General features: G+C 40.2%; 1 protein-coding gene across 1 annotated transcript; it reads left to right on the forward strand.

Annotated features, from left to right (window-relative positions):
* Nucleotides 1-10964: 10964 nt before the first annotated feature.
* Nucleotides 10965-57469, forward strand: B3GALT1 (beta-1,3-galactosyltransferase 1). Its single transcript, XM_037140662.2, has 2 exons — nucleotides 10965-11054; nucleotides 53433-57469. Exon 2 carries the CDS (start codon nucleotides 53662-53664, stop codon nucleotides 54640-54642), a length of 981 nt encoding a protein of 326 aa, XP_036996557.1. The 5' UTR covers nucleotides 10965-11054; nucleotides 53433-53661; the 3' UTR covers nucleotides 54643-57469.
* Nucleotides 57470-72089: the final 14620 nt, after the last annotated feature.

A 72089-nucleotide genomic window follows, 5' to 3' on the forward strand; every position in this document is an offset into this window, starting at 1 on the left:
ATTGCAACATCAGACTTTCTGAGGACCTCGGATCTCAACTACTGTATTCATTTATACATAAGCTGATAATTGCTTTATTGAAATCAAAACTGTTGCCGTGGTGGTGGCACAGTGTGGGTGTCGGTGGTGGTTTCTATCATCCTAGAAACTACGCAGTATTTTAGAAAATCAGTGTTTGCTTCTGTCAGGTACTGCATCTTCCGGGTGAGGGAGCAGAGGAACTGGTGCCTGGGCCTCTGGCAGAGGCTCCCCCAGACAGTGGGGGGCGGGGCGGGGGGTGGGGGCGGGGCGGGGCGGGGCGGGGCCAGGGCGGGGCCTGCAGCGGCTCACCCATCTCCATGATGTTTAGCAGATGGTTTTGCTCTGAGTACCTGGCTTCCTTGTTCTCCCAGACACAGGCCTCAGAAATGAAAGTACATTCAGTCTTTTTATCCAAAATTTTCCCAAAGGACACATTTCTTTTTAATAAAGAGCAGTCTGAGTCACCCGTTTACACCCTCATTCCATCATATGCGCCACAATCCCAAGGAGTAGCGAGCAGTTCTGAGTTGTGCTTTACTTTAATGGAGGCATATTTCACAAATCCTTTGTATTTATTACCACTTTTTCCCAGGGGAAATGTAGTACAAGGATATATATATATATATATATATATATATATATATATATATATATATATATATATTCTGATTTGTAACTTTTCTCAAAATATCTCTTTTATTTTTCACTGAAAGAAAAAATGAATGGATTGGTTATTTATGAGCCAAACCAAAAACTTTTAATAGAGGGAACAGATGGACTGCTTCCGATACCAAATCTTTGGCGTTACTATTGCACCGAATTGAATGAATATAGGCAGAACCAAGTAATTCTTTTTTTTTAAAGATTGTATTTATTTATCTTTAGAAGGGAAGGGAAGGAGAAAGGGAAAGAAGCATCAATTGGATGGTTGCCTCTCCTGCGTTCCCTGCTGGGAACTGGCCTGCAACCCAGGCATATGCCCTGACTGGGAATCAAACCGCAAACGTGTGGTTCCCAGGCCCGTGCTCAATCCACTGAGCTACACCAGCCAGGGCAGAACCAAGTAATTCTTAATGTACAGTAGTCTTACCCTTGTTCACTGTTTTACTTTCCACAGTTTCAGTTACCCAAGGTCAACTGCAGTCCGAAAACATTAAGTGAAAATTTCCAGAAATAATTCATGAACTTTAAATGGAGCACCTTTCTGGGTAGCATGGCAAAAATCTCACACCAGCCCCATTCCACCTGGGATGCGAATCGTCCCTTTGTCCAGCCTGTGCATGCTGTGTGAGCTACCTGCCCACTTAGTCACTTCCTAGATAACTCAGTTCTCAGAGACCCTTGTGGTATCCCAGTGCTTGTGTTTAAGGAACTACTGCTTTACTTAATAATGACTGGCCCCAAGGCCATTTACATAACTTTTATTGCAGTATATTGTTATACTGATTTTATTTTATTAGTAGTTGTTAATCTCCTACTGTGCCTAATTTGTAAATTAAATTTGATCATAGGTATGTTTGAATAAGAAAAAACATAGGAAGTCCTCACTTAACTTTTTTGTTAGGGCCTACAACGTTAAGCCAAAGGGCATACAGCAAAACCAGTTTTACCACAATCTAATTAATATAAACAAGAGTTAAGTTTTCATGTCATCGCATCAACATTATAATGAAACAACATGGAACTAATGATGTTATTTGAGGAGCTGTTATCTACATAGGATTCAGTACTATCCATGAGATCAGGCATCCACTCAGGCTCTTGGAACATATCCCTGCAGATGATGGGAGCCACCATAGCTTTGGACTCTGAATATGGTCATTCCTGCCATCTGGGCACTAGAAAGCATGTCTTTGTTGATGGCCTAAAGTTTAAATAACAGCCAGCTAAGCTTGCTAAGCTGAGTAGGTCCCACTTCTTGCCCCACACGAAGAGAACAACACAGACCCAAAGGCAGCTTGTCAGATAATATTTTAATAAATTTCCAGAAAAGTCTGTGATGTACAGACTTTTCTGGGAATTTTCCTGGGAGAAAAATAGGTTCTTCTTCTTATATCTGTCTGGTAAAATGTACAACTTCCTCCTGGAAGAAATCATGCAAAAATAATAGCGCAATAAGAAACCATGAGGATGTAACTGTCTCACCCTGTTGTCAGCGCCACAGTGGGCGGCCTAACCATCAGACAGGGTCGAGGCAACAAAGGATGATAACAGGTGATTTTCCTGTCAAGGGAGTGAGGCGTAAGTGGATTCCAGGCCCTTAGTGAGTAAGCGAGTTTTTAAAAAATAGCATTAAGTGAAGTACTAGAGTAACAGATATAAAAACGCATTCATGCAGCACAGTTGCAGTGAAAATTGTAAGCCTTCTGTTAGGAACCTATTTCCTGAATGTCTGATGTTCAGACTGAGCCCTTCTACGAGATCATTAGTCTTACAGGCTTCAGTTATCTTTGTTTACCAAACAGAAGGACTTGTATTTTTAACACAAGTTCTAGCCATCTCTCTGTTCACTCATGACATCTTTACACTGATTTCCCTCACGACTTAGCCAAGGCATGAAAACTTTCACAGTGACAGGCTTAAGTCCTTCTTCCTTTGGAAGGTCTACTAAGGAAAAAGTGCCCAATTTGAAAGGAACAAATGTGCATTTTCTTTTTACATCCGAGTGCCCATCAATAAAGAACAAAGAGTGAGAGAAGAGCTTTCCATTTCAGAGGAAAACATGCACTCCTCCCATACTGGGCCTCCTGCTTGCCAGGTCACAACTTCAGCTAGTCTCACTGATCTCGGAACACAGACATCCCCGTGAAGTATGACCCATTAGGACAAAGGGGACTCTCTGTAAGTCCTACCTCCTAACCCCCCACCCTCTGCAGGAGCTGCTGCGGGTTCTCTGTCATTCCTCTCCCTGGTCAGGATGGCTGCTGACACCATACTCACTGGGTGCCTCTTAGGGCAGGAGGAGGGCTGCTTCCAGGCACATGTCAGGTCAAGATGCTGCCCTTCAAGTGAAAAGATGCTATTGCTGCTTCGGTCATCTGTAGGGCATGCACTTTAGGCTATTGGTTTTGTTTTCCTTTTGTTTTTTTTTTAATGATTATAAAATATTTGTACAGATACTGGTCTATTCTGTCACCAATTGTCTCTAATAATGGATGCCATATCCATTTCTGAAAAGGCTGATTCAGAATGAAATGCCTATAGCAAAAAGGGGATAAAAGTGAAGCAACTGCCTACAAATGGGTCATACTCAGTTTTCTTGGGAGCTAACTGGTTGGAGACACTCTGTGTCAAAGTCAGAAGTCACATTCAAATTTCATGAGCTGACATGGCATGATTTACTATAACAATGTTTGCAAAGTAAGGTGAGCATGACCTGAAAAATCCAGTAAGGCAGTAATTGACTCAGTCAATATGCAAGCTTTGCAAAATTCCTTTGTACACATGCTCTGGAATAGTCTTAATTTTCAGAATCAGTTTCTGTCATTGATAAGGGCAGAGACCTAATGTTGTAGGTAAAAAGTTTGACAGCCAAACACAAACAAAGATCTATTCCATTATTTCATCTTTGCTTATTGTAAAGGTAAATTCATGTTCCACCAAAACCATTTGTGAAACAACTCATTTATACAGGCTAAAATTTTATAAAAAGACATGAATTAGAATATTTTTATTCCCCAAAAATATCATAAAGTTATATCAAACTTTTAAAAGGCTCATGACATATCACACATATTTGAAATTTCTTTCTTAGTAAGACTTTGAAAGCAATGTGGATATTCTTCCTTTTTCTTTAAGACTCAAGATATAGCATATGAGTTGTCCTTAAAGAAAAGTAAAAATATTGTTGAATGGTTGGTTGAAAGACTAGCTCAGAAGTATTCGATTTTTTTGTGTTTTTATTTTCCCAGTGAACCTGGGATGGGGCCCAGGAATATGCCTTTTAATTTGTTTTTATTGCATTTCTTCCATTACCATTCAGTCTCCTTATACCCCTGGTTCCCTCAAAATCACCACACTGTTGTCCATGTCCATGAGTCATTTTTCCTTTTTGCTCAATCCCTCCACCCCTACCATCACCAATCCCCACCTTAGCTGTGTCTTCCTGCTCTTTATCTATGAGTCTGTCTCTATTTTGCTTGTTAGTTCAGTTTGTTCATTAGATTCCCACATATAAGTGAAATCATATGGTATTTGTCTTTCTCTAACTGGCTTATTTCACTTAACATAATGTTCTCCAGGTCCATCCAGACTGTTGCAAAGACCAACGCTTTCTTTTTTTTTATGGCTGGGTGTAAATGTCCCATAGTTCTTTTATCCACTCATCTACTGATGGACACTTGGGCTGCTTCCATATCTTGGTGATTATAAATAACACTTCAATGAACAGGGAGGGGTGCTTATGTTCTTTTGAATTCGTGTTTTAGGTTCCTTCAGATATATTCCCAGAGATTGTGTCACTGGATCAAAAGGCAGAGATCCATTTCTAAAATCAGGAAAAATCACAAAATTACATTTCTTCATCCTCACAATATCTCCTGTTTGATTAACAGAATCACTAGTTGCGTTCATATTTTACATGCAGTACAAGAGAAGCTGTTGCTCTTAATTATCAATATTCTGAACACTTCATTCAAGAGAAAAATGCATTTGATTACATACAAAGACACACAAATATATACACATGGACCCAGGTGTCTCTACTATATTTAAATATCTGAATTTTATGTCTCAAGTAGGATATAAGTTCCTCTGTATTTCCAACTCCTAGTTACCATACCACACTATAGAAAATACTCAACATGGTTTTGTTTTAATAAAACAATGGATATTATAGGAGAGGAGTTAAGAAGCTGATTATAGAATCCAAATGGGGCCCTAGCTATATTTCAGCAGTTTATCTAAGAACAAGATATTGAGAGAGGTATCCTACCACGCATCAGTACCATGAATAAGACTCTGTGCTAAGTTGTAATGCATAAGAAAGAGTTTCTACCCAATGATTTTTATGTTATGAAAAAACATTTGTTGACACCTCACTTCCAGTCTGCTTTAATGCCTGTTACAGAAATGTGATAGATGGTAGAATAGATATAGTCAATACTGAGTATTTGCAATCACTGAATTTTGGAATCACACTTTTCTTACTGAGTTTCCTAAATCTAGCATCATATACTAAAATTATAAGTGCTCTTCCATTTGATGTCTATTGTTTTGGGCGCCTAAGTGATGATTCTGCTTTTGCCACATTGTCAAGATTTAGTGTGGGTGGAGGATGTGAGGGACAAAGCTGAGAAGTGTTTCTGTATAATGTTTGTTTGTCAAATCTTGGGTATTCCCTCAGTTTCTTTTTCTATAGAGTAAAGGACTCAAGAGAAGAAAGAACTATATAAGATGTACAGCCTTTTCCAGAATGGTCCCCCTAAAAGTGTCTGCTACCCCAGGAAATGGTGAACTCTCTGATATCACCTCTCTGAGTTTCCTAAAGAGGCTGATATTTGCAAGTAGAAATTGGCTTTGTTCATCTTCTTAGCAATTAACTTTTCTAAAAGCTGGACTGGATCTTAACCCAAATTTACTGTGTGCTTTCACTAATATATTTAAAATCATCTCCTATCTATGGTATATATTCTATACTGGCTTGAGAAGTATTTTATCAGTTTATTAAACAAAGACAAGCTGCAGTTATATAATTCTGCTTTACCAGCATGAATAACCATGTTTACAAGTGAAGAAATGGCATTACTTTTTAAAAATCATTTTAGTTAACTTTTTCTAAGTGTTTTGTCCAGGATGTTGTTCAATCATTGTCAGTACTTACTCCTTTTATGACTCAGTTGGTTATAACAGACACCACTTTGGTGGTCATATCATCAACTTGTATCACACAGGGATGGTTTCATTTCTATTGGAGCTCAGTTGCTCCTCAGAAAAGCAATAATAAAGATCACTGACAACACAGCAGGTCTAGAAATCCTGGAATTAGAGTAATACTCTGTGTAGAATAGAAGACACCTTGCCTGAAAAAGTTTAGTGAGCAATACAAGACCTAGGAATATAGTATTGAGTGGGCCAAAAAGTTTGTTTTTTCTTTTTTTTCTTTTTTTTTCTGTAAGATGGCTCTACTAGTGCTTAATTGTCTTTAACTTAATTTAAAACAATTTTGTTAGATTGTATTCTGACAGTTGTCATATCAGCATGCATTTTTTAAAAAATCAGAATTGGTGAATTTTTGTGATGACATTTTAATTTTGAAGATGAAAGAATATAAGTGACATTTTGGCATATTAAGCTTTATTATTTCAAGAAAGGTAAAAAAATCTGCAACTCAAAAGCAGATTTGTGCAGTATATGGAGAAGGTACTGTGACTGATCAAACATGTCAGAAGTGGTTTGTGATGTTTTGTACTGGAAATGTCTCACTGGATGACAGATGCTCCACGGCCAGGTAGGCTAGTTGAAGTTGATAGTGATAAAGTCAGACATTAATTGAGAACAATCAACATTAGACTATGTGGGAGATAGCCAACATGCTCAAAATATCCAAATCAATGAAGTTATTGGTGAAAATCAAAAGTGTCTTTTATCTTACAGAAAAAACTAAATGGACTTTTTGGCCAACCCTGTATATCTTTCCCCTCTTCTCTGTAGCACATTATGCAATTAAGTACCTACACATCTATTTGGACAGAGAGATGCACAAATCAGTCTTTCTTAACTGGGGGTTTTCTGGTAAACCAGCTCTTCAGAGATTAAGGACTTGAGAGGGGAGTGACAGAAGCTCTGATTTCTAGACTCTGCCAATCACCCTTTTGTAAATACCCAGCACACATGCCTCCAGATTTAAGGTGTCAACGTGAGTTGCTGTGAAGTCGGGAAGAGATGTGCCATCAGCTCTGCCCAAGCCCATCTGCGCCAGCTCTAGCACACCCTGGACCTCTGTAAGCCCACACCCGCTGCTTCAGAGCTTCCTAGGCCGTCTCAGGTCTCCGCTGTGACTGTGTCCCATTGTAACCTCTCCCTCCCTTTCTTCCTTCTCCTCTCAGCACAGATTGTGCTCCTGGGAACATGCTCCCATAAGCTTCCTGCATTTGCATCTCAGTCTCCAAGTCAGTTTCCCAGGGACCTGACCTATGGCAAGGAGAAATGAAAAGTTAAGTTTATTATTATTGACACTTAAGAGAGCGAAAACATTCAGTTCTCTCTACTAAATCCAATAACTAATTAGATCAACTATTACTTCAGTCTAGTTTCCTAATGAAGCACAGAACTCATCTTGATAAATTAATAATAAATAGACAGCTCAGGGGTGCTTCCCATTTTGTTCTGTTGGTCTTCATTCAAGTCTTTGGTTGCAGACAGATCATACCCAAACTGGGTCAGATGTGGCCAGGTGCTGACATTTGAGACTCACAGTGCAAACTTCTTCATTGTCACCAAGAGGGTTACTGCAAAACTAGGAAGATGAACTCTCATGTTCAAATATGAGCATTACCCTATTTGTCCTATTCTGTCTCTGAAATACTTCATAGCTAACTCTGGTGTGGAACACTAAATGAATGGATTCCTTAGACATAAATGACACAACATTCCTTTATGCTACATGAAGCCAAAAAGAAGAAAAGATGTTAATAAGATATAATCAGATAATATACTAGAATAGCTATAATTTTTAGGCCTGGTAAAATTGTAACTTAAATAAAAATGTGGGTGACACATTTTGAGTGTAGGCTATTTCCCCAGAAAAACATCACAATTTATACATAGTCAATTTTCAATTACCGCCTGGGGAAAAAAATAGCAATATATGGCAGTTATCCAAAAGAGAGGCTAGTGAACAAATTCATTTTTATTTGATTTTAAAATATTGTTTTGTATTCTAAAACCAACACTTGAATATGAATGCATTTTATATTCTGGGAAGTTGCAATGCCTCTAACTTAAATACTGAAATTACACTTTAAAATCAGACTAAAGAAAGTGGCTTTGTGTTTTTTTATCTTTTCTTGTGTAATGTATTCCTGCTGCCTATATTATTGCTGAGAATAGGTATCGTTATCTAACGTCAAGTTCATTCTAAAGCAAGAAAAATTTGTATCTATATGGCATCTAGTTTATATTTTCCCAGCACTGATGATCATTAAATATTTTTGTTGAAAGGACTCTCCTTCCATGCTCTTACTTGGTTAAAATCAATTAAAAAATATTTTGTGTCAAAAAATTAAATGAAATGAGTGGTCAAGGTAAGGTGTTATGTTTAAGTAAGATTTGAGATGTTTAAATAGAAATCTGCCCATGGAAAATTGAGTTGGCTCTATATACATTTCCATGTATATTTGGGCCCTGGTTTGGCTATTTCTCCTTCAGCAAATGCTAATATGCATCATATGTATGGAACAGCGCCTGGCATAGGGCCTGGCTCATGTTAGTGGCCAGTAATTGCTTAGTTCCTTCATTCCTTTTTTCCTTCCTTTTCTTCATTCAGTAGTTGTACACAAGATGCTTCATATACTTTAATAAATATTTATACTTTATCCCACTCTTTCTTTGCATAGAAAATTATATAAAACCAAACACTTTTTTAAAGAAAAAATATCCTAGAATAAAATATTCCTGGTGTTACTCTCCCAATGTCAACATTCACTACATGTTTTAATTCTAAAAGCTACTGCCATGGAAATTGGTTGATTGATTGATATTAAGAAAATAATTTATTAAGTGCCATAGCATTTGAAAGGGTAAGAATGGGGGGCTTATGCAGACTGAAAATTGACCATATGCTCTCCTGTCTTATTCTTATCCATGTGGCACACTCCAACCTGGAAGAGTACAATTTTGCATGAAGGAGAAGATTAGCAAGCATGCAATCTTTTTGACTATTTGCTTTGGGACTCCTTTGCTTTGGTGTTTGACTTCATAAGTATTTGTTGTTTGACCAAAGTTGATTTTTATCTGCATCGAAAGATCTATCTACATAGTATCTTCAGTTAAACACTGACAAGGCCCTGGAGAGGCGGGTTAAACAAATGGCTCAGTTGCACAAGCCCAGGTTCAAATATCGGGTTCACTATCTACCAGGGTGACATTAGATAAAAGGCTTTATCTCCCACCCAAGGTCATTATTTTCTCATTATTGAGGTAAAGATTAAATGTAAAATGAAGAGGATTATAGTGATGATTACAGGTAATAACTATAAGTAAATAACTATAAGTAAGGTATAATTAGTTATTATAGGCAATAACTACAAATAAATACATAAATTAGTTTGGCACTTGTTACAAATACTAGCAAATACGTACTGAATGTCTGCCTTGCACAAATACCGTTCTAAGCATTTCAGTGCATACAACTCTACAGTTCAGGAACTATTGCTGTCACTATTTTACACATGGGATCTAAAAAGCTTCAGTCACAGTAAGCAGCTGAGTCAATGTTTAAAGACATTTCATACACTTAACGATCACACAACGCCACCTGCATATAAACAGAGAAGCATTTTGGCAGAAACCAGAACCAGCAAATGGATCCAGTGGGTCCCACTCACGCCTCTGCCCAGACCTCTCACGGCTGCTCTTCACATCTGGCCACACGGCTCACACGCCATCCCAAACAAACGCCTGTAGTCAGCGTGTTATTTCCTGTGAGGAACCATCACATCCCTCAGTCACTCAACTTATCATACAAGTGGCGAGAACAAAAAACTACCATATTTTGCTGTGTATAATGCACACTTTTTTGCCCAAATTTTTGAGAGAAAAATAAGGATGCACATTATACATGGGTAGTACTAGTTTTGTAGCTATAGAAATGTTTTAACTCTTTTATTCATGCTTATGAGTTAAAAGTATAACTCTAAAAAGCAATAATGATATCTGTATGCAAAATAATACCCTGGAATACAATAATCAGTTTTGTTTCTAAGTGTAAATAAATAAAAATAATAAATTACAGGATTAAAATATAAATTTTTTTCCTGGAAGTTTAAGCCCAAAACATGGATGTGCATTATACTTGGGAGCGTGTTATACACAGCAAAATATGGTACACTTTCCAGTAGAAAGATCTATATAAACACAGCTTGAGACCCAAGCAAGGATCAGTTGAACTGAAGGCAGCTTCTGGTGGGCTTCTGATCTGTTACTTCAACAGGTCTATCAGATTCAGCCAGTCTGAGAGTGGTCATAAGGGAAAGTGAGGGTCTTAAGTTAAAGGGAAGACCCTCATGCCTAAAAACCCCATATCTGCCACAGATTTGCTGTGTGTTTGCCCAAGTGGCTTCAGCCCTCTGGACTCCTTCTCATCATTTGGAAATTAAAGATGTCACCCTAGAACTTAGGTAAAAGCTGGCTACCCATGAGCTAATCCTGACCCTCGGGTAGGCTTTCACTTTAGCCTTTTTTGACCCACACAACATTTTGTTTTGGTTAATTGAATTCTAAATGTGAATTCGAGAGATTTCTCATAGAAATCTGTATTCCTGTTTTCCCTTGAAAATCTGCAGGAGTAGCATTATCGAGCTTGTTTTTCCTCATGGCATCAAGGAAACCCATCAGCTAGACATGAGCAGGCTGCCCCCTTCAGGTGAGACATGAGCTCACCAGCTCACCACAGCCCTACTGTTGTTCCCTGTGGTCTCACGCCCAGTCTGCTCCCTCATTGACCCTGCTTGCCGGGTCTTGTAGGCATATGGGTTTGCAATTCTAGGACCAGCTCCGGCCTGCATATGTTCAGTTATGCGTTCTCTTTTTCATTTGATCAACCTGTATTTAGTGCTCACCCACATGCCATTCTGTGTTCTCTCTAAACACGTCTATTTTTTTAAACAACCGAGTTTTGTCTTGATTTCTCAGAGCCTGATTGTCATTTTTTTCTAAAGTTTTCTCTTTTCTTGTTACCCCCACAGGATTCTGCAGTTTTGGAGCAGCAGCTTCTCCTGGCACGAGCCGTTGCAATCCTCCTCACCACAAGACTGAGACCCTGCTTCGGGCCCTGCCCCTGTGGTAAGAAGAGCACAGCAAGCCCAGCCCAACAGGTAGGCAAAGAACACACTGTTCCGAATATAGGCCGCCACTGTGGGAAAATAACAGCAATTCTATCAAATCAGAGATCATCATCCAAGGACTAATAGAAAGAAAAGTTTATTTTTTTATTAATGTTTACCTGCTATAATATATAAAAACACCCTTGACATAAAAGCCATGTTCCTGAATGAGATAGGAGAAAGAACATAATAGCTTAAAAAAAAGAGTCCTTTCTTCAAATTCATGTTTACTACCTAAGAAACCTTTTGCTGGTTTTAGTGGTGGCCACTTCTAAGATAAAATATTAGGGAACTAAAGACATGCCTTAGGTCATCCGAGAGAACAGCTGCTGAAATATCCATTTCTCCAAGGCCATAGCTAATTGATTTTTGAAACTTCTTTGCTGAAATAACCTTGTCTTAAGGGCAATTGTACTTCAATTATTTTTTATTTTGCTTGAGAAGTATAGTATAAAAATGTATAGTTATAAGAAAGTATCTAAAATAACAAGTAATCAAATGTTTTTATTTGAAGTGATTTTAAAAAGCAAAAGAAATTCTCAAAATCTTCCTTTATGCACTTAGTATTTGCCCCAAATAGCCTGATAAGTTTGTGAAAATGATTGCCGTCTTCCTGTGGGTAACTCGGGAAAAGGAGCCCCACACTGGCAGGAGAGACTGAGTCCTGCTTTTATCTTTCCCACTATCACCTCTGTGATTTGGGCCAGTAATTTAATCTCTCAAAAACTGCATTTTTTGCCCATAAAAAAGACAGTTATTTCAGAGTGACTTCCAAATTCCAGGCTCGGTTTGACAATAAAGTACATCTGTTAGTGGAGGCTGAGAGGGTAGCTCTGAGCAAATTCCTGCAAGCGAATTTGCCAAAAGTAAATTCAAGACAATGCCAGTGCACCAAATTTCTTTATTCTTTTCATTATTTACAAAGTGCACAGCAATCTGCATTGGAAGTGTTGGTTTTCACTGCCTTTGGAGATTTCTGTGAAAGATTTTAGTTGAAAGTTTCCCAATTTGTTTCAAAACAGCATTTGAAGGAATGCCCAGTTTGTCTCCACTCTAGCCCCTGCAATCATGTGGAGAGAGGATCTTCAGACAGGGAGCTGTGGAGAGGCGTCAGCACACAGCCTGAAAGGGCTGAGGCTGAGAGATGTGGGGTTATCGCCAGAAGGATTCTCCAAATTCAGGACAAATATACTCAGCATTTAAATGCGTTAGTCAGACTGACCAGTTTTCATAACTGTGTCCTAGAATTAGTGTGCTGACATGCTCCTTCCTCTTATGGACCTTGGAGTTCAGTAGTGGAAGAAGACTGAAAACAAAGCATTGTTTATTAATTAAGGTAAACAGTGTAAACAATGCAATTACAAATTGTGATAAGCACTATGAAAAATACAAAAGGGGCGCTAAGGCAGTGAAAAGCTAGAAACTGCTTCAGAAAGTTTGGTCCAGGGAGGGGCGAGAGTCAAAAGAGCTGTTCCTACCCCCTTCCCTTTCCAGGCACACAGTAGGATTGCATTGCCTTGGCCTCCCTGAGTTTTCAGAGGGCCATGGGATTGGGTCTGGCCAATGTGTTGTGCTTAGAAATGACATGTGTCATTTCTGGAGCATTTAATTTTGTTGCTCCAGCTCCCTGTGGCATTCTGACTGGCAGTGTGGTCCGAGATGTGGTTTGCTCCCTTAGCCTGGAACTTACTTGGCTTCAAAGAACAGAGACCCCCTCAGCCAACCCACTCTGAACATGTAGCTTTAGAAAACAACAGACTTTAATTGCCTTAAGCCACTGAGATATGGAAGCTATTTGTTAATGCAGCTTAATGGAGACAATCCTGACTATTACAAGAGGCATCTCTGAAGAGGCAGAAGGATGATTTATAGAGGTTTTAAGAGAAGAGGCTTTGAGCTTGGCTGGTTCACAGAACTGAAAGAAGGCCAATACAGCTGGATTATAGTAAATCAGAGAAAAGTAGCGAATAATCTTCAGAGTTCCTTCTATCCTCTTAATTCTTTCTGGTTCTGGCTCTGAGTCTGTTCTGATGTTTATATTCCTGGCAGTCCCTTAACATAGATTAAGTAGCTTGACTTTAAATACCTTTGATTTGTTTATACAAATCAAACTCTCATATTTTATCTCTTGCCTCTGGATTATGATCGTTTATCAAGAACTTTGCACGTGGGCCATTGATATGATGATGCTATCGCAATGCCTTCTCAGGAGCTGAGGTCCCCTGTCCTTTCAGCCAACACTGAGATGCACTTGAGTGTACAGACTGTTACAGCTAAGCTGAGGCTTGGGATGAGCAGCAATTTCGCATTTTGCAATTGAATAATATGTAATACTGTGCCAATTTTAAGCTCTCTCTTTCATATCAATTTCTAATATTCTGCCAACAGATTCTAGGGAAAAGCCCAAACCTTTATGGGACTCATCATAGCCTATTTTAATATATATGTAAGAGAGTTTGTCTTTTGCACTGGAGATCTCGTTTGAAAACAAAACAAAAGCCCCCTAGCCAAAAGCAAATTGTATGAGATGCAATTTATCTTCTTTGGAAGAAAAGAAGAGCTGAGTCAGCCCTCCTTGGATTTGACAACTAAGGTATTTCTTTATCCTTGACACTACTCAGAGAGAGCCACTGATATTATAACTGCCTTTATTAAAGTTTGGTAGGCTTAAAGAAAATACATCCATGTGATATTACAGTCATTCTTACAAAGTTCTTAAAGTCTCGAGGACTTTTATTGAGGTGAGCGAATTTTTTTCAAGAAAAAATGTAGGAAAAGAAAAAAGAAATGGATCTAAAAATTTTAAATGGGTCTTTAATATAGTTCAGGTTCAGTGCTAAGTGCTTTTATCACTGGAAAGGGACTGGGCCAAGGCAGGTCTGTCCCAGCATGGTTTACAATATGTGCATTCTTGACTTTATGCAAGAAAGAATTTAAGACTTGAGTCCAGGTGATTTTGAGAGTATAATTATTAAAGGTAGGGACAGTGAAACATAGGAAAGGCTTAGGATAGAAGAAGCAAAATCACAGTAACAGAAATGAGCCAAGTTGGGGCTGCTTTTGGCTTACAGAAAAGTTAGACATGAGGAGAGCCTTTGGAGCTTAAGAAAAAGAACCCCCAACTGTGTAAATTCATGCCTGAGGGAAGAGAGGCATAGGATTGTTCAGGGGAGAATGGGCACTGGGTCCTTTGTCTTGGGTGTTTTTATTCATTTTCTAAGGGCATGGAATTTTAGAGGTGGTCTCAGGGAGAATCTCAACAGAATATTCATCAGCTTTCCAGGTGCGTCCTTCATTATGCTGATGCATCAACATGAGCATCTTTCTCTGGTTAGTCTCACCTCTATCTTAGATAGAGGCTCTAATTGTGTTTTTTGTTATTGGGTCTGGCTGGCACTAACAGCACTTTCCTATGTTGATCATGGGGATCCACGTGGGGATCCTATGGGGATCATAATCCCCATACAGTGGAGAAAGCAACCCACAAAGGTTATGATCACCCAGCCAATGAGTAGCAGACCAAGGAAGAGACAGAGGTCTTCTCCCTCCAACGACACTGCTCTTTCCTCTATGCCACTTAGACTAGACTGTAAAAGTTTACCTATGCCATCCCCACGGTCAAATCCAAAATGGCTAAGCCTTACATTTCCAGAATCTCCAGAGTTGTTCACTAAAAGATAAATACTAGATCACTCTTGATTTATTACATATCTGGATTCAGAAGAGCTTCTAAACAGTTCTCGTTGTACAATAATAAGCTGTGCTTTGCTAATTATGCATCTTCCCTTTGTTCAGCCTCATCCTGTATAATTAACACAGTCTCAAAAATAGAAGTTTTTCATGACATTAAAATTCTTACACAGCGTACCCTTTAATTATTTCATATCTTCACATTAGGAACTAAGACACTTGTGGTGGAGGGAGTAATTCTGTTTGTTATTTAATTACTTATAGAAGGAATTCAGGAAAAGAGATTATTAAAATAATTTCAGCACGATGCTGAAATATGCACACATAGACCAAGGCACAAGCATACATCCTCTCTCACCTCCTCACTCCCACCTGACTTCAGACCTCACCATCTTTGACAGCAGTCTCAGTTATGCCTGTTAGGGTCTGTTTCTATCGAGGACTCGCCTGTTCTTCAAGACTCACTGAAAATCCTCTCCTCTACAGGCCTTTTTAATGCCCACTGTTAAAACCTTCTCATACCCCAGGGCACTTTGTGCTAATCTTAAAGCATCTCTCTGCTTTATATTATAGGGATGGGAGATAGCAGAGATGGCTCACTCAAATATATTTTCTCTCTTTATTTCCTGGGCCTATAATTAGACAGTATTTACTTGTCTTCCTTAGAGCCATGTGTGACCACATGATGAATTTCTGGCAAAGGAATAGGAGTGGACGTGACATGCTTTATTTGGGGCCAGGATTTTTAGGAAGTGGGTGTGCCTTCTCTGTGCTGGCTCTCGTCACTGCTGCCTGGGTGAGAGAACTCAGGCCCTCTGGGCTGGAGGGAGCCCGGGCTCCTGGCTCACCAGGTGAAAAGCTGTCTGGCGGAGCAAGAACACTCCCTATAGGTTGTTACAGGAATAAGAAAGAATTGTTTTTTATTCAACATGGAAATTTAGGGTTTATTGGTTATAGCTGCTTGTGTGGACTTACCCAACACACTTACATGTTTATAAGTGTGTATCTGTGTGAGTGGGACTCCTATTTTAGAAGCCTCAGAGGAACTGGTACAAAAAAATGATCGTTCACTGTGAGCAAAATTAAACTAAATTGCTGCCTCATTCAGAAATGAAGCAGATGGTCATCAAAACGTAGAGTGGAGGGTACTCTAAACATCTCTAGTGTTGGGAATGCCATTTTCTCATTTGCAAGTAACTATCTGGAATTTGTAAATAATCTCATAGGTGACTAATCCAGAGTAGAGAATGAGAGGGCTACCCAGTTAGTATCAATATTAAAATGTGTTCTAGTTCATTAATCATTCACATTTTCATCATTATTTCAATCAACAGGTAGGTACCGAACACATTCTATGTGCCTGGCAGTCCTCTTAACAGTGCTGACCAGTAACTTACCTGGCCCCCGCTCACTCCAAACACACATTCCAAGGGGAGAGCTGAAGGTCTACCAAGTCATCACATTGCTGCATGTGCACTCAGATTCCTGTCCAGGTTCTCAGGTTTCTAGTCTCTAAAAGAGAATAATTAGCCCTGGCTGGCGTGGCTCGGCGGGATGAGCACCAGACTTCAGACCAAAGGGTAGCCATTTCAACTCCCAGGCAGGGCACATGCCTGGATTATGGGCCAGGTCTTCAGTAGGGGGCACTCAAGAGGCAACCACACATTGATGCTTCTTGCTCTCTCTTCCTCCCTCCCTTCTCCTCTCTCTAAAAATAAATAAATAAAATATATCTTCAAAAAAATTCTCCATTAAAAAAGCGAAAAGAACCTACTTCTCAAGACTGTTGTAATTTTAGTTAGATAATATTTACATAATGATTATAAAATATTCAGCCCTATGCTTACACTTGAACATCATAAGCACTCAGTAAATCTTAGCTATGATTCCTATCACTATAGATAAGTACTATGACAAGGTATAACAAAGGAATCTGACTAGAGTGAGGAAGGGGTGAGTGGAACACAATGATTTCCCCTTGAAGTGACTCCTATGAGAGTCGAGAGGGTGGGAATAAGTCTCTACATCTTTGAAAATAAAAACAGTATGTGCAAGGGACCAGTGGTATGCCATTCGTCCTTTGCACATTTTCAGGAAACTAAAAAAAAGTTAGGTGCAGTACAGAGAGCAGAAGGAAAATTGCTGCAGGATGAGACCTAGCAAGCCCTGGGAACCACCATGTGGTCACGCTAAGAATTTAGCCTTCTTCCTAACAGAATGGAGAGTCATTGAATGGTTTCAAACAGGTATGACTCAGAATGGCATGGTCAGCTCTATATTTTTAAAAGATACTGTGCCTGGAGTATGAAGAAAAAGATGAAAGAGGAAACGGAATGGGCAACTAGACCACGTAAAAAGTTAACCATAGGAATAGGATAAGAAATGCCCGTAGGTTAAATCAGGTGGTTGTAGTGGAGACAGAGAGAAGTAAAAAGACCTGGGAAGCATCTGCAGTGACTTCGGCAGGTTTCAGTGACGGATTAAGTGGGGACGTAAGGCAGAGAGAGCTGTTAAGAATGGTGGCTGGTCTTTCAGATAGACAGAGGTGCATTTTGCAGAGATAGAGAACCTTGAAAACAATCAGGGTTTCAAGATCATAAATTCACTTTTGTACATTCTTCCTTCGGCACCTGTCAGAGACTGAAGAACACATGCCGAGTAAACAGTCCGTTACATGGGTCTGGAGCCGTTCAGAGACATCTGATCTGGAGGATAAATTTCATAATTATTGGTATGTCATAGTAACTAAGACCATGGGCAGAAAAACATTTACATAGAGAACAAGCAAAATTTAGACCACGAAGAAAAAAGGAGGCCGAGCATCTAACTTTGAGGAACTCCTCAGCAAAGGAGACTGTATTCACCACGGCTCTCAAGACAAGCAGGGCCACTAGGATGTGTATACATAAGAAGAGTTTTACTTTAAGAAATGGCTCACACAGTTGTAGAGGCCCGACAAGACCAGCTGGCAGGCTGGAAACTCAGGAAAGAGCTGCCACGGGGCTCCGAGGGCAGTCTGCTGGAGAGTGCCCTCATGCTCAAGGAAGATCAGCCTACTGTTCTATTCAGGAGTTTATCCCACACTGGGTGAGGCCCACTGGCATTACGGACAGCAAACTGCTTTACTCAAAGTCCACTGATTTCAATGAAAATCTCATCTAAACAGACTCTCACAGGAACATTCAGAATGTTTGACCAAATATCAGAGCACTGTGTCCCCGTCATGTTGACCTGTGACACTAACCATCACTAAGACATAAAAGGAAAATCAGAAGTAGCAGCTGTTACCCAGGCCCTGCATTAGTTGCTAGGGATACAGCCAGGATCATGGTTTCCAGTGAGAGCCTGGGAGTCGGACAGCTTGGGTGTGAATCCTGCCTGCCATTTACTCGCCCCGTGACTTTAGGCAGATGGTTCAGTGACGCATGGAGTAACTTACAACCTCTGATGGTTGTAAGGACTAAATTAGTTAATGAACATAAAGGGCCTAGAGAACTGACTGAACATTCTAAGCATCCAATCGATGTCTCCTTCCTTATGTTTAAAACCGAGACAGTCTTTTTCATCATAGAGTCACAGTGTTCTGAAAGGCGTCACAAGCAGACATCAAGGACTGTCCCAGATCAGAGCTGGTCTTGTAGGGGAACAGGCAGCTGTCTGTGCAGTGACGTAGGAAACTGTTGTGGAACTTGCCTGTCCTGTTCCTCCAGAGATACCTGCCCTGTGAATGACTTGTGACACCTTAAAAATAAAAGTCTTTGCCCCTTTCTTCTGATAAAGCCCTAAAGAACTACCTGGTAAATTACAAATGTCACCTACCAGACTACTGCTATGAGCCGCCACTAGCTCGTGTGAATTCCTTTTTACATAAACTGTTCGGTTCTGATGGAACAAGGACTTCATCAGATGGAAACATACAGCAGGACCACGGAGGCTCAGGGCAGCTAACAAGTAGCTGGGGGAGAGAAAAGAAGGCAGGTGGGAAACAAAGGGAGGGAATACGGTCTGTATCAGGAAAGCCAGAGGACCGCAGGCGCCCGCCTGTTACCCCTTCCTGATGTTTCCTCCCTGCCTCATGCCCACTCATGCCTGGATCCCTGGAAATATTTCTTTATCTCTTTGCTTGTTTTACATAATATTAATTTTAAGGGTGTTTTCCCCCCACAATAGGCCAAAGGAGTTTGTCCAGAGATAGGCAGCCCATGGAAAACAATTCTCTTGCTAATTCCATGTGATTATATTCCGATTACACCATAAAAAATGTCCCCTGAGCACATCCCTTTCCTTTTCACTTCCAAAAGGGCCCCCACCCCTTTTCTCCGCCCTGCCCAAGGCAGTTGTTCAGGGGAGCTCAGCACCCTTCACTCCAGCCCCCGGAGCAGTTGGAGAGTTAGTGATGGTGTGTTTGCTCCTCCTTCTGCTCTGGGCTTGGGTGGGCTTGGGGCCCCGTGCCACAGTACCTGGATTCGACCTCTAATCTCTTTGGTAAAGTATTTAATGAATTAGCCAGCTTGTAATTCAGGGTCCACTGTGAGGCTGGTGTGTTGTTTTATTTTTCTTTTTAAATGGAACACTGGTAAAGATCTTACGCCATGATGAATTCAGAGCTAAGTGCTCTGTTGTTTTCTCTGATTTCTTCTCTTTCAGTCCTGCAAGCTGAGGCATTAATTTGGGCATGGTTTCTTTTATTTAGAGATGTGGGCCATGCGTTTTCCCTCCAGATGGAGCTTTCTTGACATTCTTCAGCTGAGCAGAATAGTAATCCTGATCTGCATTTGGTTTCTACAGTCCTCAAGTGGCCTTGGTCACACAACAGGGAATGGGTTGTCACTTGACTAGCAGTCCTGTGCTCCACCCACCCCACCACTCTGCCTCCAGGGTTCACAGCAGGCTCCTCACCTGCCTGAAAACCAGCAGGTGCGAAGCAGCACACGGGAAGGTTTCCCTTCCAGCCTCCAGAATCCTGGGAAGGAGAGAGACAGGGAGGGCAGGCGCCAGTGTTTTTTGGTCTCTGGTAGACCATGTCCAGATCAACTCCACAAGCAGCAGAGGTTGAAGGGGCTGAAGAAGAGGAGAGACGGGAGATACTGTTACTGAACAGAGGTCCAAGGGGGGCCAATATCTGGCCCACCAATGGATGCCAAAAACTGCTACAGAACAACCCAAGGACAGTATACTAGTACCTACTGGGCTCATCTGTCCGCCACCAATTGGAAAGACATCTCTCAATGCCAGAGATTTGTGAAAAGGAAAGGAAAGGTTTATTCAAAGCCATACAGACTTAAAAGTAGTGACCCAATGTCCCCATTAAAATATCGAAGTCCTTCAGGATAACCACAGATGCCCACAGCGCTTCCTTCCCCCTGCCCTAATTTGGGGTACCGTATCTCAGGAAAAGAAGCACAGGTCTGTGTCTCAGGCTGCTGGCACCGTCAGCTGTGTCGCCGTCCAGGCAGGATCTCCAGTTAATCCAAAGTCATTTGGCACCTTTTCATGGTCCACTGGCAAGAGTTCTTTGTACCCATTTTTCCAATCAAAGTCTCTCCTGCTTTCCAGGCCACGCAGTCAAAGGGAGCATCCCAAAGCCGCGTGGGCCTCTTCTACCAAAGCTGCAGGGGTCAGCACTCTGACCAAAAGCATGTGGCTTTCTTCACCTGGCTGCAGAGGTCCCCATTCTGGCAAAGCTGTGTAGCTCTCCCCTTTCACCTAGCCAAGAGGGGTCCTCACTCTGCCCAAAATTGTATGGCTCTCTCCTACATGATTACCATGTCTGGATTTAAATCCCCACGCCAATCTTCCTTTGCAGCCCCATTTTAGACTCCTCCCGCATTTGGTTACACTTGCCAGTATCTCTGTATTATTACAAGATTACTGGGCTGCCATAGGGAGTCTGGGCAGGTGTGGCCCCATGGAATAGAGCCAATCAACTCCAAGCTCTCACACAGGTGCTGTAACTTGGGGGAACCAGCCCCCAGTTACATCCTGGGTAGAAGCCACTCCCTTCTCCCTGGCTCAAAGCATGGCCACAGCTATTTAACATATCTATGAAAACAATTAAAGGTTATAGATATGTTAAATGACCATTCCAGAGGTTAGCTGCAAAACTGTTGCTATGCAAAATAACTCTCAATGGCCCTGCTCCATTTGCCTCTTTCCCCTGGGGGGGGATGGTGAGGACATCTTAATATTTCCTGGACACCCTGAGCTCTGGACCCCATCCCAAATCCTTTTCTGCCCCCCCCCCTGGCTGCGCCCTGTTACAATACTGGGGTAGTTCAAGCTTAATCACTCTAGCTCAGTAGCCTATTGTCTCTTCCTGCCCCTGAGGAGGTCTCTGAGTCCCAAACCATCAAAGGAAATTGGTTAAGAGACACCCTGTCCTGACTGGGGTGAGGGTGAGAATAAAGGAATGAGGCTCAGGGAAGGGATGGGGAAAGAGTCAGGGAAGCCTCTAGCACACAGGAATATGGGTTAATAAAACACATATTTTACACTGTGGTCTATCAGACACATATTTTACACTGTGGTCTATCAGATGCCCTCCACACCAAAACAGTTGGGCTTCACGTTCAGAGGTATAACTGCAGGTCCCAAGAACACCCATGTAACAAAACATACAAAGGTCATGTTACAGAACAGACCCATGGGGGCGGGTCTAGTAACAATATACTATTACCAAAAGGACCCCCTATTTTTCTCTGGGCGTCCCCCCACCTACTAAGTTTACCTTGCCCACCTCCAGGGAGAGACATCTCTCAAAGCCAGAGATTTGTGAAAAGGAAAGGAATTATTTATTTAAAAGGTATACAGACTTAGAGTAATGACTTAATGTCTTCATTAAAATACTAAAGTCCTTTGGAATACCCAGAGACACACACAGTTCTTCCTTCTCCCTCTGCCCTAGTGCAGGGTACTTATCTCAGGAAAAGAAGTACAAGTCCATGATTCAGGTTTCTGGCACCATCAGCTGTGTTGCTGCCACAATCTCCAGTTAATCCAAAGCTATGTGGCACCTTCTCGTGACCCACCAGCAAGAGTCCTTTCACCTCTTTTCTTCCAGGCAAGGTCTTTCCTGCTTCCTAAGCCATGTGGCAAAAGGGAGCACCCCAAAGCCATGTGATCCTGACTCTTGCCCAAGCCACAGGGTCCCTACTCTGCCAAAGCTGCATGGTCTCCACCTTGGCATGGCTAATGTGCACCTGGTTTTAAATCCCAGCACCAATCTTCCTCTGCAGCCCCATTTGACTCCTCTCACATTCAGTTACACCTGCCAGCATTCCTGTATCCTTCCAGCTCTACTGGGCTGCCATAGTAAGTCCAGGAAGGTGTGGCCCCATGGCCTAGAGCCAATCATCTCCAAGCTCTCACGCAGGCACTGTAACCAGGGGGAGTTGCCTCCCAGTTACATCTTGGGTGGAAGTCACTTCCACCCCCTGGCTCAAAGATTGGTCACAGCTATTTAACATATCTATGTAACCAGTTAAAGGTTATAGATATGTTAAATGACTGTTCTAGAGGTTATCTGCGAAACTGTTGCTATGCAAAACAACTCAATGGCCCTGCTCCATGTGTCCCATCCCCCAGCTCAGACTCGTGGGGGTAAGGGCATCCTATATATATTTTTTTCTAATATTTCCTGGACATTCTGAGTTCTGTACCCCATTACAAATCCCTATTTGACCCCCCCTTAGCTACACCCTGTTACAGTCAGACTCAAACACCAACATAAACTGTATCCATGCCAGGTACCCCACAGATCATCTCATTTATTGCCAAAACCAGCCCTGCAAGTAGGTGGTTAGACATTCTCCTGATAGCTGAGGAAACAAAGCTGTAGACTAGAGAGTGACAGGTGCCAGTTACAGCAAGCAGGATATAGGATGCTCCAGTCGGTCACAAGGAACAGAACAGAATGTAGTTTGTTCCATTCCCCAAGGAAGAGTACGGGCCAGTTGGGAATCTGAGGCTATGCTCAGCTATTGGGTTACGGGCCTAGACTGGTACCAGGGTGAGACTGAATGAGCAAGATGAAGCTACGCAGCTCCAGATGTGGGCAGTGGGGGTGCTGAGGAGCCAGGAGCCAGGCTTGTTCTCTGCAAATAACACTCAGCCCGGCTCTCTCTGGCCATGGACAGGGCAACTCCACTCACAGCATGGCTACTGCCTAGGAGTTTGACTTTCCAATGCTGTGTTTGCTTATGGCCTTGGATGCTGTATAACCAAAGTCCTTCCCCAGCTGTGCCTCAGCCACTGAGCAGGCTGAAATGAAAACCAAAACATGACACAATTCCTAGGTTAAAAAAAAAGAAGAAAGTTGGGTTTGGGGTTGGCCACATCACAGTGCTTTATTATGGAGCTTTGTGGGTATTTTCAGAGAATTTCCCTGAGTTCTGGAAAGAGCACAGAGGGATGTTTAAGCTCAGTAACAACTTTCCAGGCAGCAAACCTGTCACAACCCAGGGTAGTTGGTCCCTCCCCTGCCCCCTGGGGTATTAAGTTCTTAGCTCTCTAAAAATGGTATTTATGGTTACATAGGAGTTTATTTCCCAGTTGTCTCAACAAATATTTAGTCAGCTGTGTGCAGGGCCCCATGCTTTCTCAATAGGCTCTGAGAGGTGTAATGTACCCTTGTTTCCCTGGCACGCAGGCCAGAGCACAGAAGTAGTGGGTGCTCTACAGATACTGGTCCAGAGAATTAGCATACACCATATAGTTTCAGGATGTGGAAAATGCACTGTGATAGGAAATGGTCAACAAGCCCTCCTTCATGAACAGCTGACCTGCCATCCCACAGATGGCTTCTCATGTCTTTACTAATAACCCAGAATATCCCTTGAGCCCTAGCGAAGCAAATCTTACAAATGAAGTGCCTTACAAATGAATGAACACCACCCCATTGGAAACTGTTCTGTGGGCATTTGAAATGGCAGGAAATATGGCAGGCAGGTGGCATGTAGTTGATGATAAACCAGTCATAGTGGTTCCTGATATTTTTTCTTCCACAGTCCACATAAGAGATGATTTCTCATGGGCCGCAGACTCCCAACAGGTTAGCTAAACAACTCCACTTTCTTAGTCTCCCAAGAAAGTAAGTCAGAAGGCAAGTGAGTAAATCAGTTTATCCTTCCTATAAGGATAAACTAGAATTTTCTGTTCTAATTTTTAGAATCACAGCCCAATACTAGACAGCTTTACTGAGTGCTCACAATGTGATAAGCGTCATGCCATGAGTTTGGCATATATGACCCCATGTGAGCGAGGAAATCTCTGGGCATTTGGTTCTGTAAGATCTTCCCAATGCAGATGAGGACACAAACATCTGTAGAGGTTACAAAGCATTTCTGAGACTAATACATGCCCAGGACTATCGTCCAGGTCTTTATATTTCTACTCTCCTGTCTCCAAAATCATTTTACTAAAATATCAGTGCTGGGTGACTATTATATGTTTCCTGACATCCCTCACAACTGACCGCCACAGTCTATATGTTGTAACAGAGAACTAAGAGGACAGTGCTGCTATTTTAAAACTAGAGTTTGCTCCATGCTGTGAACACAATTCCATATTTATCTGAATCACTTTGGGTCTTAAAAAAGCAGTAAGGTAATAAGCATCTTGTATTGAATATCCATTATGTTCCCCTCACTATGACAGACATTTTATAAAAATTATTTCTAATATATTAGCTACTGTCATTAACCAGTGCTAACATATGCTAATTAGTTTTTATTATAGCAGTTGATATACTTCTAATATATAGACACTTATATATAAAGTTGGAGCAGGAGAGAAAAGCCAAGTCTTGCCCCACATATTAGTTTTAATTTTAGGCTCCAGGGGCCTCTAATTTCCCCTTTTCCCATTCTTTGCAAGTCTCATTTGATGTCTCCCCCACCCCTTCTTTGAAGTTCTCCTTCATCGGCCCCATCTCCACTTCCCTCTTCAGCGGAGACTAGCGTGTTGGCTAACTAACGGGCCCTGACGAGGTCATTCGGGGAAAGAGTCCTCAGCCGGGCGGGAGGATGGTGGGAGGAGAGCACAGACAGAAAACGTTAGAAAGGAAAGCCGTAGGAGGATAAGTGTTCCAAGGAGGAGCATAAGTCTCCAGGAGGATAAATAAAGGAGAAAGGAAAGTGGGCCGGGCGGTAAGGGCAGAGGACAGCGAGGCAGCCCGTCGGCTGAAAAAAATTGAAACAACAGCAGGGGCTGCAGGCAGCCGCAGAGTCTTTTGGAGGAAAGGAGAGGAGAAGCAGTCTCCAGAGAGCACTGTTGATTCTTTCTTACAAAGGAGAGCTGTACAGAAAGAGAAAAAGCAGCTTTTCCCAGCCGAGCTCTGACATGTCTGTGGGAGTCCTATTGACAGACAGCCAGATTGTTTCTTTCTGCCGTTCTCACCAGTCACCACCCCTTCTGGAAGTCATGCCCCAGGTACGAGCCTTCAAGAACTTAGCGAGAGTGAGTTCTCTCAAGCCCTTGTCACTCCAGCAGCCTCCTGAATGACAAGCCTCACTAAGGCCAGGCATTTTCTCACACACCATGGAGAAGGGTTGGCAGTGGACAGGCGTTTGGTAAACACACCATTGTCCCCATTTGGATGAGAAAAGGCATTAAGCTGGAGTGGGTAGAATAGGGATCCATTCGTGATAAAAATAAAAATAATAAAATCAGGTACCAGAATGGAAAATGAAAGAAAGAAAAGTCAGAAAGGACCATCAAGGACATATACAAGCTTTTCTCAGCCTTCAGCAAAACGCTATCAGATTTCAGCTGAGGAGTTTGTACATTTTTATATTCCAAACTTGCTTATAATTTTAAACCATCAATATCAAGATGACACATTGTTCTACATATTTGATGGTGACACTACTAGGTGTGATGATCCTGGGTGTACGTGAATTCAGCTGAGGAGACTGGCCCATGTCTGGCAGTCTCCTGTTTTGCACAAAGAACTGATTTCAAATTGTAGCTGTTTGAAAATACCAACAAAACCAAGAGTTTGGTATAAAAATAAACAAGTGCTTCTTAACGTGTATTTTCAGAAACAAGCGAGTCAATCACTTTGATTTTAAATTAACAAATCAAAAGTTCAGTCCATGTGTTGTTTAAAAACACATGCACAGCCTAATTGATTTGTTGACTTAGCTGACTATTTCCTTGAAGAAGCAGTGTGATGTGACAGTAAGTGACCAGACAGGCAGGCAGCCTGGGCTGCGGTTTGCACCCTACTTCGCAGCCCCTTTAAGAACCTGGGTGACCTCTGAGCTTCAGGACATGCATACCTGTGTCACAGGTCCCAGTGATAATCAAATGAAATAATTCGGTTATTACTATCCACAACTGTCACATAATCCCAAAGCCAAGTATTCGTCAGCCCTTTGAAAGGCTGACACTATATTTGATACACTTCCTCTTGAGAATTGGAACTCTCCAACGTTTGACAACTTCCATCTCTCTCCCGTCTGAATGGCACTTCCGAACAGTTTTCAACAGTGCCCTCTGCGATCAATTTAATTCAGCACCACTGAAGATAATAAGCCCAACTACTGATACAGTTAATAGAAATTCTCCCTTAAATGGGGTGCATCTGCTGTGACATCTGTTTAAAACCCATGGAGAGGACTCAGTGTTCACAACCAAATTGAGTAATTACTGTGTAATTACACAATAAATTGTGCAGTTATTGATTTGCTCTCAAAATTCATATCTTTTGGACATACTAAATATGAAAACCACCTGGGTTCTTCCAAAATGGGCATGTTCTTAAAACGGTCGATATAAAGGCTTGAGCTAAATGCCCATGGCCAAAAAATTAGAGTATTATCTTTAGAAGAGAGAAAATGTTAAAGAGGGAAGAAATGAAAGTGTGGAATGGAGAAGTTAATCGAGTGAGAAAAAGGGGGGAGGGGTACTTTGAAGGCAGATTTCAGTGTTTCCTCAGTCATTTCACAACGCCTGTGACACTGCTAAACCTGGCTGGCAGGGAGAAACACAGGAGGAAAAGAGATCAGAGATGCAGGGTTTCTTCTGCCCCCAAAAGAGCCCATCACTGGTAATAGCTGTCTGGGCGTTGGGAAACTGTCCTGCATGGAGAAAGCAGAGGAATTAATGATTCAAAAGATAGTATCTAATAGTACTTTATAACCACCACCTTTGTAAAAACAGAGGTGCCTAAATGGTTATGAAACATTATGTTGCTTCCTCTAATTCATTTTAGAAAGGCAATCAACAAATATTTATTAACCACATATTATATAAAGTGTATAATACATCCTAGGTTAGATATTTGGAGCAACTCAAGAATATAAACAATCGAGCCTGCAGCATGAGACAGGGAAAGGAAAGCTGACTGCCCTGGTGGACTTCAGTTTCAATCCTGGCTCTCTTGAATGGCTGTTGGGTTGAGCCAATAAGACTGCTGATATTCAACCATTCTTAAGCTACATAAATGGCAACTTTATGTAGTTCAGTAAAAAGGATTTGGAAAAGTCTCTTAAATGCTCTGGCCCTCAGTTTCCTTATTGCTAAAAACAAGGGTGATTATTGCCCTGGCTGGCATGGCTCAAATGGTTTGAGCAGCAGCCTATGAAGCAAAGGGTTGCTGGTTGGATTCCCAGTCAGGACACATGCCTGGGTTGGGGGCCAGGTCCCCAGTAAGGGGTGTGTGAGAGGCAACCACACATTGATGTTTCTCTCCTTCTCCCTTCCCCTCTAAAAGTAAAAAATAAAATCTTTTTTTAAAAAAGAAGGGTGATTATTTGAGAAGAGAGAAAATGTTTATATAAATCCTTAGAAAATGTTTATGGAAGAAGGGATATAGGAACCTCCTACCCTGGGTCCCCCAGAGAATGTGCTAAACAACACCATCGCTTTACAGATGGGAGTGGGGGTGAGGGTGAGACAGTGCTGTAAAAGTCAAAGCTGTCCGTTGTATAATTAAAAATACAAGTTTCACTAAACATTTAACATTATGAATTTTATTAAAATGAGAGAAACCATTTGTTAAAACAAAGGCATTTGCTACTGCATATGTTTGCAAGCAGATATATGTCTGGTCTCTAAAACAAATCCCTATGCCAAACACCTCCCTTCAACAAACAGCCTCTTCAAATCAGTTACTCTGCAAGCACATTCATTTCAAGTGGTTCAATTTTAACACCACAGCACTTTTTGAACATATGTGTTCCACCACAGTCTTCAAAAGGTAAGTCCTATTTAGGGGTGGAATACAACTTTTAAAAAATGAAATTTAAAAAATGCATCCCAACCTGCTGGAAACATTTAGGTGGGTTCCCTTCTTTTGGGAGAGGAGCAGCTACACTGGGCAGCGTCAGGGGTAGCAACAGGAGAAGAGCCTGTACCATCAGTCAGCTTGCTAGGTGGGGACTGAAGCAAGTTCCGTGGAGCGGAAAGGCCTCTGTGGAGCTGATGGTGAGAAGGAATGTGATTGGTTTCTTAAGAGGCCGGCAGAGGGGTGATGCATAATTTCGCCTCTCCTCACTGAACATGCTGGCCTATCAGAGATGAATCAACACCTGAAATTATACATTATGCAAATAACAGTAGCAGTTTGGCACCTAATGCAGTCTCCTGCCAGAATTTAGATTCTCTTCCACTGTTGTCCCTGAAAACTGAAAATGAACTGTCCCCCTTGCCCTCTCTGGCTTCCTTGTCCTTGAGATACACTCCTCCAAGCCCACAGCTCAGAGGTGAAGCTAAGTATATGGCCAATGGCCACGTCTCCTCAAAAATCCCAGCCAAGGAAATGAACAAAAACAAGAATAGAGACACCAATGACTTGGAAATCATACAGTGGGGATCTCAAGGAAATTTAATCCTTTAAATGAAATTCAGAAAGATCCTGACGATGTTTTATGCTGATGAGTCAGATGAAAATCCACTGGAAACTCTCCTTCTACAGCACCTAAGATACATTCATATCTAGAATTTGATTTATTCCTGGGTAGATGATTGTCTTAAATCATCTCTTAGGACTACTTCCAGCATTGAAATTCAGACTGTAAGGATGAAATCAGAGTTTTTAACAAAAACAATGCTGGACTTCTATATCAGTGAAGAATTAAACTCTGTTGTAGAGTGGATATTATCTAAAGAGAAAACTTCACTGGACAAAGAGGGTGTATTGGTCTCCATTAAAAAAAAACAAACAGCAACACAGGGCAGGACAATGGCATTCTTGTGAGCCATAGGATCTTTATACCTCCTCAGACCAAAGGAGCTTCCATTTTGTATCATGGAGACTTAGTGCATGTAACTTTTCTGTAGGAACACTCATGCCCATGGCAATAAATAGATGACACCCAAATGGAGCCTAAGTTTTTCCTCATAAAAATTCAGCCCTGTCTGAATGGTCTTCTTATCGTGCATCCTTTTAAAGGCATAACGTAGAAATACAGAGAAAGACCAGCTTGCACTGGCTTGTCCATCCTTGAAAGACGCTGTGTAGTCTGTTTTCCAGAAGATAACAAGTCTCTTTATAGAACCAGGGTTCCAAGTTCTAGCTCTAGATCCTCCTGATTCTTTTACTTTGGTAGCACATCATTAATCTCTGTACAGACTTTCTCCCTATAAATTGTAGCAATGAGGTTTTCTAAATTAATCATGCTTACAAACACATTGAAATCCTCTTTATACAAGCTAAGAAACTCTGCCACTGCCTTACATACTGCCATTCATTTCACTGAGAATGACAACTTAATAAACAAACCCATGTGATACTCACAACTTCCTTGAGCAGCTTTTTAAAAAGGCTATTCCAGAGCAATCTCCTCCATCCAAGGTTAGAACACCATGTGGATCTTCTCAAAATCTTCACCCTTAAGACAAGAAGATTGGCTTTTGTGGTTCATTCACATCTGACATTTGATCATTGTAAGCCACACAGTCCGAATGGAAACCAAATATTTGAGATAGTGCCTTCCTATGAAAGTGCCTTTAGGATATGAAAGAGAATGTGATTAAATCTCCAGTTCAGCACATTCTTCAGACACATGAAGATTATATGAATACTCTTTCACATTCTCCAATTAGCAAATATGGCTACAGTGGCATTGCCATACTTGGCCGACCAGCTTCTGCAAAATGTGCAATTGAAATGTATCAGCCATCTAATGAGGACCAAAGGTCCAGTCCAGGGTCCCCCTTTTCCTCATGGGCAGAAGCAATACCAGGCTATTTTTTAGCCAGCAGACACTGAAGTAAGTTCCAAATTAGGCAACTACAATGCCCCAGACAAAGACAATAAGTCTGAATGATTATTGTTGAGTATAGATTTTAAGATTTTCTGTATTTGCTGCCAAGAGGATATCTCAGGGCAAAGGAAAAATATGGTAAACTACAGAAAATGAGGGTGGAAGGATAGTTTAAGTACTTTTTCCTACCACAATGTGTTTCCTTTCAAACATAATTGCCTGGTTTTTTTGCTTGTTTTTGCTTAATTGAACACCAGAAATTATTACTTTGACTTGGTCCAGGTTTTTAAATACTTGAATAGTATGTGGCTTGGTATTAAATTTTAAAGAACCTGAAAAAATGAGTTAAATTTATTCCCTGAACTAGGCTATTATGAAGATACACATAATTGCAAAAGTTACTTTGTACAGAGAACTGTAAGGACTCATTTTATCATATCTTCTTTAAAACAGTAAAGCCAATGGTCAAAACAAAAACACTGGAGCTCCCTCCCATTCTTTCCACTGAAGCCTGAGTTGAAAGCTCTCAAGGAAAGCCCCAACAACAGCCTCTCACTGACCCATGTGAGGACGGCAAGTGGCAGTCCACCGCCCGTGCTGTGTGACTCCAGCAAGTCCTCCCTGCATCTGTCCACTCTGAGCACTACATCTTCACAACATCTCATACATGCCTTTCTATCATTCATTCCATTGATTACAGCACGATCTTGAATTAACAGAAAGTGACTACTATATAGACTTCAACTCCTTGGAGACTGTGTGTTACTCAACATCTATCCTGGGAAACTAACACAAGCACCTGCACATGGTAGAGATAATAATAGCATCCTTACTGACAGCAAAGTGTATTAAAATAGTTCAATGTAGTTATAATTTTCTTTAAATATCAAGTGATAATCATGGTAGTTATTAATCACTAATGAAAGCAAGACTGCTTTCCTAACACATCTTTCACTTCCTTTTCATGAATCTGAAATAAGCACACTTTTTTCCTGTCTTCCAGCTGAGGAAGTAATTGCAGAACAGTGGTACAGCTACTAAATGGCAGAATTTGATCTCAAGTTTTCGGACACCTCACAGCACTGACTCTTGGTGCAATTCTTTTACTAAGGGCTTTTCAAAATGACTGACAAAGCAAAACCATGGAATTAAAAAGTTTGTAGTTGCAAATTTTCATAAACATTTGACTTATAGAGATAGTCGAGGTATTTCTAGTCCAATACCTCAAAGTATTTCCTGAACTTCCTTTCTATAAAGTACTATTTCAGAGTGCTTTGCAGTTCGAGAAACTAGGATGAAAGGCAAGTCATGGCTTATCCTTGCAAGGTAACATGTCTGGAGAAGAGTTCCATTTAGACCAGAAAAATCCAGCTCGGCAGAGGCCTACAAGAATGTCTATGCTGACTCTGCTGATGGGGATTCTCAGTACTTGGCAGTCAGCTCAAATCATCATTGGAGTTGGCTCATCAAACCAAGTACCAGGATGTGCTGATTTCAGCCTCTTAATAACTGCCCCTAGGGTGCTAAAGATACTATGTGTGGTGAGAGGAATGTGGGCATTCATTCCAGAACCAGCTGTAAGATACACAGCCTAGAACACTTTGCACAAAACAGGGGAATATCTCAGCCTAAAGGCCCCCAGGCCCCATACTGTCCTCATCCCGAGAGCTGGATTGGTTGACTTTGTCTCGTTCTGTGGATTTGATCCATAAATTTCAGGCTTCAGTGGCTTGCATTGTTCCTTTGAAATATCAGTGGCCCAGGAATATGTCATAGTTGCAGACCGATGAGTCAGGTGGGGAAGTTAGGACTATCCATAGCACCATGAGTGTGATGTTAGAGACTCTAGGCAGCAGATCATTGTTGGTGCTTTTGTTTTCTGACACTGCAATTGAGACATGTGACATTTCTAGGACAAGGCTTTATAGAACGAAGAACACTGTCATCTGTTCTGATATTCACATCACTGGACTCTCCGAGAATGCTAACAGAGTGAACTTGAGAAGAGCAGGAAGCCTGTTAGACTAAATAGCCAGCAGTCGAGGGATGGTTACATAAAAGAAATATGGCAGCGACTGAGATGTGGTATGCAAAGGTGTTGATGGTGCTAAGTGGGAAAAAAAGGCCATAAAATTGTCCATACAGCATGACTCTATGTTTATAAATTACAATATATAAAATGCAGATAGAGGAAAGGTCTACACTACTTTTCAACAGTGCTCATATTTGCTTGATTTTTATTTTCTTCTTTTGCTTGTGTTGAGTCTCTAAATTTTCCATCTTAAGTATGCATTCTTTTTGTGTTACTAAAACAAAAGCTTTCTCAAAAGCAATAAAGTTTTAAAATAAACTGTTAGAAAAAGAAAAGTTAAGAAACTGAGGAATAATAAGATACTGGCCCAGCTGGTATAGCTCAGTGGATTGAGCACAGGCGTCTGAACCAAACAGTGGCCAGTTCAATTCCCAGTCAGAGCACATGCCTGGGTTGCAAGCCAGGTCCCCAGTGGGGGCCACATGAGGGGCAACCACACATTGATGTTTCTCTCCCTCTTTCTCCCTCCCTTCCCCTCTCTACATACATACATACATACATACATACATAAATACATACATAAATAAATTTTAAAACTATACTAGGCTTATGAGAATTTTTTTAAAAATAAATACTCTAATAGGACTATATTTACCTTATAAAGTAATCAAAAAGCTGTGACCAATCTGCATTTAAAGATGACTTTTTTAAGAATCAAAAAATACAATATCAAAATCAAAGAAATTGTCATAGCTGGGTGGCTTAGTGGATTGATTGTAGGCCTCCAAACTGGAGGGTCACTGGTTCGATTCCCAGTCAGTGCACATGCCTGTGTTGTGTGCCAGGTCCCCAGCTGGGGGTGTGCAAGAGGCAACCAATCAATGTATCTCTCACACATCAATGTGTCTCTCCTTGCTCTCTCTCTCTAAAACTAAATAAATAAAATCTTTTTTAAAATGATACTGATTTATAATTCCAAAAGGGAAGTGATAGTGCATCTTAATTGTCCAATAGGCCATGGTATCCCAAATTGTGTTCCTGAGAAGCTGCTATTAATAACAAAATTCTGTAAGCCATACTACATTTCTATTTTGAGATTCTCAGAGGAATCGGTCATATTAAAGGCTCTGGTCAGTCCTGCAGTGAACAGTTCTGAAAAACTTTGGTTAACTCAGTGTTTCTACCCATTCATATCTTACAACCCAAGTAATAAGGATATGCAAATAAACACACTCCACCAATAAGGCAGCACTTTGAGAAACCTCTCCTTTCAGACCACATGAATACATTGCTTCTAATGGATATTTACTTATTTGCCTAACTCTATGACCCGAGTGGAAGATAAATAAAATAATAATCCTGAATTCTGACAATTGCCCTAGAGCTCCCCAGGGGCCCGGAAGCAGCTGCACTTCTCTGTTAGCCTTCTGGGACAGACATATGCCCAGGGAACCAAGGAACCCATTATTGCCATTGGGCTTCATGCCTTGAAAACTTTCTAGTTATTAGAGGGTTATTCCTCCTCCCATTCCTATTATCTCAAAATGCAAATTATCCTCTTGAATATGACAACATGATCCCTAAAGGACTTCTAAGCATGTTAAAACCAACCAAGTGGTTCTGAAGATGACTTCCTGGAAAGACAATTTTAGCAGTGAAGTTGTATGGCTCCAAACTTTTCTATGTAGATACTCTTATCAGTAGCTCGGATGTGACATGAGGTGAAGCATATTGTTAGGGGATTTCACAGAAAAACACAGCACGGTAGCTATTGCAAATATGACTGTGGCTATGGTAACCCAAGGTGAAAAGCACTATTTGCATCAATTTATTACCCCTTGGAGATCCAATTTACATGTTACTGCTGTAGCCAGACAAGATGGATGTAATCACAAATGACCCACCACAATAGCAAGCCATATAATTTATTTAAAAATCAGTTCAGAAAGACATTTGGGGAAGAACAATTCAAGGTTTTGACAGCTGACAACTTGTGAAAAACTTTGAAAAATACTCACCCCAGAAAGGTTCATATTCTACATTATGTTTCCTGAATTTCTCTTATTAGTGCTGCATGTGTGTGTTTGTGTATGTTTATTGTCTTCTATAGAAACTTCATCTTTTATTCAAAACATTAATTTTTTTATCTAAAAACATTATACCAAAGTCATGAGGCTGAAAATTTGCTTTGACTGGCATAGTGGAAAAGGCCAGGCATGGAGGAAGATATCATACACTCAGACTACAAATCACCTTTCAGTGTACCTGCCTTGCACGTACACTGTGCCCTACAGTAGGGTCTGCTTCTCTATGATAATTCAGCAAGGGGCTGCTTTCAAAGCTGCTATTGGATGACAGGTTTCTGTTCGTGGCTATCTGGAAGACGTTTACTCAACAATGATTTTTTTCCTCAACTATAATACTTCCACACTATGCTATTAAGCATCATGCTAAAAATAGACATAATAATGAGAGGAATAAAATTGTGATAAAGCCAGATAAAATCTTTTTCTTTATAAAGGTTACAGTCTATCAAGGACGATCAAGGAGACACAGTTAAAAGCAGTTGAGGAAACTAGCCTACTGACTGAGGGTTTTTTTCATATGATATAAGGGAATGATCAACCTAAAATACAAATATGAAAATATATTGATGATGAAGGAATCATAAAGGTATGGTGGGGAAAAATATACTCTTGAGCAATGACTATATTTGCATTCTCAATTTCAACAGCTCTCTACAATGAATCCGACACCCTGCCAAACCAAACAGTTCCCTATGCTCCAGACAAATCAAATACCCCCGATGTCTCTTTGCAGATGCTTTCCTATTACCACTGAATGTCTCTCCCCACAACTGATTCTTTTTGCTATTGGGATTCTGTCATCCATTCTTTTCAATTTGATATCAAAGTCAAATTCTGTCTTTTCCATGAACCTAGCCCAATCATCCCCATTAAGAATTACCTATTTCAGTTATAGTAGCATACCTCTAAGTATTTCTTATTTCTTCCCATATTAGTTAATATAGCTAAAAGCTATTAAAATAGGGGATTTTCATTTTCTTTTATATATGCAATAGAATATTTATAAGTTTTAATTGTGGGATTGTCAAATATAATAATAAATAAACTAAAACAAAAGCACAGTGCTTTCTTTTTAGTACCAAAGAAAAAAGTGCAGAGAATAGAAGGTTGTCAGCATGTCTCCAGACTCAAGAATAGGCACAACTATAGTGATGTGTGAAATTTTGTAAGTAAAATGAATGTATCACAGAAAGAGAACTGATCAATTTTGAGCAATTTCTGAGAGTGTATTTATGGTGGCCTACTTTTAAATGAAGGCTGCCTCGTTTTCAGCGAATTCACCGAAGAGAAAGGGGCACAAGCCTTCTCTCAAAGAGATAATCCGCTGTCAACCAGGGCATCTTGCCTTAAGCAAAATAACAACAGAGGGCCATTTGACATTTAGTGAAAAAACACATGTCATGTGTACTAAACAGCATAGAGAGAGAAAATAGAGTTTTTAAATATCCTCAATTCAGTAGGCTGCTCCTCACACAGGCAATGTTATAAAGCATTTTCCAAGATGAGTATAGCAGCGGCTTATTTATTTTATGATAGTTGGTAGTTCTCTCAAGCGATGCTCAAGTGGTCAGTGATTAGTAATAACAAAAATTTGATACTGTATGTCATATATCATTTTAAAGTTTACAATGTACCTCACAAACAGCCTGAAAACTAGATTATCATCATCTCATTCAATACCTAAATAAGTAGAGAGAGTGTTATGTAGCTTGCAAACAAAGGGATGAACTTTACCAGGTTAAGAAGAAAGGGATTTGTTGAAAGGGATTGATTAGTTCATGGAATCTCTGGGAGGACAAGACCCAGGTTTGGTTACTAACTGGCTAGAGCAGCATAGCCATGAACAACACAGCCCAAACAGTGCCTGATATGTCTTTGGAACTGTTTTAGGGGACTCATTATTGCTTCTATGGCCTCTACGCATACTGATGGTGTTCCCATTTGGAAGCTAGAAATTCCATCACAGCTGTTCCAGAGGAACCAGACACTTTTGTCACTCCATGTGGTTTCCAGTCAGTCAAGATCATCAGGAAACCACTGCCATCTTATGTGGCTGACTCCTGTGTCTGTACTTGCTCACAGGGATCTTATTGGTGGAAATTAGGACATATGCCTGTTTCCTAATTGTAAAGGGACCTGGGAAACTTAGTTTTGGACATCAGCTTCTTTCACTACTGGCCATTTTCTTTGAGAAAAGCCAAAGGGGGACTGGATTGGGAAATCAGTTGGCTAAACTACCAAGTCTGCCATAAGTGGAGAATTTAGTTGACTGGAGTTACATAGCTAGTAAGTGGCAGAGCCAAAGATACCAAGTCTTATACTCTTCCCCTGAAAAGTGACTATCTCATTATGATAGAGATGAGTACTTCATCTGACCTTCAGAACTTAATGAAAATATTCCTGCGCAAAAACTTTTTAGTTTGATGTAGTCCCATTTATTTATTTTTTTTATTTCCCTTGCCTGGGAGATGTATCCAATAAAATATTGCTATGAGCGATTTCCAAGATTTTGCTGCCTATATTTTCTTTTAAGGATTTTTTTATGGTTTCAGGTCTAATATTTAATATTTAAGTCTTTGATCCATTTTGAATTTATTCTTTCATGTTGTATAAGAAGGTGATCTAGTTTCATATTTCTGCATGTACCTGTTCAATTTTCCCAACACCATTTACTGAATAAACTATTTTTAGCCCATTGTATGTGCTAGCTTCCTGTGTCAAATATTAATTGACTATAAAGGTGTAGATTTATTTTTGTGCTCTATTCTGTTCCATTGATCTATGTGTCTGTTTTTATATCAGTACCATGCTGTTTTGATTCCTATGGCCTTATAGTGTAGTTTGATATTAGATAGTGTGATTCTTCTGACTCTGTTCTTCTTTCTCAGGATCATTCTTGCTATATGGGGCCTTTTGTTGTTCCATATAAATATTTGAAATATTTGTTCTACTTTTATGAAATATATCTTTGGAAATTTGATAGGCATTGCATTGAATCTGCAGATTGCTTTGGGTAGTATGGACATTAACATAATGGTGTTAATTCTTCCTATTCTTAAACATAGTAAGTGCTTCCAACTGTATTTTCTTCAATTTCTTTCTTTAGTGTCATAATTTGCTGTGTACAGGTCTTTTACATCCTTGGTTAGGTTTTTTCCTAGGTACGTTATTCTTTTTGTAGCAATTGTGAATGGGATTGTTTCCTTAATTTCCATTTGTGTTAGTTCATTATTGGCATATAAAAATGCATCTGGTTTCTGGATATTAATTTTGTATTCTACTACTTTGCTGAATTCATTTATCTGTTCCAGTAGTTTCTTGGTGAACTTTTTGGGGTTTTCTATGCACCATATCATGTCATCTGCAAATAATGGCAGTTTTACTTTTTCCTTTCCAATTTGGATGCCTTTTTTCTTCTTGTCTAATTGTTGTGGCCATGATATCCAGTACTGTGTTGAATAAGAGAGGTGAAAGCAAACATCCTTGTCTTGTTCTGAATTTAGCAGCTATTTCCTTTTGGCTTGTAATTGCACGAACTCCTATCATCAGTATTGGTTTGGTTTCTAGGTACTTAATATTGTGAAGGGAGTAATCTTGTGAATGGAGATGAGTTTTTCATCCTTGATCAAGTTCTCACTAAAAAATAATGAGTGATATATCTAAGTTATGAAACTAAGGATCTCAGAGTCAGAAAGACCCTTGAACCTTGATAATATCCATAGCAGCTGTGAGTCCATTTTCTCCTACATCTCATAGTACCCCACAGATAGTTAAAAGAAATAAGAGAGAAACAAAAAAATTAATTTGGCTGTCATGAAAAAAATGAAATACATAATGTAGTGTATGGACCCACAAATTACTATTTAACAGCCTTGTGTTCAAATCCAGTGTAATAATTCAGGGAAAGATTGCTTAATCTCTTTGGGCCTCAGTTTTTTTCTTCTGTAGAATGGAAACAGTGACACCTATTTCTCATAACTGTTAATAAGATTGAATGTAAATTACAGAGAACATCACGGACGTGAGTACAGGCAATTAGCAATAATGTATCCTCTCAATAAGTAAATATATATATATATATATATATATATATATATATATATATATATACACACACACACACAATTAGTTGTTCTAAACAACTAATATCACTATATTAGTTGTTTTAAACACTTGATATAGTGCTAACAATGAATAAGTTTTGATTAAATATAAACTTGTTTAAAAAATATTATTTCAAAGCACAAGCACAAAGGTTTAGGAGACAACTAGGAACTGAGGCAGGGTTGAATGACAAAATTCAACTCCTACAGAGGAAACTCCTTGAAGACTGAGAGAGGTGGTTGTCTCTGGGAACAACATAGAAAGTTAAGCAAAATGAACAACAAAAGCTGTGTTCCATATTAAAAGATAAAACCTTAGATAAGCAACCTTAATAAAATGTAGATAAGTAGTTTTTCTTATTAAGACTTTATATTAATGGTCATAAAGATGCTCACTGAATTTGGGAGAAGAATGGATGAATGCAGTGAGATCTTCAATAAAGAGATGGAAAATATGAGAACGTACCACAAAGACATCACAGAATTAAAGAATACAATAACTGTACTGAAAAAAAAAATACACTAGAGGGGTTCAACATCAAACTAGATGAAGCAGAAGAAAAGATATGTTAATATTAAGATAAGGCAGTGGAACTCATAATCAGAGCATCAAAAAGATAAAAAAGAATGAAAAAAACTAAAAATAACTGAAGGGACTATGGGACATCAGAAGACTAATATTGAAATCATAAGACACCCAGAAGGAGAAGACAAAGAGGCAGAAATCTTATTTGAAAGAGTAATGGCTGAAAATATCCCTAACATGGGGGAGGAAACAGACATCTAGATCCAGAAAACCCAGAGTATTCCAAATAAGAGGAATCCAAAGAGACTCACACCAAGTCATAGTATAATTACAATGTCAAAAGTTAAGACAAGGAGAAAATATTAAAAGCAGCAAGAGAAAAAAAGCTTATTACATACAAGGAACCTCCATATGACAATCAACAGAAACGTTGTAGGCCAAAAGAGAGTCACACAATATATTCAAAGTGTTGAAAAGAAAAGTGCCAATCATAAATGGTCTACCCAGGAAAGATACCCTTCAGAAGTGAAGAAGAGAGTTTTGCAGACAACCAAAGCTAGAGGAGCTCCTCACCAATAAATTGGCCTTATAAGAAATGGTAAAGGTACTTCTTTAAGCTAAAAAAATGGCACTACTTAGTAATATGAAGAAGTATGAAAGAATAAATCTTAATTAAAGGTACATGCATAGTAAAGGTAGTGAATTAATCACTTATAATGTTAGTGTGAAGATTAAAATATAAAAGTAGTAGAAATAACAATGATTACAATAATTAGATAAGGGATACACAAGATAAAAACATGTACTATATGACATCAACACCTAAAATGTGGGGAAGAATAATAGTGTTGAGCTTTACAATGGTACTAACTTATCAACTTAAAGTAGACTGGTATAGATATAAATTGTTATATGTAAGCCTCATGGTAACCACAAAGCAAAAACCTATAATAAATACACAAAATATAAAGAGAAGGGAATATCACCATGCTACTAAAAAAAGTTTTCAAAACACAAAAAGGAGAGCAAGAGAAGAAGAAAGCAATAGAAAGGAACTACAAAACAGCCAGGAAATAGTTAACAAAATGGCGATAATTACTTTAAATGTAAATGGACTGAATTTTCCAATCAAAAGACAACGAGTGATGGAATGGGATTAAAAAAAAAAAAGACCCATCAGTATGTTGCCTAGAAGAGACTCACTGTGGATGTAAGTGTACACACAGACTGAAAATGAAGGCATAGAAAAACATATTCCATGCAAGTGGAAACTAAGAAAGTTGGAGCAGCTACAGTGTATCAAACAAGTAGACTTTAAAACAAAGACTGTGATAGGAGACAGAGGAGCATTACTAAATGATAAAGGGATCAGTCCAGCAAGAAGATATAACATCTGTAAATAAGTATGCACCCAATAGAGGAGCACCTAAATACATAAGGCTAATAAAGAAATTCATCAAATTTGCAGGGTGAAATATCAATATGCAATATCTGTTGCATTTCTATAAATTAATAATGAACTACCAGAAAGAAAAAAATGTAAATCCCATTTACAAGTTGCATCTAAAAGAATAAAATATGTAGAAATAAATTTAATCAGGGTGAAAACCTGTACATTAAAAACTGTTGGACATTAAAGAAGAAACTGAAGAAGTCACAAATGAAAGGGAAGATATTTTGTGCTCATGGATTGGAATAATTAATGTTGTTAAAATGTCTACAATACCCAAAGCAATATGCAGATGTAATGTAACCTCTGTCAAAATTTCAATGATTTTTACAGACATAGAACAAAGAATCCTAAAATTTGTATGTAACCATAAAAGACCCCAAATAAACAAGCAATTTTGGAAAAAAACAAAGCTGTAGGTGGCATGCTTCCTGATTTTTAAACTACATTACAAAGCTATATTAATCAAAACAGCATGGTGTTGTCATAGAAGCACATAAATCAATGGAACAAAATAGCCCAGAAATTAACTCATGCACATATGATCAATGAATTTATGACAAAGGAGGCAAAACTAAACACTGGGGAAAGAACAGTCTTTTCAATAAATGGTGTTAGAAAAATAGGACAGCCACATGCAAAAGAATGAAACTATACCACTCTTTTATACCATACTCAAAAATGAACTCAAAGTAGATTAAACACTTGAATGTAAGACATGAAACCATAAACTCCTGGAGGAAAAATTAGTAAATTCCTTGACATAGGTCTTGGCAATGATGTTTTGAGTATGATAGCAAAAGCAAAACATAAATAAATAAAAAGTAAATAAATAAATAAATGGACTACATCAAACTCAAGTGTCTGCACAATAAAGAAAACCATCAACAAAATGAAAAGGTGACCTACTGAATGGGAGGATAATTGCATATCATGTATCTGATAAGAGGTAATACCCAATGTATATAAAGAACCACACACCTCAATAGCAAAAAAAATTAATGAAATAAAAAATAAAACACCAAACAATGGGGAGAAAATCAGAATGATTTTCTTGATTAACAATGGGAAGAAAATCAGAATGTACATTTTTCCAAAGAAGACATACAAATGGCCAACAGGTACATGAAAAGATTCTCGATGTCAGCATAGAGAATGGCACCTTTTTGGCACCAGGAACCAATTTCATGGATTTTTTCCACAGATGCAGTGGGGGCGTGTCAGGGACAGGAGTTGGAAATCAGGTGGTAATTCGAGCAAAGCTTGAACTGCTCACCCAACACTCACCTCAGGCTGCATGGTCCAGTTCCTAACATACCACAGACCAGTACTGGTCCATGGCCCAGGGTTTGGGGACCCCTGCTCTACATCATTACTTATCAGGGAAGTGCAATCAAGCCATGGTGAGATCTCACCTCACTCCCGTTAGTATGGCAGTTATCAAAAAGACTAGAAATAAGTGTTGGTGAGAATATGGGGAAAAGAGAACCCTTGCGCCCTGTTGGTAGGAATGTAAATTGGTGCAGTCACTTGCAAAAAAGGATGGTATTTCCTCAAAAAATTAAAAATAGTACTACCATGTGATCTATTAATTCCACTCCTGGGCATTTATCCAAAGAATACAAATTGCAGAGGGGACTGGCAGAGATTAGGACTGTGAAGACCAATATAGATGACTACAGATGAGAATGAAAAAAGGGCAGCATTTTCATCTGACTGGCCAGTGGGTAACAACTTAAGAAAATTACACACAAAACCACAGACTTCTGAAACAAAGGGGCACCTTTAAAAAGCTACTCTGCCAAACAAAATTGTCATTGTCACCCAGGCTTTCCTTTGGGTGCCTTGCTAGAACAATTTATAAAGCCAATTTTAGCAGGAAGGAAACAAAAACACTAATTCAAAAGGTCAGTGTACCCTCATGATCACTGCACCATTACTTCCAATAGTTAACACATGGAAACAGCCTGACTGTTCACTGATGGATGAATGGATAAAGAAATGGTGAGTAAGTATATATACATGTAATTTTATATAATTCAGCCATGAAAAAGGAGGAAATCTTTTCATTTGTGACAATATAGATGGACCTTTGGGGGCATTATGCTAAGTGAAATAAATCAGGCAGAGAAGGATTAATACCACATGATCCCTCTTACATTAGAATTTTTTTAAAAATTAATAAATTTCATAGAGAACAGATTGGTGGTGCCACAAGCCAGGAATGCGGAGTGGGAAAAATGGGTGAACTCTTCTGTTTTTTAGTTTAAATCAAAAAACATATAATTGGTTCAAAATAATTAGTTACTGAATGTTATGATCTTGGTTTAACAAATCTTAATAATGATGTGCCTTAATAATCTACCAATTCATGAACATGGTTATACTTTTGACTGAAGAGACATGGTTAGAGAATAGAAAGTGAGTATTTTATTCCCTCTAATCTGGTGCTTTTACAATTGTGTGATTTCATGTGTTCTTTTAAAAAAGGACTGTGTCCTTTCACAATTGACCTATTTCCAATTATACTTAGAGACATTTTCTAAATTCGACTTTTACAATATTTTCAAATACTCTGATAGGTTTTTCAAATTATGTAATAAGGGAAAGGGAAGGCAAATAGCTTGAAATCTCTTAGAAATCACCTGCACGATCTGTCTAAGACTTAATGAAAAAAATGACTGTTAAAACCTAGATGTTTAAAAAAAATATCCTCAGAACTTCATGGAAATCATCTCTAATGAGCCAAGTAAAAACATACTTTGAATGGAACTTTACAACTTTTCAACAGTTTCAGAGACACTGCGACATCTCAGATATAAAGAAAAGTAAAACTCTCGGGTTTGTAGGTGAACTAAAAACACAGAGTCATTGTTTCCCCTTTGTTGTCATTAACAAAACCTATCCTACATGCCTGATAACTTTGTCTATTATATAAATTTCTTAGTTTAAAGAAACTGGTCTGAAAACTTGTGTTTGGAAGTATATTTTCTACCTGGAAAAAAATAGCCAGAAAGCAGAAGGAAAGCAAATGACTCCCTATTTTGGTAAGAACTTACATTTTTCCCTGTCTGGGAGAGGAGTGCTTTTCCCTGTGCTGGAATGGGAAGTGAAGCCCACTGGTCTCTCATCTGCCTTCCCAGTGAACATTGTTGGCAAGTTGATGGCATGTGAAAAGCAGGCGGAAAGGGGTGGAGGGAGGAAGCCACAAAGGTCCACCAGAGGGGTGAGCAGGGCAACACATGAGTGCAATGGGAAGGAATCCGAGGCAAGAGTTGAAAGAAGAGAGTGACCCAGTGTGTCAAAGCAGGTGAGAGCAGGGAGGCTTAGACTGAGAAGGTCTCGTGGCTTTACTCAGAATGACCCTGAGTCATGCTGACAGACTGCAATCGTTAAATAGGCGAGGGAATGTGAAAAGCAGGAGAATGTGCTCATTGAGAATGTTATTTTCTTCTTTGTATGAAATGAAGGAGAAAATTATGATAAGGATTGAAAGTGATGCCAGGGTCGAGAGAAGGTTTTGTTGTGATTCTTGTTGTCATGTTTTGTTTTTGTTTTCTGTGTTTTGAAGCAAAGGCAGAGAAGTGGGCATGTGGAGACTGAGAATGCCAAATCTAGATGACTCCTCCATCCAGTGGGTTGAGAAAACATGGGCCAGTGGGAAAGACTTTGATCAGTGAGAATTAATGCAATTTTAAAACTAAGAGATTGTTGGGGGTGGGGGGTGTTTCCAAAAAGATTTCATAGTAAAGCTACAACTTCAATCTTTTTCTCTGACTGTAAGCCCTCTGCTTTGTCCAGGAGACCAAATTGCCACAGTCTCTTTGATAATGAGACCTTACCCCCACAATATTGAAAGGCTCAGGAGTAAGAATAAAGATGATGGACAATAGTGGAGAATTTATGCAGTGGGCTAGAAAGAATAGAAGTGACGCAAGCATGAGAACCGAACGGCAAGGGTCTCGGGGAAGATTGGTCCTGGAATCCCTGCCCACGTAATCCAACTGAGATGAGACCAGTGTAGCCTAAGACAGGCTCAAGAGCTATACAAGGTTGATTGTGAAGAATTCAAGGCACCGACTGAGGTGAAGAGTTCAGTGCATCAGCAGGATGAGAACTGGTAGGCTGGCTTTCTAACCTTGGGAGAAAACAAGATTCTTAAGCAAAACAGAAATCGTAAAAAGAAGGGCATGTGTAGAAATAGAAATCTCAAGCATCAAATCATGTTTGGTGAGGATGAAACTGAGCAAGTGTTTGGTGAGTAGCTTTCAGGGAGACATGCTGGGGACTGGCAGAGATAAGGACTGTGAAAACCAACATAGATGCCTGAGGATGAAAATGAAAAAAAAGGGCAGCATTTTCATCTGATTGGCCAGTAGGTACTAATTGAAGAAAATTATACACAAAACCACAGATTTTAGAAACAAAGGGACACGTTTAAAAACCTGTACCAAACAAAACTGTCATTGTCACCCAGGATTTCCTTTGGGTGCATTTCCAGAACAAATTATAAAGCCGATTCTAATGGTAAACATTGGTAAGTTCCTTTGTTCAGTGGTGAAATGATTATAAACTGTGTAATATTCTCTTTTAGATAGGTTTATTATAATTCTTACAAGCCTATGAGAAAACAAATAATGAATTTTGTATTGGCTTTGACTTAAGCATCTATAAAATAATCATGGTTTAGCCATTTCAGGCTATTTTAGTGTACACAGAATGTTGATTATCACTATGTAAATGCTACTCAGTGTTATTTAAATCTTGTGGGGTTTGATATTCTAAAGTTATATTTGAAAAAATTCTAATTCTACATCATATTAGTTAGTGCTAATTATAATAGTCATAATGACATTTCCTCTAACTGTGTGCCACACTTTTTAAACTGAAGTGCAAGACTTTTTATATAAGCATTAGAAAATGAAATTGAAACTTCTTATGAAAACAGTGAACTGGAAATGCCATTTTTTTTCTTTTGAGCAATAGCCAACTTGAAAAACCTGCTTTCGGACTAAATAATCAGGATGCATTGACTCATCTCTGGATGCTCATATCTGGCTTTGCCTTTGTTCCTCATGACCATGCTTCTCATTCATGTAGCAGTATTCAGCTGAAAACATGTTTTCATGTACAGTTTCTCATTTGATCCTCACAGTGACCCTGCTGAGTATGGTCAAATGTTCCTCTCTCTTCATAGATAAGGAAACAAGGCAGAGAGATGCCCTTTGTTCAGAGCCAATGACTAAAATTCTGAGGTTGAATCCTTGTCTCCCAGTGCCATAAGATTGACTGCCTACAGCATAATTTTCATTGACAGCCCCTACACACAATTATTTTTGACTATTATGTATTTCAATAAATTGATATGTATAAAAGAGAATTCAAGTTAAAAAAGAAAATAAAAATTGTAAATTCTCCTCCATATGTTGTCAGTTGCTGCATGGTACGTTCATCATTCTTTTAAATATGATCTAAAATAAACATTGCCTCTCTTTGATGAGCTGCCTAAGAAATATCACCTTGGACTTTGAAAATTTTAGATAGCAAATACACTAACGTCTTTCTGGTTCCTAAAAATATCTATTCATATCAACCCCTTCCCCCAAATAATGAGCCAAATGAATACTCTTTATGGTATTACACAGCTTATTATTTTTTAATTCTCCCAGCTGCCGATTATATTAGTAGAAGGTCCTCCTTGTCATCATCTTCCACTGCTGTAGTAAAAAATCCTGACATTTCCTTACCCAGGGGAGAAGGCCTACCCAGCCACACTGCCAGGCTCCCAGACTCCTGTGATTAAATAAGTGATTGCTCTGCGTATCTTTAAAAATATGTCCCATCTAAGGCAGTCAAGATACAGTATCCATCACTGCAAAAGGAACCAAGCATTTATTTAAGATAGCAAGATATCCTCATTTTCATGTTTCCCTGAGAGGATTGTCATGAGGTTTGAAAATTCTCTGGGCCCCGTGTAGAACTAGGGCAACACATTGATTTGAAGAAAGCTATAATCATCCCTTCTAATTTGAAGCGCACTTTCTCTGCAGTGAATCAGAATAGCAAGAGCCAACCTCATCCCAACCCCTCCTCTGTCAAGCTGGCCCCAGTTCTTCTGAATGCAGGGATTTATAGAGACCTTTTCAACAAACTTCAAGGCACATCGAACTAAAAGGAGAAAGGTTCAAGTAGTGGCTTCCAGAGTTGGGAGAGAAATGACTTCAACTGCCAAGTCTTGATGAATACCACCTTTTGCTTTCCGCCAGCTCCTCATAGCAAATGATCTGTTGGGCAAGTTCAATTATGGGGTCTCTTTGAGAGGATTCATAATTAAAATTTTAAAAGGAACAAATTAGTTCTTTGTCTTTCTGAGGCAGAGGAGTCAGAACACCTCTATGAGCACTCAGGGATTTTGGCTTCTAGGGATATGATGCCTTCCACAGCCAAGGAGTCTTACTTCAAAGAAAGGCTAGCAGACAAAGCCAGCCCTCTTGTGATTTGGGAAGATAATCATTTAGCAAGCTGTATAACATAATGGTTTATGAAATTCTTCCTTCAAGGACCATTATCTAGAGCTAATGGTGCTTTATTTCTTCCTTTCTTGTGCTTATTTAGAGCGTAATTACAAGAGCAAGAGGAAGGGAGGGAGCTGGGCATCAAGATAATCATTCGCCAAATTAATGCAGCCCAGTAGAATTTCTGGCCTCTGGGGCTCCTTTATCAATTAGCTCTAGTGCTGTCTCATTTCCTGTATTTCCCCATAGAATGAAGTTGGGTGTGGTTTTTTTTTTCCCATGCATACACCAGCTCTGAGGAAAAATCATCTGAGATCAAAAGATTTTTTCCGAAAAAATCTCTTTTACCCTGCTTGATATGATGTACTACTATACAGCCAGCTTCTCACCCATTTCATAAGGACTAATAATTAGCTCTTCTCTCGTTCTATCTCTATCCCTATCTCTATCTCTCTTCTCTAAGGTTCCATTTTTCCTTCTTTTCTCTCTTTTAGTAGGTTAAAATTGTCTTTTCCCAACTGTTTCATCTTTCCATACCATGTTTTTAAAGTTACTATGTGGATTTTAATGTTAAAACCACGTCTGTAATGTCATGCAGTCTCTGAATATTCAAGATTGGCTCTAACTAATGGAAATTTGGGCAGTGTTTCTCACCTGTGTAGGTGACAGGGGCATCGTTTGTGTCTCCAGACACTGGTTGGTATCTCAAGGACTGTTGGACCCATCCTTTTGGAAAACGTGCCACTCCCTGGCTTATCTTTTTAAGCTAATTAGTGTTTTCCAGATGAAAGGGGAAGTAGCAGGGGCAAAGGATGGCTTAAAACTATGCCATCATCTTCACGTGGTCTTACAAATATAATCTGAACTAGCGTTTTAAAAATCTAACAATAAATTAAAATTGGTATCGCTTTTCACACTCATATTTCATTCTTCTTTGAATGCCAATTGCAAACTTTTCACCCTTTAAAAGTTGGTTTACCAAAACCGGAGAATTTAACTGCTCAAGCCAAAAAAATAAAATGTGAAGTCCTGTAGAGTGAAATATTTCATTTTATTGCTACCCAAATAAGAAGATGTTTGGGGTGGAATTGTGTCATTCAAAAAGATATATTGAAATCCAAACTGGAAGTAATACAGAATGTGACCTTCCTTGGAAACAGGATCCTTCTAGAGATAATCAAGCTAAAATGAGGTCATTGGGATAGGTGACTAGTCGAAGGTGACTAGTGTCCCTATTAAATGGGGAAACGTGGACACACACACACAGTGGGGATGATGCCGAGTAAAGATGAAGCCAGAGATCTGGGTGATGCATCTCAAAGCCAGAAGTGCCAAAGATTACCTGAAAACCACCAGATGCCAGGGGAGACGCATGAACTGGGTCCAGCCTCCCACCCTCAGAAGAAAGCAACCCTGCCAACACCGTCTTTGACTTCTAGCCTTCAGAAATGTTGCACAACACATCTGTGGTGTTCAGGCTACCCAGTCAGCGGCGCTTTGTTACAGCAGTCCTACACAACTAACACAGTGCATAACTTCCATCTCCGGATGCTGAGGGCACTGGCAGGAGTGGGTGGAATGGCCACATCTAGAAAACAGGAAGCCTGATCTGGAAGACCAGGGAGGCACAGAGTTCAAAACCAAAAAGATGTTCCTAATAAAGTATTAATTCCAGCCCTGGATAGTGTGGTTCAGTGAGTTGGGCATCATCCTGCAAACCAAAAAGTTGCCAATTATTCTCAGCCAAAGCACAGGCCTGGATTGCCAGCCAGCAGATCCCCAGTAGGGGGTGTGCAAGAGGCAACCACACATAAATGTTTCTCTCCTTCTCTTTCTCCTTCCCTTCCCCTCTCTCTAAAAATAAATAGAATAGGTAAGTAAATAAATAAAAGTCTTAAAAAACGTTAATTCCAAAGAGCCAACCGAAGAAACAAAACCTTAAAGACAAAGACAGAACCAGAGTTTGCAAGACATCCTCAGAGAATGACCTATTTTTATAAATTAGCCCCCCTCTACCCTCCCACTTCTATTCAGTCTCTATCCTATTACCTCCATGTTTTTTGAACCACAGCACTTACTGCTACCTGAAATTATTTTTGTATTTATTTATCACTTGTTTTATTTTCTGCCTCCTTCTCCTAGAAAGTAAGCTCCCCATCTGCCTTACCACTAGTAAGAACAGTGCCTGGCATCTAACAGGTGTTTGGTACGTCTTTGATGAACAAATGAAATAGACTTGAAAATCCAAGAAAAATCTGAACCTGGAGATACTGTTTTTTGAGGCACCAGAAAGTGCAAGTGGGCCATTTGCTAGGGCCCTGTAGCCTAGCCCACAAAATGTAGGCAACATTCGCCAAGCCAACTAAATGGTAACTGAGGCATAGAAAACCAGTGTTGATTTATGCCTAACTGAACCCTACTGGGGAAAGGCAAGAACTTGCCACCCCAAACTAAGCACAGGCCACCCAAGAGACAGACAATGCCCACCTGATTCAAAGACTTACCTCTGGCGATACAATAGAACTTTAGCAAATTTAGGGACTCTTTAAAAAAATAAATTACTCAGAATAACAGACTATCCACCGTGCATTTTCTAGGAGAAACATGTGCTTCTTAAATTGAAAATTCTGCCCCATTAACTTCCTGAAAGCTGCAGGTGGACAGTTACCGGAGAGTTCTGCGAATGTGGCAATCTGTGATACAGTAAGGCCCCTGAGGGAAAAATCTTTCACGTGTTCAAGCAAATGTTTCTGTGTAGAGGGATTTGTATTTAATGGATGGCGAGTTAATGTGTCATCAGTGTCTGTGGTTGTGGAAGGGCTGCTAAAAGGAATGACAAACATTGTATGTGCAACTTGCTATTTTGCTGATACAGTCACATGTCACTTAAACAATACATTAAATCTTGTAAAACTGAGAGACCCTCCAGAGGATTATGCTTTGTGACGCTCCATTCCTTCCCCAGAACTTTTTCAGTTGACTTTTGCTTTGCAGTGGACCTTTGGCTTTTAGTTTTCCGGAAAGAAAATAGAATTCTCTTGCAGAAAAATCTATACAGTGTAGTCACTAACCTTAGGCAAACAAACCAAAGAAATGGACATCAACCCTGTGTATTTAGATGAATTGACTGATATCTGTGCTCTGGACCTGAGAGCTGACATAATCCCCTTTCCCCTCTCAGATCCCGCCCTTTGCCCCAGAAATGCAAACGATAGGCAATGGTCATCAATCCCTGTAATTTGTTTAGAGATTAAGCAGGTGCCATTTTTGCCCTTACCTCATGCTTAAGGCTACTGAGGCACAGAAAACCAAGTTAGGATTACTCAAGGAGTAAAACACAGACAGCTGGCCCATTACCAAGTACTTCATCTGGCATATGTGAAATTACTCTTTAGAGTTAAATGCACCATGCTATTCTCTTGTCTTTGTATTTATATTACTAGTTCTGGTCAAGAGGCTTGTATCTGTATTTGTTTGGTCACCTGAAAATATTTCATTGCAAGCAGAAGGAACATTTTTAGCATCCTGTTATCATTATCATTGACTGCTCATCAGCTTTTAGGCTGGTTCCTTGTCCCGTTTCAAACCCTCTGTTTGTATAGGCGATTACTTGCATTTACTAGTGACCGAGATATTCTGTGCCTACTTTTGTGCTCCTGTTTGAAGAAAATCGTCAATAGAAAGAGAGATTTATTCGGCATGTGTGTGTTTCAGGAGCTCAGAGACAGGGGGCTGCGGAGTGTTTCCGAACCTCTTCTGCAGTTGCAGCTCTCTCAACCCGCAGCATCTTTCAGCTTTAAAGGGTTCTTTGCCAATCATTATTTTTTCATGATTAAGAATCCCCACAGAATTGCTATAGTGTGGTATGTGGCAAACCAAAATGAACTAGAAAAAAAATCCAGGCAGTGAACACACATCTAAGAAAATGAACCTCTGGATCCCTGGGAGACTGGCAGCCCCAGATGCGACCTGCCACCCTGGGCATTCCCGTCCAAGAGTTTTGCCTGCTGTCCTTACAGGCCTAGGGAAGCTTGAAAGGACCACGAACCACTCACTCGCTGTGTGAGCTTGAGCAAGCTACTTTATCCTGTTCCTGAGTCTCAGTCCCATCCTCTGTAAAATGGAGAAACCTCTCGTAACACTGTAGGGAATGGAGCTCTGTAAAATACATGACACATGACCCAGAATACAGCGCAGTGCCTGGGGCACTTCCACAGTTACAGTGAGGCCGACAGTTACAACAGTGTGACGTGTGTTAGCTGTCCAGGGGAGAATGCTTATTCTTCAATAGAAAGTCTTTATAAGCACCTGAACTTATTCGTGATCTCACCTATTTCTCTTCTATTTCTCCCTCCTTTAGCTCTTTCTAAATCTCCAGGTACCTGTGTTTATGAAGTCCCTCCCCCCAGAAAATCATACGTAAAGGCATGGGGTAAAACAAACTGTCGCCTACCCTTCTGGCATAGAACTATAGGAGAAAGAAGTCCTTAATATGGAAGAATCAATTGCTATGGAAATCAATGGGTAGGATTTGGGGGAGGTAAAACCCTCCCTTCCCCCCTTTAGATTACAAAGATGGGTAACCAGCTACCCAGCTCAGGGCAGTTTCTGAGAGCCACTCATGCTCTGACCCCTACTTATCCTGATAGCCCCAAACCCACCATTCCTACCCGGCTCCACATCACCTTTACTCTACTGCTGGCAGTTCTGGCACGTACCTGCTCTCTCATTGTATGCCTTTGAATATTCTGTTCCCTTTACCTAGAATGCCCAATGCTCAGCCAGATAATTCCTAGTTGTCTGTAAAGATTCAAGTCAGATAACTTTTCTGACTTCTCCATGGCATCCCCCCCAGCGCAGGGCTAAGGCATCCTTTGACTCCAGGGTGGGACAGAGGAGGGGATTCCCGCTGCAGTCCATGAGAGCGGTACCCCCTGGAGTTGTGCTCTGCACATCTGCAGGACTGCACCTGCAGTCCTGTCCACCAGCCCACCTCTCCTATGGACTCCGACATCCTGGCGATGGGAATTTTTATCCCATATTTTAAACCATTTATGTGAAGTCTCTCCTCAAGACTATGAACTCCTTGACGAGGAGCATAGGTTCTATTTCTGTTCTTCCAATACTTGTCACACACCGTTAGTTTTCCATTAATAGCCTGGTTAGTGGTTCCAGTAGCAAATTTGACAAGAGTCTCTTGCCCGTGAGACAGACTCGTTGGGTTTGTGAACAGCTTAGTAATAAGTGGCTGACAATTTAATAGGAAAGTGTGAAAGGCAGCATGGGCTATCTGATGGTAAAGGTGAGCCAATAGGAATCATCTGAGTAGAATAATTGTGGAGAGAGTTTTCTTTCTAGTATCCTCTAGAGACTCACTCACATCCCTTTGGAATTCAAATGGAGGTGGTATCTGTAAACCCCAAGGTGAGAAGCCTGGAGTCCTGCTGCTTGAAGCCATTCTAGTATTCATTTAGTTAAAATTGTAACCCCACTGAGTTACCGCTGGCCTCACATGGACCATCTATTCATAGTCAGCTCTTGGCTTAGTCAAGAGGATGTGTATTATCTCTGCTGTTGTCCATCGTGTCTTTTCATTTCATTATGACTATTGTGCTTAAAAGCATGATTTTCAGTCTGTAATCCCAGTTACATTTCTTCCACACAGTCTTTACATTTAGGTGCACAGTTTTCTTTGAAGCAGACTCTGTTGAAATCGATATTCTTCATCTGCTCTCGCTGTCTTCCAGGACCACCCATTTTGCTCTAGCTTGGAAGGAAGACAATTTCTTACATGAATGGACTCTGTAACTTGGCACATTTTTAACTGGTGGGATAGCAGCTAAATTTCTAGAAATAATTTGAGTCCCAAAGAACAGCTTTTTTATTCAAACATCAATTAAAGTGCTGGGTCACAACTCCATTGAGTTTGTGGCCCCCAAGTTCAGCTGTCTCCCTCACATATGCCTGATGTGTTTACAGCAGTGTAACCAAGGAAAAAGAATTTAACAGGGGCAGTATAATGTCTTCAAAGAAACACAAGGGTGAATTGTTGAAGACCACAAAAAGTGGTATGGTTTAGACCAACTCCAAAATGAATGCTGCGAGCTGTTTGAAAAGATGCTTGTGTGATCATTTCCTGCTTGAGGAGTAAAGGTATTCGCCATGTGATGCCTCAGAGAGCCAAAGTAAAGCAAAAGTGAGGAAGAGTTGGGAACTGCTTCTAAGTCTGAACCACAGGAGACAGTTTTAGCAGAGATTTTCCAATGGTGACCAACACATTTTCAGATTCAGGGCTAGAGACAGCAAAGAGATGTTGAGAACTGACTGCTTCATCGGAGTCAAGCAAACAAAAACTCGGAGGTGGAAAAATGGAAGAGAGATATGAGGCCATGTGTGAGTTTTCCCTGCTCGAAAGAAGATGTTAGAAAGTGTTAGAAGTGTCAGAAAGTGTTTAACCACAAAGATGGCCTCTTGTAAATAGCGTGAAACTAGTTTTAGTTACTAATGTTCAGTTGACTTCATATTCAGCTAGAGCTTATAATCTATGTACTTGTTGTGGGGTATGATTACCCATAAATCTGTCCCATCTAGGAGAGAATAGGGAGGATGGGTGTGTCAGGAAGTTTTCAGTACTGATGGAAGTGAATCATTATGTTTATTTTCATCATCGTGGGCAATTCTTAGACCCTTATTATGCTTATTTGAGAATATGAATGACTACATAAATCTGAACAACTTTACTTTATTGATTTTGCAGAGTTAAGAGGAAGATCTATGAGGCATGGCACCTTCCCTCAGATTTGGAAGAAAGTAGACTACATGCAGAGATACCAGACCGCCTCTGAGACCCATGGACAATCCCGCACTCACACGTCTCTGTCAGACTTTAAGAGTAACCAGTAATATGCTACCTTTGCAAGATGAAAAGAAACTAATGCCAAGAAGGCGTGTTCTTCAGTGTTTGGAATAGACGTGCTCTCAAGACCATGGCTTCAAAGGTCTCCTGTTTATATGTGTTGACAGTTGTGTGCTGGGCCAGTGCTCTCTGGTACTTGAGTGTAACTCGTCCTACTTCTTCCTACACTGGCTCCAAGCCATTCAGCCACCTGACAGCTGCCAGGAAGAACTTCACATTTGGCAACATAAGAACTCGACCTATAAACCCACATTCTTTTGAATTTCTTATAAATGAGCCCAACAAATGTGATAAAAACATTCCTTTCCTTGTTATTCTTATCAGCACCACCCACAAAGAATTTGATGCCCGCCAGGCAATCCGAGAGACATGGGGGGATGAGAACAACTTTAAAGGGATCAAGATAGCCACTCTGTTCCTCCTGGGCAAGAACGCTGATCCAGTTCTGAATCAGATGGTGGAGCAAGAGAGCCAAATCTTCCACGACATTATCGTGGAGGACTTCATTGACTCTTACCATAATCTCACCCTCAAAACATTAATGGGCATGAGATGGGTGGCCACGTTTTGTTCAAAAGCCAAGTATGTCATGAAGACAGACAGTGACATTTTTGTAAACATGGACAACCTTATTTATAAATTACTAAAACCCTCAACCAAGCCAAGAAGGAGGTATTTTACTGGCTATGTCATCAATGGAGGGCCAATCCGGGATGTCCGCAGTAAGTGGTATATGCCCAGGGATTTGTACCCTGACAGTAACTACCCACCATTCTGTTCAGGGACTGGCTATATCTTCTCAGCCGATGTAGCAGAACTCATTTACAAGACCTCACTCCACACAAGGCTGCTTCACCTTGAGGATGTCTATGTAGGACTGTGTCTCCGAAAGCTGGGCATACATCCTTTTCAGAACAGTGGCTTCAATCACTGGAAAATGGCCTATAGTTTGTGTAGGTACCGCCGAGTTATCACTGTGCATCAGATCTCTCCAGAAGAAATGCACAGAATCTGGAATGACATGTCGAGCAAGAAACATCTCAGATGTTAGGATTTTTACCTATGTAAATACATTTCTTTTCTTTTTTTAAGAAATGGGGCTTAAGGTGTTGGTATTTTACAAGTGTCACCAGAAGTGAACTGGTGAAGGGGTTTTGTACAAAGCTTTTTCTTCCCGCTCCTATTTCCTTTCTTGGATTATCAACTTACAAATGTCAGGCTCTGATCATAGAAACAACATGTAAGTTAGAAGCACCAGATTTTATTCTCAGGTCCTAAGGTCTTGCATTGATCTCAAAAAGCAACTTCTTAACAACTGCTAGGACTTACATACTCTGCATCTGAGATAAAAATCTGGTTCTGGGAAATGAAACTCACAGTAATGTCTTCATAGCATCTCTGCAGAAGTTAACAAAGTTCCTTTTCAAAGACAATTCAGAAATAATGCACAGTCAGGAAGACACACTGGATGTGAGTGTTAGTATCAGTGTGCTATTGTGTGAATTTTTACACTTACTCCCACAGATCATGCACAGTATTGGTGGTTCCAACAAGAAATGAACTTAGCACTGGCAGGGAGGCTACAGTTAAGTAAATGGAAATTTAACTTGAGAATCAAATACTTTCGATGTTTGGAAGAAAATCTGCTTGCTCATTCAACAAACATTACCTGGTGCCTCCAAGTAGACTTTGCCAAATGTAATCTTACCTGCTACCCTCCATACCATGTCGCTAAGTGCATATTAAACTTTCTGTCTCAGGCAGGCACATGTGTAGAACTAAGCTGGTGGGAGGCCAGAAGAACAATAAATCAGAGAATATAAATCAAATATGCATAATAATTAATATAAGCTTAGCAATAGTGTAAGATGCCCCCCACACACATTTGCAAAGTGTGTACGAAAATCTTTTAACAGATACCAATGTTATGAATGACTTATCTCTACAGTTGATAGATGTAATACTCTCTAATATCCAAACATCCAAGTACCTCTAGCAGCCATGCTGGTAGGAGGTGTTCCACGGCCCCAGAATTGAGGTTCATGGGAAAAAAGAGGGGGAAGCTTGGCTTCAGGTTCTACTGATGCTATCCTACTTGTTGGATCATGTGAGCAGGATCCTTGCTGGATCATCTTTACCTTACTGTGCTTCAAACATGCTCATTTACAAAATGGTGGAAAAAAACACCTACCTCACAGGTGCTGTGAGAGCAAATCCCATTTGCCAAGTATTTTGAGATCCTTGGTTTAAAAGGTGCTACATAATGCAGTGTACGATGCATTATGCTAAATGCTAAAATAGTTATATAATTATAATGATGGTCAGAAGTAGTAGTGACATCATTTTAGTATAAAATCTGCCAAAATAAAGATCAAATATGAACTATTAGTGAACCTGATTCTTCTAAGACTTTCCCTTGGAAGTGTTAGGGGCTTGGGGAAGCTTCAATTTCTTTGTCATTTCTTCTGGTTTTAGTGAATCAGTTATTGTGTCAATGCATTGCCTTGATATCCTAGGGTACTGAGAGTGAAGGCAGCTGGCTTTCTTTGAGGAGGGGCCTCTGGCCAGGGGTGTATTAGGGCAATTGAAGCACCTGCTTTGCAAAAGGTATCACATCAACTTAGACCTTAGGAAACACTTGATCTGAATTCTCAGAACTCTGAGGATGGGTCGAGCCAGCCCACTTCTATTAGAAGGATAGACTCTCAGTGCACCCACACATTCCACATCTTCTACCACTCATTAGAAAACTGTTTTCACTAAAAAAAAAAAAACAGGCCCACAACTGAAAGAGTATACTTTTGTTTTAATCTAACCCTTGGAACCCCCCTGTAGAAGTTGATAGCAAAGGGGTAGAAAAAAATTAATAAATGGAAGATATGGCCTATTTCCTGAAAACACTAGATCTCTTATCGCCAGTGCAAAAAAGCCCAATGTTAGACGACAGGCCTCTCAGTCCTTTAGTACAGCTTCATCTTACAGTCAGCAGTACTGCTGAGTTTGATTAGAGACAGCATCGGGTAGCCTGGGGAGAGATGGATTAGCACAGGTGAGCCGCCCTCCAGCCCCACCTTTGACTGCTGTGAGTTCTGATCACTGCAGAAGTCTCTCATGACTTTGTACTTGGTTTGCCTTTCAGTCGTGTGGCTGAGTTAAGCCTCTGTCTCATACTGCCGTCTTGCATTGACCTTATGCTCACCATTGGTGTCAAGGAATTATGTATTATAAACATCATACATGTACATCTGTGAATTTTGGGGTGTGTGTGTATGTGTGTACATTATGAATAGAGAGCCCTACTCTTTAAAAGGAGCTTAAATCAGAGAATCATGTCTTAAAGAAGTATTTCCTAACTTTTTTATGCTAGGTAGTGCCCATGTGACAAACATGTAAATATTCATCCAAGACCATATGTATATATTTTAAAGGCATTTTTTTCTTCTCCCCAACTTTATGTATAGCTAGACTGTGCTTGCTGGGTACATGTTCTTCTGCATGGGGCTTGGGGAAGCAAGGCCATTTGCCCAGTTCCAATAGCCTAAAGCATGTTTGCCCTTCGTTCAAAAAAAATGTTTAAGTCAAGTGATCAGAAAAAGCTCTAATTTTCTACTATTGTTAATTTTATGACACTGGCCAAATTATGGTTTTGATTATTTGTGATGCCATTTTTTTTAAAGTTACTATTCCTCTGACATAAAGTAATATTTCAGGCAGTATTGTACTAGGAGCCATTCAGGCAGTTTTTACAAAAACCTTCCGACTACCCGTACATGTTTTGTTCACTTTGCATTGGAAAACAAAAGATAGTAATAATTAGTGTCTGTACATTTTCTTTCTTAAACTTATTTTGCAAAAAAATGGTTAATCTTTTTTGGCTAGTTTCTGTGGCTCTGTGTCTTTTATATTGGCTCAAATGCCAGTTTCAATATACAATAATTGTATTTTTAATGGGAATCAAACTGAAGATCATTTTTAATTTGAATTAAATTCAGAAGAACAAAACCCCGTTGTATGATATGACATGGTGAAAATAAACTCTTTGCAGAGAAGCTAAGGAAGGAGTTTTTCAGTCAAATTTCTTCTATCAAAAGACAGTGGAATATTTACATAAAGCATCTGGGACTCATTTTCTACCTTTCCTAATATGTGGATTCAGTGGGGCAATTGATGATGTCATTTCTTCTGAAAAGGTGAAGGTAGTTTTTATAAGCAACAAAAGTAACTTGTGAATGAAAGAAGTAATTTACTAGAAATATTTGTTGATGATAATTGATGTTTAGGTATATTGTTATATATGGATGATTGTATTTATGTATTTATTTGTCAGAATTGTACATACTATTTCGCCAAATGTAATTGTCTGTAAAAGTGCACTCTCCAGGTTTGTAGTACTGTTTAGGGTTACATGGGTTGCCAATCAAGCTGCTAATCAGAATACTATTTTTTGTATCAATGTTATAAAACTGAAAATGACAACTAGATGCTGAAGATATCTTTACATTCAGTTTCTTCACCTTCCTCATGAAATGTAAACTGTTGATTGAAAGCACGATGCTAATGTATAAGCCCATCTGTCATGAGGAAGATTATAGATCCATAAAGCTGATTTTTTAAACCATTGGGACAAATAAACAGAAGGAGAACATATTTTCTACTTTGCTTCTTTTCGGAAAGAATTTTTTTGGTGAGATGTGATCATTACAATTAGCTGATGCCTTGGTATCAATGAGCTTCTCCACAAACTCAACAGAGGTAATAGTTCGAAACATTAGGAGCTCTTCATGAGAGCCCAGGGCAGTCAGCTCGGAGGTGATTTGGCCTCCTAAGCCATGGGCCATGCCTGCCCTTAGGAAACTGGTATTTTCCTTTCCCCTTGCCTCAGTACTCTCAGGAAAGTCTTTGTGTTAAAGTCTATGGATTGAGCATACCAATAAATTCTATCCAGAGAGCATTCAATTTTTAATGTGCTTGGTGAGTTAGTACATGTTGAATCTAAAGCAAACTGTTATTCCTCTGTTTCACCCACATATATTCTTTAGAATATGCATACTGCTTTAAAACTTGGATCAGACTGGAAAAATGCAATTCAGGCATTTGTTATAGCAGATAAATGGATGCTGATTGCTGATGCCTGACTTTGTAAGCAAGAGACTAATAGCTATTTAAGACACTAAAGTTCCTTTTTTTTTTATCAATCCCAATCTAGCTAAATAGCTCTTCTTTAACTTTTTAGTGAAAATTTGACTTTGGATTTACTACCCATGTACCTCAGAGTTCAAAAGATAAATGAAAACATAAAATAGACAGATTTGTATTCAGTGTGACTTTTTAGAAGGATGGACATCAAGAGCAGTGTTCTACTAGTATTGTCTCAGACTAGAAGCATCAGCATCAGGTGGGAACTGGGTAAAATGCCCTACCAGAAACCTGGGGGTGCAGCTCAGCAGTCTTCTTCAATGAGCCCTGTGGGTGATTCTGATGCATGGCAAAGTTGAGAATACTGACCAAGAGCAGGGATTAGCAAATCACACTTTGAACCACTTCTAGCCTGCTGCCCAGGAGCTAAGAATGGTTTCATGATGAATATTTGCAATTTCATGATAGGGGACACTAACATCAAACCCCAACTAAGCAAAATATTATGCCAGCAGTAAGAAGTTCACCTTTCTCATTAGTAGATATATATTGCAAAAAAATGTACTCAGTTATAATTTTATTTTATTTTTAATTCTACCAATGCAGAAACTAGAAATTTGTTGTATAAGTATTTCATATATCTTCAATTTGATTCTTTTTTATATTTAATTGATTATGCCATTACAGTTGTCCCATTTTCCCCCCTTCATTCCCCTCCATCCAGCACACCCCCCCACCCTCCCTTTAGTTTATGTCCATGTGTCACAAGTTCTTTAGATTCTATATTTTCCATATTATTCTTGCCCTCCCCCTATTTTCTACCTACCATCTATGCTACTTATTCTATATACCTTCTCCCCCCTTTTCCTCCTCCCACTCCCTTGTTGCTAACCCTCCATATGATCTCCATTTCTGTGGTTCTGTTCCTATTCTAGTTGTTTGCTTAGTTTGCTTTTGTTTTAGGTGTGGTTGTTAATAACTGAGTTTGCTGTCCTTTCACTGTTCATATTTTAGCTCCTTTTTCTTAAATAAGTCCCTTTAACATTTCATATAATAAGGGCTTGGTGATGATGAACTCCTTCAACTTGACCTTATCTGAGAAGCACTTTATTTGCCCTTCCATTCTAAATGAAAGCTTTGCTGGATAGAGCAATCTTGGATGTAGGTCCTTGTCTTTCATGACTTGGAATACTTCTTTTCAGCCCCTTCTTGCCTGTAAGGTCTCTTTGGAGAAATCAGCTGATAGTCTGATGGGAACTCCTTTGTAGGTGACTGTCCCCTTATCTCTTGCTGCTTCTAGAATTCTGTCCTTCATTTTAATGTTGGATAATATAATGATGATGTGCCTCGGTGTGTTCCTTCTTGGGTCTAACTTCTTTGGGACTCTGTGAGCTTCCTGGACTTCCTGGAAGTCTATTTCCTTTGCCAGATTGGGGGAGTTCTCCTTTATTATTTGTTCAAATAACAGTTCCACTTCTTGCTCTTCCTCTTCCCTTTCTGGTACCCCTATAATTCAAATGTTGGAATGTTTAAAAATGTCCTGGAGGTTCCCAAGCCTCTCTTCATGTTTTTGAATTCTTATTTCTTCCTTCTTTTCTGTTTGGTTGTTTTGTTCTTCCTTCTAGTCCACTCCATTGATTTGAGTCCAAGTTTTCTTTCCATCTCTATTGGTTTCCTGTGCATTTTGCTTTATTTCACTTAGTGTAGCCTTCATTTTTTCATCTAATTTGCAACTAAAATCAACCAGTTCTGTGAGCATCCCGATCACCAGTGTTTTGAACTGTGCATCTGATAGGCTGGCTATATTTTGGTCACTCAGAAGTATTGGCTCTGGGGCTTTGAGCTGTTCTTCTGCTTGAGCTATAATGATTTGGTCTGTTCACACCTATTATGTATGAGGGGCGGAGCCTTAGGTGTTCACCAGGGCAGGGCAACCCAGTCCCTGGGCTGTGACACTGTATGTGGGGGTGGGGTCAGAGAGGGAGCAATGGCATTTGTTCTGCTCTCTCAGATTTTGGTCCCCTCTGCTGCTTTCCACAAGCTAATTGGGCCCTTCTGGTGCTGGTTCCTGGGTGGGTGGGCTTGTGTATGTTCTACGACCCTGTGGGTCTCTACAACAAACTCTCCCGTGAGGCTGGGAGTCTCTCCCAGCACCTCAACACCCAAAAGTTTTTCCAATTGGTGTTTTTTTTAATATTTTATTTATTTATTTTCAGAGAGAGGAGAAAGAGAGGGAGAGAAACATCAATGTGTGGTTGTCTCTCATGTGTCCCCCACTGGGAACTGGCCTGCAACCCAGGCATGTGCCCTGACTGGGAATCAAACCGCGATCACATGGTTCACAGGCCCGCGCTCAATCCACTGAGCTACACCAGCCAGGGCACAACTGGTGTTTTTAAGCTTTATTTCCCAGTGCTGGGGCCCTGGGTTGCGCGGTCTGTCTCACTGTCCGTTTTTTCACCTGGTTTATCTGCATATGAATGTGTGACCATGATCAGGTAGCCACCTTGCACCCTCGCTGGGTCTGCCCATTGCCACCCCATGCCTGGGATCTGCCAACTGCCGCCTGTGTGCCTGTGTTGGTCTGGCAGCCACCACTTTTTCTGCTGAGACCCCTCTCCACCAGCTACTGACTCCGCCCCTCTTACTGGTCTGGATGAATGGTTCATAGTTGTCGGACTTTGGTACAGTTCAATCTTCTATTTGTTTTGGCTATGTTTTTGTTTCTAAACCTTTGTTGTCCTTAAATTTGGTTGTGCGAGGAGGTACAGTATTTTCACCTACACCTTCATCTTGGCCGGTCAATTTTGATTCTTGAAGCTTAGAATATTTATTATCTGGTACTTTACAGGAAGAGTTTGTCAACCTCTTACTTCAAGGAACAGGGAAACATCTAAAAAAAGTGCTACATACCAAATTCCTCCAACTGTATGTGAGGAGTCACATCAGTAGGTGGGCTGGAATTGTCTCCATGCATCCAGGGGAATAACAACATATTCATGCTCATGAATCGCAGTAAAAACCAACAGCTGCATATATTTTTCAAATATTTCTTTTTCTCTCTGAGTAATTTTTTAAAATTATAAAAGCTTGATTCTATTTTCTATTTTTAACAATTACCCCAAGCTTAATTAATTATTGCTTAATCTGTGTAAGAATGTGTGGGTATCAGACCTAAGAGGGTGGGTTTCATACAGCTTGATTACCATCATTACAAGCATTCTATTTCCTCATTTACTTAATTGATTGTCATAGCTTTCCAGATGAATCCACGCTGCTGGAAGAAAATTGAATACATTTCTGAGAGAGAAGGAAGAAAAAAAACAAATGGGGCCATTTAGAACAATGTCCCAGAATATAATCCATGTGAGAATGAAAAATTGCCCTTGATAATATCTCCTTACCTCTTTGCTGGTTAAAGTAGGCATTTTTCTGAAATGAAAAAGAAATGAATGAAAAAGTATTATTGATTCAACTACATCTATAATAACACCAGCTCTGCTATCTCTTCAGCCAAAGGTGCCTAGTGCTCAAGAAAAATTTTCCATTTAGTTTTCCTTATAGAATCTATTAGTTTGGTACATTATGTCGACTATTTGTTATGCCTCTTGCAATGACCTCAGTCCTCACCTGGAGGGAACATGGCATGAGAGGTGATTTATTCTCACTCTAAGGTCTATTCCAGAGCGTTTACTCAGCAGTGGCTGCCCGATATGGCAGGTTGGGCAGAGTTAGGTGTGGGGGATTCGTGATGAAAACTATTTCTCAGCAAAGACAAGGATGACCTCACCCAGAGTGAGGGGAGGGGAAAGAAAACATCAAAGACTGTCTCCCCTTACAAGGACTTAAGTTTCCAGCGCCCATGCCTCTGTTTTGTCATTGTTGGTTAATCCTGACAATAGCTCCATTAAGTAGATGTTGCCATTAACTCAATTGACAGATGAGGAAACTAAGGCAAAGGAGAATTCTGTAACTTACAGGGTGAACTCAGTCCCCCGCACCAGCTCAAGACTATGTTCTTAACCAAAACGGCATTAGCCTCTAAAAAGTAAGGACATATAACCCCTCCCCACGCACACTCCCATTCCTGTGAAACTCAGAGTAGTTATTTTCATTCATTGCCAAATTGGAACTTCCCACCCCTAATCTGTCTTATTGAGTTACAATTTACAAATTTAAAAATTCACCCTTTTTAAGTATATGGTTCTATGAGTTTTGACAAATGCATACATTTGGATAACCACCACCATAATCAAGATGTAGAGCAGTGCTCTGGCTTCCCCCAGATTCTCTCATGCCCCTTTGTACTCAGCCCCTGACTTTCAGCTTCTAGCATTCTCTGATCTCTTTTCAAACTTCTGTTTCACAGGAGACTTGCATTTTATTCAATAGTCATCATACACAATGTTTAATGTCTAGAAAAATGTTCTTTATATGGCCCATTATGACAATTTAGTACAAAGAAAAGAAAAACCTGACAAGGAAAAAAATTTTCTAAAAAAATCTTAAGAAAATAGTTAAACACAAAAGTACAAGTAACAAATTTAGAAGTTTTAAAATAAACCACCATTGATTTGATAATATTCAAATCTAATGAATATTTATAGGAAGGTACAAGTCACAAATCTATAACCCTAATGCACTGAGAACCTAGCCCAGCTCGCCAGGAACTTACAGCTTCTGGCCTTCAGAGCTCACACACATATTTCTGTGGAGTAGAAAGAACAATCTATAAATTCAATTACACTTTTCTCCCTCTTGGAAGCAAAGGATCCTCTGGAGAGTCACCCATCACCCACCGGCTCGTTAAAAAGGCAAGTCCGCTCTGCACTGGGATCCATCTGCACACCTGTCTCATGCCACAGTTAGAGGAGCTCCACTTTGGTGATCTGCCCGTGCCTCCTTCCTACATACGGGTTTCTTCAACCTACACTAGTTCACATTTCGTTTAGGAAACAATAAATTCACACCTACGAGCTTCTCTTCAAACTTTATTGGCAGTAGTATCTGAATTAACTAGGGAAGCATGCCATTTGTAACGATACGCCTCTTGGTCCTAGAGAGCCAATCAAGCTACACACCCGTGGCTGTGAGAGCAAGAAGGCCAGCGTGCAGGGCACTTATGCTCCACAGCAGCATTTCTCAGATTGTAATGTGCCTTGTAATCACCTGGGGCTCTTGTGAAAGTGCAGATTGGTAGTTCAGTACAGCCCAAGGTTCTAATTTTCTTACAAGCTCTCAGATAATACTGATGCTGCTCGTACAGGAACTGTCCTTAGTAGCAAGACTCTAGTAGTCCAGTCATCCAGGCCAGGTTCTAGGCAGAGCTAACATTTGTTAAGCACCTATTAGAAAACATACCAGGGGCTTTTGCGTACATTACCTCCTTAAATCTTCACAGGAACTTGTTGGAAGTTATTAAAAACTAAGGTGAAGTTTGAGTCTCTAGTATAGACGTGGGTCAGAATCTCACTTTTTTAATGTCTTGTGTACAGATTCCTCCTAAGACTTTATGGGAAAAGGTTAAGGTCCTAAAGAAAGCGGTAGCCCTGAGAAACAAAAACAGTGGGAAACCCGGTACTGCAAGATTCTATTTAAAACGAAATCAAAACTCATAACTTAGATGCAGGTCAAAGGCGGCTTCATTTTTCCACCAACCACCAAATTCTTACCAAGCCTGAGGGTGGGAATACCATGTAACAGAGAGAGAAGTGTGGATGGCCAGACTTCAGGGCTCCTGGCACAAGAGCAGGAAACAGCAGGAGCAGAAGGAAAATAGCAGAGAGAGACACACACACATATGTCGTCGGTTAACAAATAGTGACCCCTCACAGGTATAAATGTAGCCTAATCATGGTCATAAAATGACCATTCAGATTGGTAATCTGACCTCTTGAAGAGGAAGAATGATTAGGGTGGGAGAAAGGAAGCTTTTTGGCATAAAATCAGAAACTAGGCACTGCCTCCAAAATAAGGCTCCCAGTATTATTGGTACAATTTGGGGGTTGAAGAATCCAGCAGAGAAATTAAGTGATTTCTCCAGAGTAGAAAATTGATAACTGGAAAGATAGTACTTTCACCCCAGGTTTTTGACCTGAGTCCAAATACTTTCTTTCATTAAATCATACTGCTCTCAATTCCATTCAGAATATTGGAAACAAAGTACAGGCATACCTAGAAGGTTTTTGTTTTTCAAATGACAACATGACCCTAAGATTTTTATGAGAATGAAAAGACCTCAGAATGACCAAAACAGTGTTGGAAAAGAAAGGGAAGGGAAGGGATGGAAAGAGAGGGGGAGAAAAAGGAAAGGACCTGGATGACTTCCATCATCCAATTTTAAAACTTAATACAAAGTGAGTCACAATAGTGTGGTTTCAGTGGAAGGATGAAAATGTGTATCAGTGGAACTAAACTGAGGGTTCAGAAATAAATCCTTACTCTTTATGCTCCACTGATGTTCAATAAAGGTGCCAATGCAATTCAATAAGAAAAGAATGGCCCTTTTAACAAATGACCTGTCACAGCTGGATATTCTCACGCAATTAAAAAAAAAGATTTTAGGCAGTTACTTCACACCATACACTAACATTAACTCAGAATAGATAGTAGATATAGAACTTAGTTCTGAAAATATAGAACTAAGAATTATCCAAGTGGAATGAAATTTTGATTGTGTTGATAAGATATTGTCACCAGGGAATCCAGGTGACAGTATCTGCCCCATTAATAGTATCCTGGGGAAAATAAAAGCATCAGGGAGCAATAGCTAAAGAAATGGCAGCACTATTATCCGATTAACTGGGTATGGATCTCAAGTCTAAATGATGAGGAACCCTCTTCTTTACCTGGCATTTTCCCATATTAAGGGACAATCTTATCCAAGTTGGCCTAAGAAAAGAGAGAACATGTTGATTATAAATAAATATATTTATTTATATAAGTATATAAATATTTATATAAATAAATAAATTTATTTATAATCCATATAAATGATGGCATTTATATGCCATCATTGGCTTCAGTGACATTAGCTTCAGAGATACTTTAGGCTGTAGCTCAATCTCCAGGTATCTTTCTGTTTCATCTATTTTTTAACTTTATTTTTATTGTGGACACAATTACAGATGTCCATCTATTTCATATCTTAACACATCCCTGTGGCTTGTCTCCATTTGCTGGCAGGCTGTCCCTGTGTGATCAAAGGTGGCTGCCAAAAGTTCGAACATCAAATCTTCTCATATCCAATCTAATGGAAAAGGGTATTTTCCTCATATTCCCAGAAAGTCTCGAAGTTTCTGGACCCTGAAAAAGGCACTGTGGCAGGCAATGCAGTGCTCTAGCTGCCCAGGCCTGAGCCACGTGCTCCATGGGATGGGAACATGAATTGAAGGAACAGGGCAGCTTCCCAAAGATTCACTGGGTAACTGTTTCCAGGAGGAAAGTAAGAGGATGCTAGAAGGTAAAAACAGCAGGAGTCTATCACAGCAGTATTCTTCTAAGCTGATAAATCTCAATTTGAAAAATACAACTAGAAAATAGGCATCAGATCTAGGGGAAGAGAGAAAGGCTCAGGAGTAAAATGTACATTTAAAAATGAAATATTTAGGCTCTGGCTGGGTAGCTCAGTTGGTTAGAGTGTTGTCCCAAAATACACAGCAAGGTTGTGGGTTTGATCTCTGGTCAGGGCACATACAAGAAGCAATCAATGAGTGCATCAATAAGTGGAACAACAAACTGATCTCTCTCTCCCTCTCTCTCAAAAACAAAAAAATTACATATTTAAAAATTTAGGGAAAAATGTATATAGGACATTTGTTTCCAAGTTCTGTTGCTCAACCAGACAAGGCCCCAACTACAGCAGTTGCCACAGCTGAGCTGCTATGTGGGAGAAAAAGAAAAAGGAAAGGAAGAGAGAAGTTAAGAGAGAGAGAAAGAAGTAGAAGTGAAACTTTACTCTATGTGAACCGTGCCCTGGCCCTAATCACACCTACCACGGTGAAGAGAAAGAAGGCAGTCCAGGAAAAGTCAACAACAGCAGATGGTGGCCAGGTCTGCTTGGAAGCGGCAGGCCCTGAAGTAGCCAACCAGGGCAGCTGCACTGAGAGGAGACGGAGCGAAGTGGCAGAGCCTCCTGTCACGGATGGTCAACAATCGGTCTTTCATATTCAAACCAGGAGGAAGGAAGAAACAAATGAAAGAAGCACACCCATGAACTGATCTTTCAGTATGAAGTTGTGAGGTAACAGAAAATATATGTATTGGTCTCTGCCCCAGTTCAAGGCACAGAACTCCTAAAACCCTTGTGATTTCTGAATTAATATGAGTAGCAGGAGCAACTTTAATTCTAATGAAGTGATTCAGGGTGGGTTCCTGGATGGATCCCACATGGGGGCTGGTCACCAGAAAGACCAAGACTCAATTAGACGCTTGGAATTTTTCAGCCCACCCCCACTTCTCCAGGGAGGGAAAGAGGAGCTGGAAATGCCTATCTCATGAGACAGCCTCCATAAGATTCTGAAGGTAGGGGGTTTGGAGATCTTTCAGGGGGATGAACACACCCACACCAGGAGACTAGTGCACCCCCATCTCCCTGGGGACAGAGGCTGCTTTGCTCAGGACCCTCCTAGACCTCATCATTTGTATCTCTTCACCTGGCTGTTCATCTATATCCTTTATCATGTCCTTTAACAAGCTGATAAATGTTTCCCTGAGTTTTGTGAGCTGCTCTAGCAAATTAATCAAATCCAAAGAGTGAAGAGGTTATGGGAACCTATGATTTATAGCCAAGTAGTCAGAGCACAGGTGACAACTGGACTTGGCACCAGAAGTAGGAGGCAGCCTGGTAGGACTGAGCCCTTAACCTGTGGGGTCTGCTGCTATCTCCAGGTAGACAGTGCCAGAATTGCCTTCAACTGTGGGACACCCAGCTGGTGTTGGAGAATTGCGTGGTGGTGGGGGAAACCCACCTGAGAATCCAAATAGCAGTGATTCTTCCGGCTTTTGCAAGAGGACCATTCATCAGGTGAGTATTCCTTTGCCTTGGAAAAGAATATGAAAAGAGTGGAGACCAGCTTTTTCCAGACGTCTACAAATTTAAGGATAGTGTTTGCAGCTTTGGATATGAATATGGTTCTTAAAACTGTGTAAAGCAAGGAGAGGGGAGTTGAGGAAAGAGAAATGAGGGCAAATGGAGATGGGCCTAGGATAGATCCTGGGGGAGCCCCGATTTTTAAGGAAAGGGTAGGCTTTTTTTTCCATCACAGGTTTTGTTGACTTTAGTTTGCAGAGTCTTTGAAGATTGGTAACAGGCTAGACACAGGCTTTCCCTCTCAATTTCTGACAGTGAACTGCCAGAAACTTGAGTTTGCCCAGGAAAGTAGGAGGAGGAGTTTTGGTAAACAGGTGAATTGCCTTAAGGGTTCAAGACCAAAGGCACAATAGCCCGAATCCAGCCCTCCATCTTGTTTTATCCAGCCCGGCACCTTGTTTCTACCTGGCGGCAGCGCCAAGCTCTCACTTAACTGCTAAGGAGTAGTTACATTTATACAGCCCTAAAATTACATTCGGCCCTTTGAAGGCAACCAGGAGGCTGATGTGGCCCCCAGTGAAAATGAGTTGATACCCCTGCCTTATAGCTAATGTGGAACATTTTCTGGGTTTTAGAGGAAGTATTTTCCTTTTTAATAGCAGTTTTGACCATTACAAACCTCTTAATAACATAAAACTTTGAGAAAGTTACCAGTTAAATTCTTTCCAGAATCCCTGACACAGATTTCCCAAGTTAGCAGGTGTTGTACGGTGCTGGGGGAAGGGCAGCTGCAGACAAAGGCACTCACTGTCTCCACGGGGAACAACAAGTTGGAGTATAAGGATTTCTTCCTCTCATGGAGAAGGAACCTACCGGACACACAGCATCTGTGCTAACTACTTTTTCTTAAGGATCCATGTCTGATCAGGAAGAACTGATTAGCAGTGATAACTGGTAGCTTGATAGCTTTTCCATGCACACAGATCATCCTGTCTGTGGGGAATCTTTTGTTTAAAATCCTGGGGCAAAGTGTTTTAAGGATCAGAAGGCGTGGTTGTGGGGGCGACTTTGCTCTCAAGTCCCCCCGTCCACCACGGTTGAAAGTAAACACTACTAAGACATGATCTGCTTGGGGAGGAGAGGTGGCCAGTTTCTCAGAGGAAAAAGGCCAGGAGCCCCTCCCTCCAGGAGCTTTTATTGCATTGTAATACACAGGAATACAGGGTGGCAAGGATCAAACCATAGTTAACATTTCAAAGAAATCTGAGGGCTTAGTCTGAGTAGTGTCTGTCAGAAAAGGGGGTTTGCAGAACTTTGGGAGACATACTCATTTCCTGCTCAGACCCTTAACATATGAATGAAAGCACTCTTAGCAAAGCCAGTTCCACAGGATGTTTAGGAATTCTTTCTTATGCCAGATTCCTCCCTGGATACCGCTCTACAAGGCAAGGAGCTGCACCCTCCCCATCAGGTTTTCAGGATTAAGTGGATTTGATCCAGGAAGCGCTTCTCCCAGAGGACTCAGGCTATGTCAGAATAGCCAGGAGCAAGGGTCCATTGCTCCCTCTTTGTTGCAGCCCCCTGAGTCCTTCCATGAAGGCCTCCCAAGTGATCATGTCTGGCTTAGGTTGCTCCCCGCTGTGAGGAGTCATACCCGTCATCAACATCGACCATTCTTTTGGGGGCAGGGAGAGGAAACTGAAGCAGCGTTTGCTACCAGAGACAAGCTTTGTCTCCTGTGGCTCACATTCCGGTGGAGGTTGCTCACTCATCCTTAGCCATGGGAGGCAGTTACAATTCCTGAAACTAGGCAGAGCAGGTCCCAACACATGGTGAAAGAAAGTTGGTGAGGAAAGCAAATAATTTCTTAAAACCTGAAAATCACACATATCCTTTGCCAGACATTGTAGTACTTTACATACACATACATTACCTCACTCAGTTCCAATTAAAATCCTACAAAGAAGGGGCTATTATCATTTCTTTTTACAGAAAGCTAAGGCACAGAAAAACGTTATACTTTGTCCAAGGTCACAAAGCTATTTAGAGTTGGAGCTAGGATTAGAACCCAGGCCATCCTGGCTTCAGGGGTCAAAGTCAGAAACCATTGTGCTAATCAAGCCTGAGGTTGGCTGAGAGCCTATACCAAACCTAACTGTAGGGAAGCTGTGGGCTGAGCAGACACCTGTCCACATCCAGCAAATATCTCTTGGCTGCACACAGAGTACAAGTACCTTGGAGCAGTTTGCCTGACAGACTGTTGGAGAAGGAGTTTTGTGGGGTGGGCAGACGAAGGAAAACGAGGATCCCAGCAATGAAGAATAGGATGCGTTTCACCAAAGGACCCAGAAATAAGATCCACGCCTTCCTTTCAAGATCTGTTTTCCCCTCACTGAGCACACTTAAAGCAAAACAAATGAATTCTGCCCATTGAAAAAGGGCAGACTGTAATGAAAAACAACTTGAAAGACCCTTCAGCACGTGACATCTTTGGGCTGCATCACTGACAATGGTTGACGACTTCCTTTCCAGTTTGCGGTTATGCTGAGCAGACATATCAGGAAGTGCAGCAGTAACTCAGGCAGGGGTACCGCAGCATCCACAGCATCATCTGCTGAGCGTCCATCTGTATGGGGGAGCACGTCATCACAGATGGTCAGGTGCAGAGTTATCCAGACATATCTATCACCTACAAAGTGGCCAGCCAGGAGAGTTTTCAAAATTATTTTCCTCACCATTTTTTGCTAAGTATGTAATTCTAAGAAAGCAGATTTCTTAGCAAAGACTTTGGTTTTCCCCTGAAGAAAAAACTTCACTTGAAACAGTGAAGAAAGCACAGGCTGTGTTGTAGGTCGTTGTTTGACTCCCAACCCTGCACTTGCTAATAAGCAACCTTGAGCAAGTTATGTAAACCCTTTGCCCTTGATTCCTCATTTATAACATGGGAGATGACTTCATTTATAAAATGGAGCTGTAGGAGAAGTTAAGAGATAATAGCCATTATCTTCTCCTGCTACATAAAAACAAAAGAGTTTTTGGTTCACTGTTACGTTAACAGCACTTAGTAAGCAATGGCACATAGTAAGTGCTTAATAAATAGGTGTTGAGTAAATGAATGTGTGGATGACACTACCCACTGGAACTGACATATTTTGATTAGTTTGGCTAATTTACTAATTCTTTTTAGTAGGGGGAACCGAGCTTTCCCTCTCAGCCTCTGCTTCTTTAATTTAAGGTGATTTTCCCATGACTATTTGGACGTCTGTTGTCCCAGGAATTTCTTCAAATCCTTTCTTTGGTTTAGGTTTTCTGTTTCCTACACCCTGTGATCAGGCTTCATTGGTTTATTCCTTTATTTTGTAATAAATTATTTTCACTGAGCTCCCTAAAAATTGAAACTATATATTTTTAGTATTTTCATGTCAAACATGTATTTATTCTAGCCTGAGTTGATAATTAATTAGATCAGCATAAAACTTTAGGCTGAAATTTTCTCACCTCAGAATTTTAAAGGCAATTCTCCAGTGTTCCCATAACCTGATATAGCTCATTAAAGAAAATTTGGAAAATATGGGTAAATACATGAAAGGAAATTAAAAGTGTTGGCAATCACACCACCCAGACAGAACTCAGTCGATACTGTGATGTATGTCACCTTTCATACATACACCTGATGTATGTCCCACCTTTCAGGACACACACACAGTCATACTGTATAACTACACAGTATGACTTTGTTTTATTTTACATCATGCGACCCTCAAATCACATATGACTAATCTCCCTCTTAAAAATGTTTTATTTATTTGTTCTTAGAGAGAGGGTAAGGCAGGGAGAAAGAGACTTACAGAAACATTGATGTGTGAGAGAAGCATTGATCAGTTGCCTCTCACATGTGCACCGAATGTGGACCAGGCCTGCAACCCAGGCCTGTGCTCTGACCAGCCAGGAATGGAACCAGTGACCCTTCACTCTGTGGGATGACACCCGATCAAGCCACACTGGTCAGGGCACTAATGATTAATCTCCTTTTAAGGCCTCTTTCAACTCTAAGGATCAATGATTCTATGACTAAAGGACAGATTGTGACATATGGATGTTTTCAGTAAAAGTAGCAGACAGGTTAGGAGTTGGTTTCATTGATACGAGCATGAAATAGAACTGTGTCAAAGGAAGATAAGGTTAACTACCTGCCAAGTACTTTTCATTTAGGGACACAGAAGGTTCTCGGTGAGTATAAGAGAATCAAAGACATATTACAGCTGACACTCAATAAATCATCTGAGTATAACTTACAGTGAGGAAAAGCATGTTAGGATGGAGAAAAGGGC

The sequence above is a fragment of the Artibeus jamaicensis genome, unplaced genomic scaffold (genome assembly GCF_021234435.1).
Source record: "Artibeus jamaicensis isolate MK-2021 breed Jamaican fruit bat unplaced genomic scaffold, CSHL_Jam_final contig_391, whole genome shotgun sequence".
NCBI lineage: Eukaryota > Metazoa > Chordata > Mammalia > Chiroptera > Phyllostomidae > Artibeus > Artibeus jamaicensis.

Excerpts from the sequence above, each read along its gene's own strand:
- B3GALT1 (XM_037140662.2), top strand. The coding sequence starts at position 53,662 with ATGGCTTCAAAGGTCTCCTGTTTATATGTGTTGACAGTTGTGTGCTGG.